The sequence below is a fragment of the Lissotriton vulgaris genome, chromosome 4_1 (genome assembly GCF_964263255.1).
Source record: "Lissotriton vulgaris chromosome 4_1, aLisVul1.2, whole genome shotgun sequence".
NCBI lineage: Eukaryota > Metazoa > Chordata > Amphibia > Caudata > Salamandridae > Lissotriton > Lissotriton vulgaris.
Genome location: NC_141691.1, coordinates 871,534,425 through 871,606,513, shown reverse-complemented (window position 1 = coordinate 871,606,513; position 72,089 = coordinate 871,534,425).

Sequence of the window (72,089 nt, the reverse complement as noted above, 5' to 3'; positions counted from 1 at the left end):
TATATAGGCAAACTGATTTTACATGTTAATAAGTCACTTCTAAAGCATGCCTGGTATGCCTGTACAACGGGTTCCTAATATATTAAAAACAACAAACTACATATTAGAAAAAAGTACCCTCACAGAGACCTTGGGTCACAAAACTGTATTTGCTTTAGATGTTTTTGCTATTTCTCCATAATTAGGCTGAGGGATCATTTAAATGCTTAAGCTGTATTTGTAAAGTGGCCAGAAGGAACTTCCTGAGCAGTTGAAGAAAAGTGGGTGTTGGACCTCACCCTTTCTGCAGGCTTTTTGGGTTACTCCTAGTTTTGCTGAATTCATTTTTATTGGCCTTAGGACTCTGTACTTTACCACTGTAAACCATTAGCAAAGTGCTTGTGTGCTCTCCTTGAAATATGGTAGAATTGGCTTATACCAAATTGACGTATTTAATTTACTTATAAGTCCTTAGTAAAGTGGCACTACATGTGCCCAGGTCCTGTAAATTAAATGCTACCAGTGTGCCTGCAGCACTGATTGTGCCACTACTTAAGTAGCCTGAAAAACAAGTTTCAGGCCTGCCAGTGCATAGTTTATGTGCAGTTTTAACCTGGCATGTCATCCTGTCAAAATAAACCCTTTTGAGGCCCAACCCTATCTTTTTAATAGGTATGTCACCCCTAGGGTAGGCTCTGGACAGTCCAGAGGTAAGGGTGCAATGTATTAAGGCAACATTTTTTAAGTTTTACATATGCTGGTAGTAAAATATACATCGTTTTTTTACCAAGACCTAACTCTCCCATAGGATAAGAATGGAGTGCCTTATTACATTTTATAAGTGTAATTTCCGATTGGGAAGGGATAACCAGTTCATGGTTGGTGTCTCTGGAATTGTAATTTAAAATCGTAACATAAGGATTTTAAATTACAATTCCGAAAATGCCACTTTTACAAAGTTGACCTTTTCTTGCCTTAGCTATTTGGTGCCTGCATCCTTTCTCTGGTCACATGACTGGGTGTAGTTGGCAGCTGGGCTTTGTGTATCCCTTCTAGACAGCCACACACAATGGGAGCTTAGGGATAACTGTAAATTAGACGGCCACACAAAATTGGGAGCTAAGACACCAACTCTTCAGTACACTTCTAGACCTGTGAATAGTCTGCCAGGAAGAAGTAGTGCTGTGCAGCAGACAAATGACTCCCTGCTGAACTACACTCTGCTAGACTCCTGCTTTGTTGTTGCTGACCTGCCTCCTCCCACCCTATTGCCTGGTGGAAAAGAACTAGACCTCCATCTTGTGAACCCAGAACCCAAAGGTGACTTCAAGGGCTAGTTGGCTGACCTCCTAATTTGAAGCTTCATGTCATAATAGGCTTCCAACAAACGTGCATCTGCAGATGGACTCTGCAATCAGCTCGCATATTTCCCCTGACTTAAAATCCCTGAACTGGCTGCCTTTTGAAGCCAGAATCCATCTGATAATCGCCTGCATGACACACATGGCTGTGCACCACAACTCGCCCAGCTCCCTCACTCAGAAGCTGACAATCTCAGGTGGCTCAAGAGCCACTAAAAGCACAAAAAATCTTCTTCTGAAACCTCGAAGATTCCGGAAGGAACAAACTTATAAACGCTCCTTTTCAGGAATGGCACCCAGGATCTGGAATGCACTCCCTCCAGAAACCAGACTTATCTCCTCCACTGCATTTTTCAAGAAGGAAGTAAAAGCTATCCTCATGGCTAAATTTACCTGAACATTTACTTTAGATTTATCTGAGACTCTGCACCTACTTGTACTATTTGTTTGTTTAATCGACTATGCTCCTTGATGTACCTACCCTATTTTGCTACCCATTTCTTACCTACAGCTATTCTGTGCACAAAAAGTCTGTTTTTGTAAAGCGCTCTGATATCTGCAAAGATCTTTTTCGCGCTATATAAAACTTTCAAAATAAAGAATAAAAATGCCACTTCAGTCCTAGACACTTGGAAGTGGGCTTAAGGTGCTTTCACAGCCTCTGTGGACTCAGCATAACCAATGCATCTTATCTGCTGCGTGGTGTAACCCCCAACAGAACCACCATATTTCTGCTGCTGTGTAGTTTGGACCCATTGCAAGGAATCATATCACATCTACAACCTGCATTCACTTCGAAACCACAGTTTCCTGACCCATCTTCTGCACAAGCCCTTGCATCGCTCACAATCAATCAATCACAGCATTTATATAGCGCACTACTCACCCGGAGGGTCTCAAGGCGCTAGGGGGGGGGTCCGCTACTGCTCGAACAGCCAGGTCTTGAGCTGCTTCCTGAAGACGAGGTGGTCCTGGGTCAGGCGGAGGTGGGTCGGGAGGGAGTTCCAGGTCTTGGCGGACAGGTAGGAGAAGGATCTTCCTCCTGTGGTGGCTCTTCGGATGCGGGGGACAGCGGCGAGGGCATGGCCGGTCGATCGAAGTTGGCGTGTGGGAGCGTAGAAGTTGAGGCGGCTGTTGAGGTATCCTGAGCCTTGGTTGTGTAGGGCCTTGTGTGCGTGGGTGAGGAGATGGAAGGTTATTCTCTTGTTGACCGGGAGCCAGTGCAGATCTCTCAGGTGTCCGGAGATGTGGCTGCGACGAGGGATGTCCAGGATGAGACTTGCTGAGGCGTTCTGAATCCGCTGGAGTCTCTTCTGGAGTTTGGCGTTGGGTCCGGCGTAGAGGGAGTTGCCGTAGTCCAGACCGCTGGTGACGAGGGCCTGGGTGACCATCTTCCTGGTCTCGGTGGGGATCCACCGGAAGATCTTACATAGCATGCGCAGGATGGTGAAGCATGACGAGGAGACGGCGTTGACTTTTCTGGTCATGGAGAGGGAGGAGTCCAGGATGAAGCCCAGGTTGCGTGCGTGGTCTGTTGGTTTGGGTGCTCTGCCCTGGGCGGGGGGCCACCAGGAGTCGTCCCAGGCGGAGGGTGAAGATCCCAGGATGAGGACTTCCGTCTTGTCCGAGTTCAGTTTCAGGCGGCTGCTCATCATCCACTTGGCTACGTCTGTCATCCCTTTGTGTAGGTTGGCTCAGGCGGTGGTGGGGTCGTTGGTGAGGGAGTGGATCAGCTGGGTGTCTTCGGCGTAGGAGATGATGTTGAGGTTGTGTTGGCGTGCGATGGCTGCGAGGTGGCTCATGTAGACGTTGAAGAGGGTTGGGCTGAGCGAGGAGCCTTGAGGAACGCCGCAGATGACTTCGGTGGCTTCTGATCTGAATGGGGGGAGGCGGACTCTCTGTGTCCTTCCGGTGAGGAACGAGGTGATCCATTCCAATGCCTTCTCCTGGATTCCAACGTTGCTGAGGCGCTGCACTAGGGTGCAGTGGCAGACAGTGTCGAAGGCCGCGGAGAGGCCTAGGAGGATGAGGGCCGCTGTTTCTCCGTTGTCGAGCAGGGCTCGGATGTCATCGGTAGCTGCGATCAGGGCGTCTCGGTGCTGTGGTTGGCCCGGAAGCCAGACTGCGAGGGGTCGAGGGATCCGTTCGTCTCGAGGAAGGCGGCCAGCTGCTTGTTGACGGTCTTCTCGATGACTTTTGCAGGGAACGGGAGCAGCGAAATGGGGCGGTAGTTCTTGAGGTCGGTGGGGTCGGCTGATGGCTTCTTTAGTAGAGCTGTGGTATTGGGTTCCCCAGGCCTACATACTCCGCAGAATACCCATTACACCGAAAGAACTGTTGGCACGGAAACTGAAAAATGCAAAAGACAAGTTTATTAAGACCCCATGGGGTGGTGGTACATTCCTACAGCACCCTTCGGCAATGCAAGAAGTATCACACCGAACTTAGGTGCGAGTCCTTCTTTTATACAGTTTTCAACGTAAGAAAGGTAGGCGGTACATGGTTACAGAGTTTTCGGTACATATATGGCCATTTTTGGAACACAGCCAACTCATGGGAGGAGTTACACCACCTCTGGTCAGTTTGGCGGAACATTCCTAAGGGGTGACTGGTCAGTCGGATCTGCGCATGTACAGGCTTGACCGTTACTAAAAATAGCCTGTTGCTGGGCAAACTCGAGTGGTCAGTGGCACGGACAAAGGACTAAAGGGCATGCTGACCACGAGGCCGCTCATTCCCTAAAATGGCTGCCGTAACATACAAAATGGCGTTTTCAAATAAGGCCAAGATAAGGAGAATAACGTGTAGCAAAGCTAAGCGCTAACCCAGCCATCGTCAAATTACGACAGACGACCCTTTTAGCGTTTAGCTGAAGCTACCTCATAGTGAACATAGTCTGGATACTCATCTTCTATATCAATCGACATAATTTGGGCCACTTCTTTATGAAGCATCAATTCATTTTGGGCAAGAGCTCGTCTAGATGGAATACAAGCTGATAAACACATAGAACATAATGCAGGGCCACATTGTATACATAGACACAAGAAGAATAATATCCCAACTATGATACATAAGATTGTCAGTAGCTTCCAGCCCCATGTACTAAGCATTGACCAGAACCACCCCGAAAAGGTCCATGTACCATTGTCCGGATGTATCTCAGCAGCAATTTGATGTAATTTAGATATGGCATCATATACAGATGGTGAATTGTCTGGAACGTAAACACAGCAGCTACTTCCGATAATTCTACATGCCCCCCCCCGATCGGCTAGAACTACATCTAGAACCATCCGGTTCTGAAGCGTGACAATTCTAGATATTTGAAGCTCTTCAGTTATATTCCCCAATGCAAAAGCAGTATCATTAGCTACAGCCTCAACAACACGGGTCAGTAGTCGTATCTTTCGACTGTTTAGAGCAGCTCCCACAAAAGAAAACAAACCCAAATTGAAATCCACATATTGTTGCAGAGCAGTAACGGTCTGATCGATATCTTCAAGGACTACAGCACGTTTGACTCTATTTAGCACAAAATCGTGATACAAGATATAGTCATTATGGTACATTGGTGGAGCAATGAATACAGGGGGCAATACAAAAGAGATATAAGATGTACCTAACCATCCTAACGGGAGTCGATGATAACCTTTATTGCCACAGATAAAATATGTATTTCGAGATGCCACAAATGATATGCCATTCGGACTGTCAAATGTAAGTGTGGTGTTACATTCACTTTTTCCAACCGGGATTGTACCTTTATTACGTATACAGAGATCAGCCTTAGTATCTATGACATTAATAACATGAGAGCTGGACATGTTAATGTTCCGTTGATTGCTGTAAATTCGGGGTGCAGACACGTTGTCGGGGCGGTACTCTTCCCATTCGAATCGAGTACCCTCAGCTTGTGGATAGCCGTCCCGATCATGATAACATATCTTGTTTAAACGGAAAAGCACCCCCCCTTTTGTTGGCCATCGCAGAGTGAACAGAAGAGTATACCAGGCATTGCAGGAACCATTGTGGGAAAACGGGATAAGCGGTGTGCCTCCTTTTTTCTGATGCCCAGGCAACACCCCACATACCCAACAGTTAGAAGTGTTTGTCATATTGTGAGTATGATGCAAAATTTGAATGAAGCTATTGTTCAAATAAGTCTGTCGGTGCCGTTCTTCGTGATAGGGTAAGGTAAAATGAAAATGTTCAGATGGCGCCGGGGTAGTCGGCAGCAAATGTTCTCGTACAGGCACCACAAGTTCTACTACCCAGGCTATCACTGCTATCACCACAATTGTCAATAAAAACAATATAGCACCAAGAATCCTTTTATCTCGTGATGCAGAAGACGCCATAGTGCTAAAAGAGTTCACAAAGTCTCAAATATACAACTAAAAAAAATAAAAATGTGAGTGCTGAGCTCCGAGGTAGCCGTTGTTTTCTTCTCCGGGGTCAAGACGGATGTCGCTACTCTTGGCAGAACTGATCCCCCTCCCTTGAGATTCCCGGCTTCCGTTTCACAAACCCCAGAGCGGTAACTCAACCAGTCTCGCACCAAGGAAAAAAATCTTCTTCCTATCGTGGTCGCAGATTGTAACGCTGTTGTCCAGGAACAGTGTGGCCGGGAAGGCTCCCTCAGATTCGGCCAACGTCACAGCTGGGCTTTTCTCCTCGTCCAAGATGTCTCTGTAGTCAGACAGCATGGTGGGATTCACCAGGTCCGGAGAGACACGACGGCAGTGAGTTGAATGCACCCACCTCTTCCTGTTGGTCACTCGCACAGCCGTTTGAGTTGCAAGCAGGACTTGCTCAGGGCCACGCCACCTCGGTTCCAAGCTGTTCGCTCTCTCAAAGGATTTTACCATTACAAAATCACCAGGACGAAGATTGTGAGCCTCTCCAATAGAATTGTCAGGGAGCGCTTCTTGAACCTGTTGGTGAATAGAAAGTAAATCATTTGTTAATCGTGCCAAATAATCGTTCATCATTATACAAGGCACATCATGTAACAATCGCGGCTTAGGAATTCCCCATATATTCATTGGCCTTCCAAACACCACTTCATAAGGTGTGAGGCCAGTTCGAGAGTGAGGTACTGATCTAATAGAGAGTAATGCTAACGGCAAGGCATCCGGCCATTTCAAAGACGTGGATGCCATAATCTTAGCCAACTTTAGTTTCAAAGTGGCATTGTACCGTTCGACAAGACCTGCTGATTGAGGATGGAACACAGCGTGAAACTTTTGCTGAATCCCCAATCCCTTCAGCACATATTCCACAATTTTCCCAACAAAATGGGGACCTTTATCGCTCCACAAAAATTTGCAAACTCCATATCGAGGGAAGTACTCTTTGAGCAAAACCTTAGCCGTTGTCAAAGCCGTATTATCTTTCGTGGGGAAGGCCTCAACCCATTTGCTAAAAGCACATACCACCACTAAGACATACTTAAGGTTATTGCAACGCTCAAGCTGGATGTAATCCATTTGAAGTACCTCGAATGGTGCAGAAGGTGGAACAAACCCTCCTTTTGGAGTATGCGTCCCTTTTGCAGGATTGTGCTGCAAACATATCAAACAAGACTGCACTACTCTCTTGGCAGTGTTGGCAATCTCAGGATGCTCCCAAACTCGTGTTAACAATCGAGTGATCGCAAGAGCTCCAACATGTGCCAACCCATGTGTCATCTGGACCATCGCTTGCAAGTAAGCTGCAGGCAATTTCCATCGTTCCATATCCTTGCTCCTCCAACAACCCTCATCATCCTACACCCCCTCTGCTGCCCATGTTACAAGTTCCGCTTCAGTCGCTGATTTCTGGATGTCTAATATCTCTGCTCTAGCATCTTGCCATCGCTCAGCCTGCGACTTCATTACATACATGGGGGAGTCGTTTCGTGACATAGCCGTTTGTCTTGCTATGCTGTCTGCAAAAGCATTACCTTGTCCCACTTTGTCAGTGACCTTTTTGTGTGCACTGCATTTGATTATCGCCACTTTCTTTGGACAAAGTAACGCGTTTAGGAGATCACGCACTAGCTCTCCGTGCATAATGTGTACTCCATGCGAAGTCAAAAACCCACGCTCTCTCCAGAGTAGGCCGAAGTCATGCGTTTCTCCGAAGGCGTACCGGCTATCTGTGTAGATGTTCACACATAAGCCAGCACTCAGTTCGCAGGCTCTTGTCAAAGCTATCAGCTCCGCTGCTTGGGATGATTTCTGGGGTATTCGTGCTATTTCTACCACCGTCTTAAGTGTTGTGATCGCATATGCTGCAGAAGTTGTGCCATCTGGCAGCCTCAAACACGATCCATCAACCCACAGTTCCCCATCCACATCTGGAAGTGGCATATCCTGTAAGTCGACACAACCCTTTGTTTGTTCCTCGGTCAGGAAAACACAATCATGGTGCTTTTCCTCCTGGCCCTCTTCAACCGGATATGGCACTAAAGTGGCAGGGTTCAGGGTAGCGCATCTTTTCATTGTGATATGTGGCGCCAGAAGTGTGAGCTCATATCCTGTCAAACGTGCGCTCGTAAGATACTGTGTTTTCGTTTGATTTAACAGGGCATCTACTGCATGGGGAACTAGCACCAACAATTTGTGCAACAAAACTTTTCCCTCACTCTGCCGTATAGCTACTGCTGTTGCTGCAACTGCTCGAAAACACCCAGGTAACCCTCGCACTACAGGATCAAGAATGGCTGAGAAATACGCACATGGCTTCTGCTTATCCCGTGTGTCTGCACTAACACTGATAACGCGCACCCATCTTTCTCGTGCACGTACAACGTGAAAATCTTTGTGTAATCTGGTGTACCTAACACGGGTGCAGAACAAAGAGCTTGTCTCAATTGGTCAAAAGCATTCTGACATTCATCTGTCCATTCAAGGGGCTTTGGTGTAGTTTTGGATAATAACGCTAACAAAGGTTTGATAATGTGCGAAAACCCCATAATCCATTGTCTACAAAAGGACGTTAATCCTATGAAGGCGCGTACATCTCTCTGAGTGCGGGGGACTGGCGTATCTAAAATCGCTTGAATTCGATCTGATGTTAATGCACGCCCCTCCTTAGACAAAAGATGACCGAGGTAGGTCACCTTGGGTCTACAGTATTGTGGCTTTTTCTTAGAGACTTTATGATTATTCTGAGCCAAAAAGGAAAGCAAAGCAAGTGTACTCTCCTCACATTGTGCATAGGTGTCTGCAGCCAACAGGAGATTATCAACATACTGTATAAGGGCTACTCCGGATTGCAGTTCAAAAGAGTCAAGCTGTCTTTTCAAAGCCTGACTATAGATGCTAGGACTCTCCGTGTAACCTTGGGGAACTCGACAAAATCTATACAATTTATTATTTAACGTGAAGCCAAATAGGTATCTGCTGTCAGGATGAATGGGAATGGAAAAGAACGCGTTCTTAAGGTCAATAACAGAAAAGGTCGTTGCAGTTGGGGGGACCAATGTAAGCAATGTCGTGATATCAGACACCACCGGATATTGGGGAATGACAATTTTGTTAATTTCTCTCAAATCAATAATAAATCGATAGACTTTGTCATCAGTGTCTTTCTTAAGGATCAGAAGAATAGGGCTGTTACAGACATTGTAAGGAACTTCCTCCACTACTCCTGCAATGATTAAATCCTGAACGATGTGCGTCAGGGCAATTTCACCTTCCCTAGAGATCTTGTACTGTGGTACTCGTGGCAAAAGTACTCCCTCCTTGACAGTAATTCGAATAGGCGGAATGAGCATCTGTCCCACATCCGTATCTGAGGTCGCCCATAACGTGTGTGGGAGAGAGGCTAATGCTTCAATTTCCTTCATTGTACAAAATCTGTCTGAATCTGGGTATTTGTCATTCAAAATAACCCGCAGTCCTTCAGGAGCGCAGCGTATCGTTGCTCGAAAATATTTGAGCAAATCAATGCCCATAATGTTATCTGAAGTGTGGGGCGACAACAAAAATGGGCAAAAGCTAAAAAATTTGGCAATACAAAGTGCAAGAGGTTGTGATAATGGGCTAGGAGAGGGTGTGCCATCAAACCCTATACATGTTATCGTTTCGCCAGACAGGGGAGCCCTTGGAACCAAGTTTTTAGACAAAGCACTACGAGTAGCTCCTGTGTCAACTAAAAACTGATCAGTAGAACCCAAAATGTCCGCTGATACATATGGACCTCTTTGATCTACTGGCACTGCAACCGATTCCACCCCCCATCCTACGCAATCCTATGCATGCACATAATCCTGATGCTCCACATTCTCACCCTCCGATATCTGATACTGGTTCCGTCTATCAAAGGTGTTTCGTTCATCCTGACCACGACCCCTCGCTTCAAACCTACCACGATCACTTCCGCCACCTCTCGCTCCCGAATAACTATTCCTCGACCTTCCACCTCCTCGACCACGCTGGCTACGTTGCTCACGAAGCACCGGACAATCTTCAGCCCAGTGCCCAAACTCTTTACAATATGCGCATTGGTCCTCAGCAATATCAGTACGACCGTACGACGCATTGCCCCCTCCTCGCCTGCCTCTATCATTCCCTCTAGATTGCGCACCACGAACCTGTGCCAACATCACCTTCGCTTTCAATTCCTTCGCATTCTTATCAACACTTTCTTTAGCCTCTACTTCCTGCCGCTCATAATACTGAGCCATAGTTAACAAAGACGCAGGGGTCGCTGTGGTCCAGGAACTTTCACTTGCTTTCAATCTTTTTGCAATCTCCGGTAGGAGATTAGCCACATACTTATCTACAAACAAATGCCTTCCCGTATCATCTGTTAATGATTGCCCACTGTTATCATGAAACGCTTCTTCAAAACGTGTGAAAAAGTCAGATACCGATTCGTCTTGCTTCTGTTTGCACGAAGCTAGCATAGTCCAATCGATCTTTTTAGGGGGAACAAGCGTTTTCAATTTGTTCAAAATAGCCGTTGGAAGTTCTAAAATTAGGTCACATGGTTTGCATGCAGGTTCCCTGTCTAAGTCAGCCTGGCCTATCTCCTTCCAAGTTGCCCCAAACATCGCAGGGGGAAGATTTAATCCAAAGAAAAGATCTATATCAACAAGAGTCATAACACAAGAGGAAATGGCCCCCTCCACCCCTTCATAGAAAGCTGCCGGATTCTTACGGGGATCAGGTAAAGCGTTTTTCAATGCCATAACATCTGCTCTGTTCCAAGGCGTATACACCCAATTATATATAAAATATCCCTTTGCATCTGCTGACATTTTATCGTTGTCTGTACCTTTCCCTTTAGGGGGAACATACAAAGGTGCAGCTTCATGCATAGGCATAACATGCACTTTAGAACTCTTATCTGTTCCCAGAATAGAACACTGTTTGGACTGTTCCGTCGACTCCGGCTCAGGCTGCTCTGATGCCTTTCGTGCTTCCCGCAATTTGGACGCCTCATCCCGTAGCTGGAGCAATCGTAAGAAAAACCCATCTGCATCTGCAAGAACAAATAAACCTTTACGCATATTCTCATGATGACTGACACATCCTTGGGTTCTAAGTCCACTCAATGTTTACGGTATCGAGTAATAACTTCATCTGCAAAAGTATTTAAAAAACACGTCAATTCTCGTTCCGACCACTTATCCTTTTCAGCTACAACCTCTGACATAGTTATTCCATTCATATTCAATTTCCTGGCTAAGCCACGCAAGTCTGCGGCTCTCTCAGCTGTTAACCTCGTACTCGTCTTATCCCGCCCTTCATCACCGGAATCCTCAGACGGGGCCGTAGGCTGAACATACGGAGGCGGAGATCGATCTAATAACGAAAAATCATCAATTTCATTATTAAGGACAGGATAAAGCGGACGTCGAATAGGAAATTGACCGGTCGTTTGCAAATTACGTTCCCGTGCCTCCCTCTCTTTCTTCTCCTGCGCCTCCTTTTCCTCAAGCTGTAAAGCTTTATCTCGAACAGCCTTGCGCTGTTCTTTGTCCGCCAAGGCAATCTCACGCTTCATACGCTCACGCACTGCTTTCTCCCACATTCGCACACAATCGAACATATCCTGTCTAGACCTGCGCTGAAACAAACATTGCTCCACAAACTGAACCTTTCGTAAATCAAACGACCCATGTAGTGGCTATTGCAACTCGGGATCGGTTCTAGTATATTTATGCCATAATTTACTGTACAATATAGGGGGGAGGCCAAATTTGACATACATCTCACGATTAGGTGTTCCCTCTGGGGGAGCCGGCTGAGATTCGTTTAACCTATATGTGGTACCATTTCCAAGACAGCACATCCCTCGGAGTGTGCTTAAAACAGGCATGTTCAAAAAGTACCACAAAAAGCGTGATACCATAAAAAATGGCACTTACAATACTTCACACAAATGTGCCGCTCAAAGTACGAACAAAGTCAGAGAAACATCTCTACATGCCTGCCTATGTGAAGTGCACTACACATATGTATTCAAATTCACAAAGTCAAAATGTTAGCTAACTCACATCATAGTCACATTCATAGAACTTCAGTGAGCGTCCGCAGATTACCTTACCGATCACAAATCTTACCCAAATTCAAATATCCAGATTCCAGCTGCCAAGGTCTTTGATCGAATCAGCCAAACGGGAACTGTACAGCAACACAGACGAGCAGGATCTCAGTCGGAGACCGGCGCCACCTGGAAGGTCAGATCAGAAGGAAGGGAAGAAAACACCGTGGGTGCCAAGACTCGGGTCACTCAGTGGCAGCGTACGCGTCCATGGCGAGTTTCCAATCCTTCGTCACGACCTCTCCTTCGGGCATCCGAGTCGCCACCGAGTCCCTTCGTGGTCGCCAATTTGTGGTATTGGGTTCCCCAGGTCTACATACTCCGCAGAATACCCATTACACCGAAAGAACTGTTGGCACGGAAACTGAAAAATGCAAAAGACAAGTTTATTAAGACCCCATGGGGTGGTGGTACATTCCTACAGCACCCTTCGGCAATGCAAGAAGTATCACACCGAACTTTGGTGCGAGTCCTTCTTTTATACAGTTTTCAAACATAAGAAAGGTAGGCGGTACATGGTTACAGAGTTTTCGGTACATATATGGCCATTTTTGGAACACAGCCAACTCATGGGAGGAGTTACAACACCACTGGTCAGTTTGGCGGAACATTCCTAAGGGGTGACTGGTGAGTCGGAACTGCGCATGTACAGGCTTGACCGTTACTAAAAATAGCCTGTTGCTGGGCAAACTCGAGTGGTCAGTGGCACGGACAAAGGACTAAAGGGCATGCTGACCACGAGATCGCTCATTCCCTAAAATGGCCGCCGTAACATACAAAATGGCGTTTTCGAATAAGGCCAAGATAAGGAGAATAACGTGTAGCAAAGCTAAGCGCTAACCCAGCCATCGTCAAATTACGACAGAGCGCTGAGTTCGGCGTGCTTCCAGCTCTCCGGGAAGGAAGCGGTGTCGAAGGAGGTGTTGATGATGTCCCGCAGGTGGGGTGCGATGACAGCGTCGGCCTTGTTGAAGACGTGGTGAGGGCAGGGGTCGGTCGGAGATCGGAGTGGATGGAGTTCATCGTGCGGATGGTGTCTTCGGTGCTGATCGGGGTCCAGGCGCGGAGGGTGGTGGTGGGGGGTGGTGGTTCAGTCGTGGCGTGCGTCGGTTGAGAGCTGAAGCTGTTGTGTATGTCCGCGATCTTGTTGTGGAAGTAGGAGGCGAGGGAGTTGCAGAGGTCTTGCGAAGGGGTGATGTCGTTGGCAGCCTCACTGCCAATGCAAGACTCCGCATTGAAGCTTCACAGATCCAGGGAATCGATGCATTACCCTGACTGCATGACTCATCCAGACTCTGGACTTCACATCGTGAGCCCTTGTTGAATGTTGATGGGAACCTCGACATCTATGCAAATGGACCTCTTACTGCAGCCTCGCTGCATCTAGGAACCGACGTATGACTTTGGTTGCACGATTTATCTTCGATGCAGATTCAAGCAATGCTACACAAACCAGGTATTAAGGAACTCTGGTCAGCAAGCCTAACTGGGTCCCTGTAGCCAGCCATGCTCCCTCGTGTTCAGCCTGAAGTCATGAGTTTGTCCTTGTCTGGTACGACCAGCTCTCTACAGTTGGTGCTTTCACGCCTTTAGGTGCTATTTTCTCTAAAAGCTTTAAAATTAAATATCTCTTGTTGTACGAATTGGAATTTTGTTGATTTGGTTTTGATATATTTATTAAAAGACACTCTTTTTTCCAGTTATAATGTGGACACCTTTTGTTTTATGTTACCACTGTGTTACTGTTTGAAGTGTTGCACAAATACTTTACACATCACCTCTAAGTTAAGCCTGACTCTTCTGTGCCAAGCTAACCAAAATTTGATCACAGATTAATTTTAGGCTGCTTGTGACTTCACCCTGAGAAGAATTGTGGTTGCTGCTTGACCAGGGCTCACACCCTCCTGCCAGGTTGAAAAGGACTGGACCTACATCACTTGATTGCAGAGTGACTCCAAGGGCTACCTGGCTGGCCTCCTTACGTGAAGCCTCAGGGACATAACGGGCATCCAACAACCTTACATCTGCACCTGAACTCTGCCATCTCTGAGTCTATCCTGCCAAGTGGTGCCATCTAAGTCCTGGACTCTTGGAAGTGGACTGAAGGTACTCTGGCAGCCCCTGTGTACCCAGCTGAACTGATGCATCTCCTCTGCTGTACGATGCAACTCCTAGCAGAATCACCACATCTCTTCTGCTGTGTGCATTGGAACTGATGCAAGGACTTGCATTACTACCACAACCCGGATCACCTTCGGACCTGCAGCTGAATGATGCATCCTCGGCGTAGGCCTTCGCATCTCCCATCAATGGCATCATATACCCCAATATTTGATATTTAACAATCTAGGCTTCTGGAGCAGCCACAAAAAAAAAAAATATGTTGTGGCTGCTCCAGAAGAAGGCGCTGGTCGCTGAAACGCTCGTAGAGTACCAATCTGCCACTCCTTGTTTTTTTAACTTTGTCTGTATATGTAATATGATGTATATAATGTGATTTATGCAATTCTGTGTGTACCTAGATTGTTTAAACTATACTTTTTAATATATATATGAAATTTGTAATGTGATATTGCTTCTTTTAATTTACAATAAAATGTTGAATTTAATAATTAATTTTGTAGCTTACTTCCCTTCCACTTATTAAAACCTTTTTTGATTGTCTTCCCACTGGTTGCCTAGATTGTTAAATATCAAATGCTTACTTCTTCCCTGGTCTAGGAATCCTATTTCTATGAACACAGGGGGTCCTTGCAAGACTTCTCATTATAGCTCTCAGCTCCTCGGAACCATCACCCTAACAGCATGATGCATCCCCAAGTCCGGACATCAACACAACATGACCTCACACTGAAGCCTCACCGTATCTCAGATCTGCCCATTGCTTTGACTGCGCAACACATCTTTGGAGCACACAAACGTGAAGCTCCGCAAACCAGGATGGTACTCTGTTCAGCCAACCTAACTGGGTCCCTGTAGCAGGCCCATCCTCCTTTGCAGTTGGCCTTAACTCGGAGATTCTGGTGGGTGTTGTGGTGGTCTTGAGGCCGCAATATGCTTGACAGAGCCGATGAGGCATCACCAAGCATATTACAAGTTTCCTCTCCACCATGGTTTTCATGGTGATGAGCCCGCCATGAAAAGTGTCACAGAGAGGAGACAAAGGGGGCAGTACAGGGCCCCCTGTTGCCTCAGGGCCATAGGGTGCATGCAGAGGGGCACCTGTTATGCTCCCCTGTGTGAATACACACCAGTTCCTGCACAGCATGGAGTGCAGGGTCCATGCTGTGCAGGAACTGCCTTTGACACTCCCATTGTGGGGTCCTTTTTCAGAAGCACCTCCAGTGAAACGCCTGCCAGACATGAGAAAACTCGTCATCTGGCGGGCATCGCTTACATGGCTTTGGTGGTGTGAGAGGGGGGTGGCAGTGTGGTGGCCCTGCCCCCACACTGCCAAAGTTATAATCAGGCCCTAAGTCCAAAAGTAAAACATTGAAGCAGCACAAGGCAGGAAATCCATTCAAGTGATGAAACAATCTCAGCAGCTAAGAAATCCCTTTCATCCCAATCAATCAGGGGAATTGTAAGAGAGCTACTCACCCGTGAGGGTCTCAAGGCGCTGGTGGGGGGGTAAGTAGGTCAGTTCAATCAAAGAGGCAGGTCTTGAGCTTCTTCCTGAAGATGTTAACGGAGGGGGCACGTCTGATGTTGAGCGGTAGCTTGTTCCAGGTCTAGGCTGAGATGTAGGAGAAGGTTCTCCCACCTGTTCTGGCTCTGCGGATGCGCAGGATTTCAGCGAGGGAGAGGTCGGCGGATGGGAGGTTTCTCTTGGGTACGTGGAGGGAGATCCCACCCTTCACTTTTGACACCAAAACCAACGGCTTCATCTTGATGACAAGGTATCTAGCTTCAAGGGACACTCACAGGCTTAAGCCTTGGACCTTTCCTAGGAGAAGGACTTTGACTTCCAGAAAGTGAAAATGTAAATTTCCGTGACCAGCTTTGCATATTCAACCTGCACTCCATTGTAATCGGCCTGACATTGAACTTAAGTGTTGGTCAACTGTTAACTGTTCCTTCGGGTTGGAGCTTTATATTTTCTTCTCACTTTTTGCCTTTAAAATTGCATTCATAACCCAGATTCCTTTTGTGCAAATGCCACTCTTTGCTTGGTCATCAGGATTCTTTGCTGAATTTTATTGCTGTTTTTAGACTCTGCATACTTCAGTTTAGTTACCAGTGTATCTACTCTGAGTTTAAAAAATTGCAGAAAATGTCTAATCCCTGATTGACATACTTAACTCTCCTGTAAGGGCATTGTACATAGTATAGAAACTACACCCATGGAATGAAAGGTGATGTCTACTGTAGATTGCTGTACTTATTTTGCAAATCACTAATGTGTCAAGGAAAACATGCTTCAGGCCTGCCAAAGCAATGTGACTGCTGCAATTTAAGCCTGCAGTCCAACCTACCAAATAAACCTCATGGCAAGGGAATTTCCTTCGCTTTACACATTAAAACGTCACTCCTAAAGGAGGCCTGGTACCCTACATGGTAGAGTCCCTAGTATTTAAACATGAAACATCTAGATATTCAATGTTGGCTTTTCCCTCAAGTGACCAGCCCCCGAATGTTACAGACCAATGAGAAATTCACTTTTCCCCTGCCCAAGCTCCTGGAGGCTTTTCTATATTAGCCTGCCTGCAGCTGTTCCTGACAGTACTTGACCTTATTGATTCTGAAAACTACCATGTAAACAGAGCAGTGGCTTAGGCCAGTTGGGCAAGGTAGGTTGGGTGTATAGTATGTAACAGCAGTAAGCTCAAGAAGGGCAGCTGGAAGAGTTAAGGACTTTAATTTACCTCAAAGGAGCAAGGGTGAGGCCTGCCCATTCACAGTTCAGTGTAAGAGAATTCCTAAGAAAGGGAAGGCCCTTATTTTCTAGGCCGTCTGAAGCTCATTGGGCATCAGTCCATTTGGGAGGAAAGCTGGTCCCAGAAATAGTGTGTGGTAGCTGAAGAAGTGTAAACTGTTCATTTCCCTAAACACAAACCTGGCTGTCCTAGAACTTCCCTCCAGGGGCAAAACACTTGTGCCTTCTTGTATTTCACTTAGAATGGTAAAATCTATGATAGTTTGCAGTAAGGCAAACAGAATATGCCAAAAAACGTGGGTAAGAGTGTCCCAGGAACCTTTTCCCTACTGGTTAGCGAATGTTCCGGAGTGACCCCCAAAATTCTGAACTGTACGAACATGGACCTCACCATCTGCTCCTTAGAACACTTTCTGGAACTGCTGAAGAAAATAAGAGGAGGGAACCTCTTGCCTAAAATCTTTGAGGAGACCTGAAGAGCAAAGAAGTAGACTTCAAGTATCAGTTGGCTGATATTCTGTGTTGCTACATGGACACAACAAGATGCAAGAGACCTTTTCCCTGGAGTGACCAGTTGCAACTAGAAACAGACTAGAGCCTGTTGGTGGCCTCAGTTCGATTCAGTTTTGTCATCTAAGTACTGTCTTAGAGGTCCTGGGAACCTTAGCAGTGTCCAAAAGGGTTTATTCTGAACTCTCAGAAAAATGTGGAATTAAGAAGTTGTTGAACTTAGAGACTCCAAGAGGATGGGGACCAACCACCTAAGTCAATCCACCGAAAAAGCAACCTCGCTGGTGAAGAAAATTAGGTTGTCCCAGCTCAGAGCTTTTTGACAATAAAAACTCCAGATCAGCAGACTCTCACAGTTAGCTTATCTAACGTCAGTGCAACCTTCATGAATAGAGCAAGCTACCTTGCAATACTAGAAAATTCAGAGTTTCCAAACAGAGACTAAATCCGAAGGTTGAAATCTTGACTGTTTGAACGTGCCAAAAGTATCCAGCTGATAAAAAAGACTTCCTCAGTCATATGACTTTCCTTGCTTGGTGCTTTTAACAAAAAACTCAGTTGCAACTAGAAGCAGACTAGAGCCTGTTGGTGGCCTCAGTTGGATTCAGTTTTGTCATCTAAGTACTGTCTTAGAGGTCCTGGGAACCTTAGCAGTGTCCAAAAGGGTTTATTCTGAACTCTCAGAAAAATGTGGAATTAAGAAATTGTTGAACTTAGAGACTCCAATAGGATGGGGACCAACCACCTAAGTCAATCCACCGAAAAAGCAACCTCACTAGTGAAGAAAATTAGGTTGTCCCAGCTCATAGCTTTTTGACAATAAAAACTCCAGATCAGCAGACTCTCACAGTTAGCTCATCTAACGTCAGTGCAACCTTCATGTATAGAGCAAGCTACCTTGCAATACTAGAAAATTCAGAGTTTCCAAACAGAGACTAAATCCGAAGGTTGAAATCTTGACTGTTTGAACGTGCCAAAAGTATCCAGCTGATAAAAAAGACTTCCTCAGTCATATGACTTTCCTTGCTTGGTGTTTTTAACAAAAAAACGAACGTTTTAAGTGGGCCTTTGCTTAATGTCTATCTGTCTTCAAAGGGATGAAGCCATCATTTCAGAGTCTAAGTAAGAAAGTGGTAACTTTGACAATAACTTGGCATGGTGTATCCAATTCTCACTCGATTTTTCCTAGGGGCTTTTTCTCTTAAATATTCAGAAATTCATATCTACAGGAATCCTTGTTGGATATTTGTTGTTTTGGTGTCATTTGGTTTACTAAACTGTACTCTATGTCCATGAATTGGAGTGGAATTTTTGTTTTGCTGAGTTTTTTACTTTTTACCTTTTTTAGTGGCATATTAACAAGAACCTCGTTAAAATTATTGCCGTTTTAGCGGCAGGAAACTGCTGCTAAAATGGCGATAATGGGCTTGCTAATATGCATTATAGAGTTTCAATAGAAGCCCAGGTTAGATGTGCAGGACATCTAACCTGGGCTTCTCTTGGAATTCTATAGCGCATATTAGCAAGCCCATTATCGCCGTTTTAGCAGCAGTTTCCTGCCGCTAAAACAGCGATAATTTTAACGAGGTTCTAGCTAATGTGCCCCTTAGTACTTTCAAATACTTAGCCATTTACTCTAAGTTATGCCTTTTGTGATCTGGTGCTGTAACTACCAGGGCTTGAGCTGTGGTTTAACAACTGAAACCTTGTGTTTGACCTAATAGGCGTGCAACTTTATTATTAGTAGTAGACTAAATTCCAACCCAATAATAAATAATTCATTATCTTACATTGCCTATATCCAATTTTAATAATTTTGCTGTATTTTTGCTTATTATTATTTCTCTTTTTTCCTAGATTGGTTTCTGAATTTTGTTTAGTTATTTTTTTCCCTCTACAATTGATGCTAATGCTTGAACTTATCACAAATTTCTCTGGGGTATGTTCCTGCTTGAGCCAAAGCTATCAGTGGTTGAGCAGAGATTTACTCATAAGTGTGTTTTGACCTAAACAGAGAGGATTTATTAAATGTATATGGATGCCCACCTTCCAAATGAATAACGTCTTTGCTGACAATGAACATTTAGGATAACTTGGCATCTTTTTGGCTGACACTACGGCATTTAGTGATACCTTGCTGACACAGCTGCATTTAGTGGTACGTTTCCTTTAGTTTCTAAATAATTTCCTCTTCCTATTACAGCGTAGGCTAACAAAATCTCTTTATGTCTATTTATTAAATTTTTGTAGCGTTCTATGACAATACGTCAATCTACGGGTAACACTTCCAGGTGCTTTCACTTAATTTAAGAGGACATATTAGATATTAGAACACCCAGAACATTTTAGCGCACCCACTGAAAATGTAAGGGGCTCATTTGAGGTTTAGCAGAGTTTTACCACTACCATATATGAGTGAGACACTTGCCCCACCAAACTTGTGTTTTCCTAATGCCATTTAGATGTGTTATATTTTAATTGCTGTTTCCTGCTGTGAGATTGGTTATAGGGATGTTGACAGTGTTAAGTATAGCAAGAATCCATGAAAGAAGGAGCCACAGTAATCCTCTTTCGAGGCATTAAAAAGTAAATTCTCATAATTACACTGACAATTCTCCTATAGATTTTGACATGTCAGTTATGGAAAGCAGAACATATACACACTTATCACTCCACAAGGAATACCTCACTGCTTACCGGGCTTCTGGATGATGAGAGAAAGCTGTGGTAGGTGCTAAATAACAAGTCAGTACACTGGTATAAGCGATGGGCCCTCATCACGGATGTACCATGTGACATCAACTCATCATGCATGCCTTAGAGATGGGATCAAAGGGGATGTGTGAAGATGCCACATGCCCTTATAGTAGCAAGAGCAAAACATTCAGTGAACATTTTGGTAGATGCAATAGATTATACTGTAATTCTGCAAACATAAGGTAAATTCGAGTTATTACACAGCCATACACATGAGTAGTGTCACCCACCCCTGCAATATATCTACTTCTACAGGTATAGTAGGAGAAGAAAATATATATCGTACTTAAAAATGAGATGTATTTTACAATTCCGTTGAATTTATTTTATATCTAGGCAGGTAAATATTAAAGTATGGTAAATTTGTCCTCAAAAAGTAATTTACAATTTTTGAGGGACAAAAGCAACCTAACAGGTAAAAAGGTTCAGAAGGGTATGGGGAAGTCAACAGAATATCCCAAAAACAATTGAGGAAGGGTAGAGGCAGTGGTGATAGAATCACCCTCCTGTACGTTATAGATAACCAAAGAGATTCTATCAATATGAAAAAGTGATTTGTTTATTTTAGTTTTAGGTGGAAACTCTGTGTCTAATGAAAGTGTGCTCTCTTCGTGGGTTGACGAAGGAGAGCACTATGTGCTTTTGAAATGAAATTTGATTTGTAGAGCGCATGGCTGCCCGAAAGCGTCCCAGCACTTGCTTAGGGAACCCGTCCTGGTATTCCCCTGCGAGATAACCCATTACTGGGCATCCCCAAGGTGAAAGCCAGGCATCCCGCTGCGAGGGGCAGTTGTGGAGATTAAGCAAGCTATTGCCCAGAGTTACAGAGTGGGACTCCATGATTGGAATAGGCACCGAGGTGAGAATTGTCAGGTCCTGGGAAATTTGAGCCCAAGACCCGCTGAGGCGGGAAATTGAACCCTGGTCCGGGCCAGACCTCTGCATCAGGTCTGCCGCTCCAACCACTTGAGCCACACTTCTCCACATACCATAGTGCTCTCCTTCGACAACCCACGAAGAGAGCACACTTTCATTAGACACAGAGTTTCCACCAGAAGTCAACAGAATAGTCAGATACGTACAGATGAATTTTTCCAGAAACCTATCAATGCTATTTCTACCAACAGGCCCTAGGTAGTTCACATCCTAGTGTTCCAGTTGAAACCAAGGGATATCATCATTCATGCCTGTGTTGTGCCTCCTCGGTTTGTACACCCAACTCTGTTCCCTTATCAGCAGTTCTTTACTGATGGGCCTCTAGCCCATCTGGTATATCAACATCGACTGCGCTATTAACTTGATATAATTTCCAGCATGTCGCTTTTTAAGAAAGTGGTGTACATTTGGATGGAATTACACTGACAATGGATATAACTCTTGTGTTGTCTAATGTAAATTGCCATCTTTCTGGTTGCCATACCCATTTACTCTATACCACTGGAGCACACATTCATATAGGTACCATTTCCCGCATTACAGTTCATGCGTTTATGGATTTGCCATGGATTCATCAAAGTTAATCGCTTTAATCTTTAGGAATATGGAGAATTTTCTGCGTACAGCGAATGTTCTGTTAATTTCCAGCCATTTTTCATCAGATAAATAGCAGCAGATGTGACCTGCCAATATTTTACATAAATTACGAATTTCAATATTTTCGGTAATAGGATGGATCATGCTTATTGGTATTGATAGACCCACTCATAATGAGGATCATAATGTGGGCAGAAATCTCTATCTACAGCAGTTGTACTGTTTATGAATCTATGATTCTATGTAGTTAAAATTGTTGCTGTTCTACCTGAGAGCTCCATGCACAGAGTGGCCAAACAGAACTTTAAAGGGGCAAAATCCCACTTCCTTCAGTGACACCTACCTGTTAGTAAAATGAAGGCATGACAGGAAGACGTCCCACTTATCCCTCATGTGTTCTAGTGGGCCCATAATAATGCCCATCAGGACCTTGATAAATCTTTGTTCAAGCCAATTTGTCTGGGAGTGGTATGGTTTGGAGAACCTGTAGGCTAACCCAACACTCATCCCACATAGACTTCACGTAGGAAGACATGAGGTTGGTGCCAGAGTTAGACATAAGTGCCCAGGCCACTGCAAGCACAGTCATTGTCCTGAAAGGAATGGCTATTGGGTACCCTGTGGCAAGGTCCACTAACACCAGGATTAATCTATTTCCTAGGGTAGTCTTGTGGTACAAGGGCCCAATGCCTTTACTCACCCTCTCAAAGAGTGTTCCCGTCTATGAGAAGTGGAAGCAGGAGGGGTTTTGCTCCTCTCCGGACTTCCCACTGACTTGACAGGTGGTACAGAACCTGCATAATGCATCAGAGGTCGTTCTCATCTGGGGCCAATAAAAGTGGATAACCAACCTTGCAACGGTTTTGACCTGGTCCACATGACCTGCCAGGCAAAGACCATGAGTCAACCACAGTAAATAGGCCCTGTAGTACTGATGGACCACCAAGACAATGGCTGTTCTAGGCTGAGGAATCTTAGTCCCACTATACAGGAGCCCATTCTACCAATACATCAGGTGATCAACAGAGGTGTGATTAACTGTCTGGTTCTCAGCCTGCTGCCCTAGGTCCTCAAGAGTAAGACACTCGCTTTGTGATTTGCAGAACTCTTCCCAGGATAGGCATACCCACTCAGGCAACCCTTAAATCTTCAGGTGAGACCGGAGTACCAGGCAGAGTAATCTACATTTCAGACAGTCAACAGACAAGGCCAGACTCCCAGCTACTCTGATGAACACTAAGACACCCTGAATTAAAGTGAGCTATATCCACTGGATAGTGAGTCTCCTGGTTGTTTGTTGTTGCAAGCTGGTGGACAATATCATAGACTACCTGCTCTGAGGTCACCAGGTGACACCTAACAGTAGTCATGCTGGCTCCTGTGTCTGTCAGAGGCTTCATCTTCTGCTAATTGATGGCAACCCACTGCCTGTAATACTTAGTATTGTCAGGCACATGGGCCTTTGACACCATTTCTTTGTAATCCGGGGCACTAGGGTAACTTCTGCACATCGACCACCTCTAACTGGTGTAACCTCCTCCCACATGGAGCATCATTCTCGCCGTTCCCTGGGTAGGATCACCAGTGAGGGTTTACTTCCTTTTCTTGCAAATGGGACCCCCCCTCTAATGCGCCCATAATAGAAGTACTTATAATATGTGGGTGTAAAGTAGCCTGAGGACTTCCTCCGAAAAAAACCTTCTTCTGTTCAGAATGGAGCTGGGAATCCTTTGTGAGAAATCTTTTGGGGGCCTTCAAAGAACTCCTTGTCTCCCCCTCTTTTGTCTTATGGGGACCCTGTCCACCCTTTTGATGATCCCCCACAGTAGCTTCTCGTTGGCCTTAGTGCGGTGTTAGCATTCCACCACCCTTAGTAGCTCTTTATGTACAGTGAACTGGGAGTCTATTAGGTATTTGCACAGCTCTGGAAAACAATTACTGAACATATGCTCTCTTGCAACAAAATTGTATAGCTCATTGTAGTTACTCACCTTACTAACCACCACTAAATCAATGAGTGCCTTATAGAAGTAATTCACGAAATCCTCTTAAGAATGGTGAAACAGTTACTGATTGTCCCTAAACATTAGGCTGTACTTTTCTTTGGTAAGACCATATTTCAGAACGAGGACCTCATTCATCAGAGAATACTTCAACCTTTCCCCTTTCTCATGGTCAGTAAGGTATTTCTCCCTGAATCAGACATATGTTTCCACAGACTAACACTTCAACCATTCTAAGGGACCCTGTGACTCTCCAAGGCTGCCATTTGTTGATATCATCCCCACTGAATAGCTAGGCACCAGGTATTTGGGAATGAGGACTCTTCTGTCTCCATTAGCCACTGAGTTATCACTTCCACCATTGCTGCTGGACTCAGAGAGTTGTTTAGCATTCAGGTTCACCTTCTTCTGACTCCTCTCATGAGCCATCAACATTTGTTCTCCTCCTAGGCCCAGTCAGCTGCTACCTTTTTAGCTTCTAATGCGAGCTTCTCCTTCCATAGGGCTAACTATGCCCAAGCCTTTTTCTCCTCTGCAATCAATTTCTATTTGGCCAGTTGCAGTCAGAATTGCTGTTCAGCTTTCCTGTCCTCCAACTCCTCAGGAGACAGGTTGTGGGTGGACACACTGCTTCATGCTCTGGCACGGACCTCACTTTTGTGGGCAAGTTGTCCTCATCTTCCACATTCACCTCCTCATCTTCAGGGTCATTACCCTCCTACTACCATGGTGCAGTTTACATCCTGCAGACCTTCTCATAGGCTATAACGTCTATTTGAAAGCCCACTTTTGTGACTGCCTGTTCTAAGGTCAACTCCAACTCCTTGTAGATCTTACTCAACTCTGTCACCTTGAGATAATCAATGCTATTGAACTCCAACTCCATCTTTGCAAGTTGGTATTTCATGTGCACAAATGTAAGACAGGAATTGAATTTGGAAAATGGAAAACATTGGTGATTAATCAGAGAGAATTAAAAAGAAGTTGCTTCAGTATCACTACTAGGAATTTTTGATTTTGCACAAATCATTGATTATCACTGCATAAACAAAATAATTGGATCACACCACTGAACAACAATGTAGGGATTTAGGTTATTAGTTGAGAGGGGTGGAAGTCCCACTCAAATAATAAACATAATCCTGGTCAGGGTGAACCGCAATAGTCAATAAATAAACCTGTGCTTAACCCTCTGGTAACTTGCCACAAAACTGTCAAGCTTAACGTAAAAGCAATGCTTAAATTATTTATGCAGCCCTCAACCAGTAATAAAGGGAAAGAAAACAACACAAGAAAAATGCAATAAGTTAGAAAACATAGAGTACATTTCAATTAACAAAACTAAAAAGACACAAATCCAATTCGTAGAACTGGAGATATGAGTTCATAACGTTTTGGATTAAAATAGCACCTACAGACTCAAAGCGACACTCTTGGTTATCTGGTCACTCTGGACTGGGTTAATGACACAACTGCAGGCAGACGATGATGAAGCAAGAGTCGGAAACAGGGAGCAGGTTTGCGGCGCTGAAGACTTACCTTCTTTACTATGCGTGAGGAGCTGCTGTTCTTATTGTTTGGGGCCACAAGGAGGTTGTTGTTGGTGAGAGGGGCAGGTTGGGCATTGTAGAGGGTAAAGCTGTATTGCAAAGACCCAGTTAGTCCTGGAGCTTCACGTTGGTGGTTGACGCACACTGACGGCCCGAGGTGCACTAAGGGTCGGTATAGACTGTTGCTGTTGGCATGAAAAGCAGGTCCCACTGGAGTGTCACATTGGCAGTCATCCTACCAGGTCGATTCTCAACTCTAAGATTTCACTTCACAGTTGCAAGGAGCCCAAACATCTGTATATTCACCTTTTATTCAGGAGTGGACTCTGATGCTATCCAAGGGTGCAGGACCTGGTAGGGATTGCACATCCTGGAGCTCAGGACTCACACCCGCTAAGGCCAGCAGCAGGGTTAAGGCAAGTCCAGGCAGGCCAAGTTGATGCTAAGCAGCTAGGCAGGGCAAGGCCAGGCTTCTGGAAGATAGTTGTGGTCTTGTTGCTCAAACAGGAGGTCAGCCAACAGACCCATGGATCCACTTAAGGGGAGCCTGGGCTCATAAAAAGCAGGTTCAACTCTGCCTTCTTTAGACAACAGAGCAGTCCTTCCTTTCAATCTTCCACAGGTCTAGGAGCAGAGGTTCTAAAGGAGTCACTTCTACACCTGGTGGCAGCCTTTTTGTGAGTGATTCCCTGGCCTACTTCCTAAATTGGTTCTGGTCAATTCTTTCCCTTCCCGTGGTTCTGGTTCCAAACTGTCTAGGGTGAAAAAATCAAGGGCAGGTGTGGCATCAGTTTCTTTTGTGTGTACTGCCGGCAGGGTCCTTTGAAGTGCAATCAGGGTAAAGCACACATCCTTTCCAGCCATCCTGTCGAGAAGGCCCTCTATCCTCACACTTTAGCCTATTTTGTCTCAATGTCTGCAACCCATGCAACACCTACAACAGGAAAGCCATTCACAGTCATGTGACCCAGGACACTAGCAAAAAGGCACATTTGGTTTTGGACAGAAAAATGGCAAATTTCTAAAAGTGGCATTTTGAGTATAGTAACTTAAAAACCAACTTTATCATTAAAGAAAATTTTAAATTACAAATTATTTGAGTGTAAACTGCATTCTCTATATAGTCCCTAACTAAAGTTTTACATTTAATAAGATTGCCTTTTTCCAGACTATCACAGAGCTAGCCTTTCAGCAATGAAAAAGGAGTTTGGGAGCTTTTCTCTTAAAGGGCTTTCAAATATCAAACCCTAATTTCCTTCTTTTAAATACCATGCACCCTGACGCATGAGCTTTTAGGGCCTACCTTAGAGGCGACTTATAATTATTAAAAAGGGAGATTTCAGTCTTGTGAAATGTTTATTTTTACCAGCTCCAAATGGTAGTTTACTGCACTAAGGCTGAAGTGGAAAGCCAGAGAAATAATATAAAAGGTTACTGTATTGGATGGCACAGCCTGCTTGTAGCACTTAAGTTGCAGGCCCTTGGTACATGTAGGTCAATTACTAGGGACTTATACGTAAATTTAATGTACCAACCATGTGTAGGCCATTTTACTATATTTAAGCACTTTGTCGCAGTTCAAGAGGGGAGAACATGCACTGTGTCCTAATGCCAACAAAAACAAGGTAATAAAAAATCAGGCAGTGAAGGCAAAAAGATTGTGTAAATACCATGACAAGGATATCATGTCATGAACACTCAAAGCAACTTAAAGGGTAACATTTTCAACTCTCTACAGATGACATATGTGTTCCACCAACCCCTTTCCTCCATTGATATATAGATACACAATCACAAATACTCACTCAATCATTAGAAGTGCAGCACTATCACTTTTTTAAGTGGTCTCTCTTTTTCGCTGAATATGTTTTGCATTTACATTGCAGCTCTCTCAGATTTTAACAACAGCCATATCACATTCTTCTTTTAGTTCACATTGACATTTCTACTTCATAATCTAAGGATATCCTTCTCTCGCATTATCACAGCATCTGTAGTCAGCATTTTAATTGCAGCGTTCAGTCACATTTTGACATGGACTCGACTTTAATCTTAAATTCTTATTCTAGCTTATTCACATTCTAAGCAAACACTGTTTCATTCTAGGACACATTATAATTTTGACTCGAAATCTGTAAACTGGAGCTGCCTCTGTTATTCTGCAAATATGGCGGTGAGAAAGAAATGCTAAATAAGAAAGTGGGTCTATTTTTACAACCATTATCAACGCAATAAATCCTGTTTCACTCAGTCAGTTTCTTTATTGTGAAAAACATATGACATTACCAAATACAGGTATGGGGCCATTTTATACTTACGGCGCATTTTCCTTTTAAAACCACGTCTGGCTCAATCAAGAAAAATGCACCGTATTAGGCTGAATGTCCTCCCCCCTGGGTAGCCACTAAATTGCGCTGCCCCCACGGCACCGCATTCTTGTGAAAAATGCAGTAGCTGCTTTGAATCTGCTCCTTGTTTTTACAGTGCAGGCAGCAACCCCCCTGTACTTTGAAAGGGGAATAGATATCCTCTTGCAGGTGGGTGCAATGAATGACTTCACCAACCTCCAAGGGAATGTCCTGGGATCCAAGGGAACCCGTATCACAACTTCAGGGAGCTGCAATCCGGGGGCGCACTGACTATGTGCCACCTCTTATGTGAGGCTCTCTCAGTCCGCCACCAGAGAGCTTCTTTGCCTCTGAGCCCGTGTGTGTAATATGGCGCGAGCACAGAGGCAAAGGGACGTCCTCATTCGCATAGGGCCATGACCCCATGCAAATGAGGGAATGCCCTCTTGAGGAAGCGCTTGGGCTGTATGTGCACCAGTGCTTTCAGTATTACAGAACAAAACGCACAAGCATTTGTGGCCCATTCTGTAATATCAAAGTGCCACGGGGGCACACAAAGCAGGCCGAAACGTCCGTTGTGGCCGCTGCGCCCCTTGGGCACTTTTGTAATATGGCCCCTAGTGTTCCCTCATTTAGCACTGTGCACACTGGCATTTAAAATATTTAGTCAAATGATGCTTTGTTTTGCTTGGCATTGCTTAGCACTCGGGCACGTGCAACACCTTCGTAAATAAGGGCCATTGACCTATTATTTTTCCATATGCTTTTTCGTCACTAAGTCATTGCCTAACGAGAGCCTGAAGTAATCTAGAGTTTTCTTTATGGTGATAAAATAATGGTAATATGCACTCCCTTCAAGCCATCACTCACTCCCAACGCAATGCCTTCCTTCTTTAATACATTTTCATTTTCTGTGCCCCTTCTCAGGTCTCATTCTGTTTTACATTTTGTTTTTTGTCACATTACCATGCTTCGTCTTCTTTCTTTGTGCCTGTTTCTGTTTGTTGTCAGCCCCTCCAGTGTGCTCAGTTGTAATTGTATTTTCTCAGTTTGGATTGTTGTAACTTCAGGTTGACAATTATGTTCTATGGTTTTAACTCCTTTTTTCTGCTGTCTGAACTAAAAACATAATGGTTATTCCTAAGAATGCAGTACATTTCCACCATAAGATACTCCAAAAATTGGGGCAGATGTACTACATTTTGGGGGAAATCATAATCCTTCCTAGTAGTGGATAGACATGGAAAGCTGCACAAGGTGCAAAGTTCCAGGAATACTGCTGGGAACACACACAAAACAAAGCTATGTTACTATAAATGCGAAACGCAAAAATGAGTACAAAAAGATGCTAGACACAAGATATATATAATTTTGTTCTCAAACATGCATCAGACTAAAGTATTGGCTTAAGATAAATGCAAACAAATGTATATAAAGAATACATACGAAAATTAGCATGTACATATGAATAGAGAGAATTCTTATTTAAAAATATATTTTTTATTTTTTATTATGTTTGCTTATTTTTTCATCATATTTTTCTATTATTCCTCTTGTTCTTTTTATACTTTGATATTTTTGTTAAGTGTTATTTCATAGGTTATAGTGTAATTCAAATAAAAATTATACTTACAAAATACATATATTAACATAAATACGAACAGATATGTACAAAAACACAACTATTGTATCAAAGACAATAATTTACAATACTAAACATGTAATTAAAAGGAGTGAGAGGGACTAGATATATTAGCAGTTAGTTCAAAGACTGGCGTTCGATCCAAACAAGACACGCGTTTCGGCACAAAAGCATTCGTCACGGAGTACCATCTCAACTTTGTCTATAACAAAGTGTAAAATACATATATTCCAAAGACATGAAAAGTTACTTTAAGCCTGAGGCAATATTTTTTATATAAATGTGAGCATGTATGATTCATAATCTTGATATCAGTGCAATGCTAAAAGAAGAACACATAGTTATTTAAACAGATGCACAGTCGGGTGAGATCTCACAGTATATACTTTTACCATCCACCAAAGGGTGTGAATGGGGGTGTAAACCATATCTCCTCATACAGGTTGAAAAAATTTCCCACGTGAAAGGAAGGATACTTAAAAAAACAAGAATACACACAAGTGTTTAAAAGTACTTTTATCGGTTAGTGGATAGAAAAAGGTTTAAACAGGAGTGGTGAAGAGATTTATTTTACGTACATTGACTATCTTACATCTAGAATTATCTATTTATATTTAGTTTCCTGCCAAAGTTAGTAAATGAGGGATCACATAATGAGTATACCATTTCTACCTAGGTTTCACAACTGGAACACTGGTCTCCAGATTAGATCAACCCAATTGTTCATAGTTCAATTTCATGTGCACACACAAAACAAAGCTATGGTACTATACGTGAGAAACCCCAAACAAATCTTCCATTTCTGAATGGCAAAGTCTATATTTTTTTACGTGGTTTGTATAAAGGCAAATTTGCATCTGCAAGTATACTCAAATGCCACTCGCAGTTTATGATTTGACAAATGTTTCATTGTCATCCATCCAGTGACCATCACCAAAGAATTGTGAAAGGTACTTCATGAGCTAGCCCTTGGTGTGTCAAATTGTAGCCCGTATTACTGCATCAGACATACCCCAGTGTCATCATTGTTACATTTATTTCCACTGTGGTGCACAGCTGTAGTAATATGGGTTTCACCTATTTAATTCCATCCCACCTGATTGTTTACTTTTTGATCACCCAGGTTTTTACTGTGGGTGAGTATCACTACTCGAGTCTCACCCATGATAATCACATGGTCATTGGACTTTTCCTCCAGCATCCACCTTTTAAGTGCATACACGTGCACACGTGTATGAACTGCCCATGTGAGACTACAGTCATGAGCAGCCTGGTAAATGTGCACATGTAGCCTGGCACAGATAGGACTCTGCAGGAATAGATGTTAACCTTGGGTAGGCCTTATATTATCAGTGGGCACTCATAGGTGAGATCAGTAGGTTTTAGTGGATTATTTGCAGTATCGTTTCATTGTACGTATAGGGGGAAATCTGCCTTAATTTTCAGTTCCACTTCCCTTTGCCCTACACAATCCAGTGAGGTTTCAAGCTGGGGGTAAAACATGTACAACAAGCTTGCAAATGCTGGTCCTAAGAACCTACATGTACACCTTCATGGTCATCCAGAATTGTCATATTTCTCTGACTCAGGCCAGGATCAGAATACAGGCCTTTTGTCACACTACTGGACAAAGTTAATTACTCTTCTCCCCAACAGAGGAAACAAAGTCCTCCCACAAAATATATTAATTATCAGTGCTTCACTCAGCTCCTTAGGAGGAAGGAGTTAGGAGGAAAATCTGCATCTAGTAATTAGCTGTCACAAAGCCCTAGGATTGGGACAGCCCAGGCCGGCTGAACAAAGAAAAAAGCCCTGATATCTGGACCCAACAACTGAAGGGCTCTCCTGGTGGGAAAGTCCCTATCAATGATGTCAGCTAGTGGTGGAGGGGAGGCCTCCAGAGGAGATATGCACATAGACCAGTTGATGGCACCAAATGGATTGTGACATGGTAGAAGTGTCATGTGGCATCCTTAGATTGGTCAAGGGTGTTTGGCATTTAGACCTTTCCATCCCCACTTAAAAACTCTTGTATAAAGGAAAGAAAGTAAGATGGATCCCGAAATTGTACAATGGCAACACCATGGACAGTTGGAAGGACACACCCACTGATGGACTAAGGAGACAGTCTGCGGCTGACCCCAGGACCAGAGTGTCTCTCCAGTGTCAGGGAGACTGGCTTCCTTATGTCCCCTGATCACTAAATGGGGATGACCTGAACTTCGGTGCCCCAGCAGGATGAGAGGAGCATCAAAGCCCGGGCAAGGGGGAAAATCTACCACAGGTAGCCAATTAAACCAGATCCCTGAAAGGTGTGGCACTTTAGAGGCAATGAGGCCTTTTGAAAAGGCTCAAGGTTTTTAGAGCTTGTCACCTGGAGCAAAATAAGCCAAGGATCAAGGAAATTGGCTGAGTTATTCAAGGGGAAAGGGTTTGACGATGGGTCCCAGCTTGCACAGCAGAGAGTGTGGGGCTGTGGCACAAGTTTTGAAAATGCCCCCGGGTTGGGCCAGCGCCCAAACATTGGCCCAAGCTTTACAAAGATTTAATGTCAAGTGAAGGGTTGTGGCTAGGCACCCTCCCCAGAGCTCTGCAAGGCCAAGTGACCCCATCTATCAGACTTCAGCATTACAAAATGGAGCCAGGCACCCCATTCCCAGGCCTCAAAAGTGAAGGCCCCGGAGACAAGCCTACTCAAGGGTGGGCCCTCATCCCCTGGCCTCGATGGAAGGTGAGGTGCAGATAGTGCTGTGGAACCCCTCATCCCACACGGGTGATGGTGGCTTATCCCCACTCCCCTGCCCATGTCTGGGGGGGGCAGGTGGCCACCACAGAACAAAAACTCTACCTACATGGAATGGGCAGGGAGAATGCAGTACTGGCTCCCACACTGTGAAGCAGCTTTGCCGACTGGGAAGGGAGTAGGCTGGGACAGCTGAGAGTGGAATCGCTGGACTGCCCCCATCTTGAAAAGCACCTTGGTATCCAGTGATCACGGACACCGAAATTAAAACAAAAGAAGAAGCAGGAAAATAAACGAACAGCGCAAGGCTGCACATAAAAAAGAAAACAGTAGAAACCGCTCATTAAAAAAAAATCACACTAAAAAATCATGCTCCTGCGAGGTAACGCCACATAATGCCTCTGGGACTTGGAAACTCTGGTGATTTCATCTTTATGTTGCCTCCTGAGGAGTAGGTACACCACCAACTGATGTTGTGGGGGCTGCAGGATGCACAGCAGCCCTTCCTTTCTGAACTAACTCAGAAAGTAATCATATGTTTCCCAGGTCTGAGGAGACATGACCTGGGAGGACTTTATAATGGCTTTTGAGCACCTTGGGATTGAGCTTTTGGTCTACAACCTGAGAGTACAGGGAGGTCTAGTGGCTAGTCCTATGACTGCATGTAATGTGGCCTAAAGTGGTTCAAGAAAGACACTGCAAATGCTATATTGATTTAAACCTGCTTTATTGAAGCATGCTTAGCTAACAGTGATGTTTGATGAACATTGGAATGCTTTATTGACAATAAGGATTGCATGTACATTATTGCTACCTACTTCAGTGAAAGAATGTGAAAGAATGGTGATTTACAACATATGGAGATTAGATAAAGACATTTCTCCTTGTTACGTCTCACTTAAAGAGGCATAGCATTTTGATGCATTGCCAGGTCTACTACTAATGGTACATCTGGGAATGCTCAGAAATCCATGGGAAGATGCATGGGAACACCCACGCTTCACCCATGGAATGACTACCTGCCGCAGAGTAACCCAGGGTGCAAAGGTGTCTGCAAGCAGGGAGGTTTGTTTATGTACAGAAAGGTGTACCTTCCTGTACATAAACAAACCTAAATGTAACTGTGTGCTGCTTAATGCAGCACACATGTATATTACAAAATGGCATTTTAAAAAAAGGGTTGTTTATGCACACCTACGTGAACTTAAATAAACCTTGGCATTTTGCTTTTTCCATGTGTGCTGCACAAAGCAGCACATATGGAAAAAGCAAAAACAAAGAGAACTGAAGCATTTCTCCTCGTTTCTCCACCTTGAGACCAGGATTTTCCTGGTCTTAAGTTCGGTGCTGCCACCTATTATAGCCTCCCGTGATAATAGGTGGCAGTGTCGAAGTGAATGGGTTTTGTGGTGGAACACCCACCACAACACCCACTGCACGCCCCTTTCAGGCTAATTTTACCATGAAAGGGGCCCTATTACCAAGGCATCATTAAGCCACTTAAGCTGATCCTATCCCACCACAACGTCACAAAAAGTGACGTTGTAGTGGCGTTAGGGGCTTGGGAATATGCCCCAAACAGTCTTATTTAAAGTTTGACGATGAGCGGGATGCGTCTAAAATTAGGACTGTTCCATTCTCCACCGTAAATTACCGCCCACTGTATCAAGAGTCTTGTTCTGTTGATGCCCCAGCCACATCATTACTTCCTTATTGACCTTTTTGGTTGAAAAGTAGGCGGTGAACCAAGAAAAACCGAAACCACTATTCTGTCTGCCGCTTCAGAGTTCATCGTCCTCTGGTGGATCCATGTTCGACAATACTTTACCCTGCAATGGAGAAAACCAACTAATAATTGCCAAATCCATCCGACGCTCACAACACAACCAAAACAAGGAAGCCTTGGAAATACATCTTCAGCTATCTGTGATCCCACATGGCAGCTGCTGTGAAAATTCAAATGTAAGAGCACACAAAACATGACATGATTTTTTAAGAGCCAAACATGTTCCAGAAAGTTTAATGCATGCCTCCAAAGAGCATACAATGAAGAGTCACAATTTCATGTCAGTTTGTGACATGTACACGTACACGGCTCCTGTAAGGTGCTAACCCCACAATCACTCATTAATAATAAATAATGGTATACAAATAAATGTATATAATGTATATAGAAGGTAATGTTAAAATGTGCACAATGTGCCCCACAATAAATATTTCTCACATGTAAATACACCCAAATACACCCAAATTTCCCCCATGACACGTTCATCACATCCAAAATAAAGAAGTGGTGCACCTCAGCATTCTATGTCACATAAACTCCTGATGACAAAATTTACCGTCAAGCAATCATTATTTGATGGTGTGTCAGACTTAGTGAAACAGTTGTAATACTCTAACTTCTAGTACCACAATGCAGTACAGGGGTATATAGGAATGGATTCTTTTTCCTTTTTTTTGTTTCTGTATATATCAGAAATGAATGAATCTACGAATGATAACCATTCCCATGCCACATGCCCACATGCACAATGTGGCTCATTGGCATTAATGTTTCAATGTGCATAGCACTATACAAAAATGACATATAAGAAATCTATTATTAATAAAAGTCTCAGGAACATATTTAGAATGCCCCAGAGGCACCTTTACACCACTGGAATGTCACTTTAGTGACGCTAGGTGCAGTGTGCCGGCCCACATTTACAAGGCCACGCGAAGCGACCTTTTGTGGCTTTTCATGGCTTTGTAAATACGAGGCAGGGCAACACCTTACTCTTCCATGGGTGTTGCTGTGGGTGTTTCCCTGCAACACCCATCGTTTTTACTGGAAAATGAACGGGGCACCTGGAAATAGCCTACAACCCTACCAAGGAAAATACTGGTTTGGAAAAGAAAAACACCAGACACAGTACTGTTTACTGTGGAAGGGCATATGAACTCTAGATATGTATATATTTTAAGTGATTATAAATATCATCAAAAAAGTAAGTTGTAATCATTTATTTTATCTTTATTCTTTTTTTAAATATTATTCATATTGGGTAAAAAATACTTCACATATAAAAGTCACATGTACAAAAATAATAAATACACATTCCCAATGAAATATTTAGGACCATGTATACATATACATATTTATCTAATCATGTAATGTAACGTTAGACAATCATTACAGTGGACATCCTAGTTCACTTTTTCAACTGACACAAATGATAATTCAATATTTTTGATAAGTCAGTTACCAATATTACAGTGATTTGCTTGCATAGTCCTATTACCTAAATACATTATGCAGAGACTGGTGACATATATTGAAAACCAACGCGTTTCGGCTATATCTTCATCAGGTCACAGTGGTTACTCAGCTTGCTTCTTGTGTGTCAAAAGTGGAGCTTGTATACAGTCATTAGATTAGTTAAGATACATTCTTTTTCCATTGTGAATAACTTGATTTAAGGAGATATATTCTAAGGCCTTTGTATGCTTCTTAGTAAGTCAGAATAGTTAAAAGATTCTTGGCCTCTCCTTTTGTATATGTGCTTTTAACTATAAGATGCCTCAATATCCAGATGCCTCAATGTCCAAACCCATAGTTTTTGACATTGCCACTGATTTACAACAGAGCGTGAATCTGGGTTAGCGCAAAACTAACGCCTTCCCAAAGCAGGTGTCACCAGGGGAAATGTAAACATTTCTCCTAGCTTTTTCCTCTTTCCACATTTGCTGCCTTCGGCAGCACACATACAATAAGGAAAATGTCCCCTTTTATTTATTTGTGATGTAGGGCAGCACAGCTAGAAAGTTTGTGGAGCTGCCCTACACCAAAATATTGTCAATAGGTCCCTCAGAGTCTACATTTGAACATTTGCATTCCTTTTTTTAAAGACATTTTTATTTGAGTGAGACAAAGAAATCAGTTTTCTCATCCCCCCTCTTTTTATCCTCTGCTCCTCACACCCCCTTTCCGGCCCACATTCATCAATATCTATTCCAATGCCCTGATGGCGCATTAATCTCCAACAATCTTCAGTGATAAAGTTAATAAGTTTAAAGTGCTAGGTGCTAAAGTGCACTGAACGGTACATGAATGCTTCGCATTTTCAAGCTTTGTTACACAGCAGAATAGATATTTAAAGTGACAGCTCAGATGAATCCTCATGAGTGGTTATTGCAAAGTGTAAGGTACTTTGTAAACAATTATGAAGCCTAAAGTTGTAGGTGCGTAACAACAATCTTCAAATTGCAGTCCTATGTTAGAATACATAGTCACTTAATATTTTCTTAATTCAGCAGATTCAATAATATATAAAATGCTTAATTCAAAGTGCTTAGTGCAATGGAAGGGAGCAGATCAGTTATTCCACCCAGTCTGATACAGGTTTCCATATTTCTATTCCCTGCTATTTTGCCGTACGGCCCCAGCGCCTATAAATAGCCTTTTCTAAATTAAATACAGCCAATAGCTGAGCCGCCCATTGCTGCAGTGAAGGGGGAGTTGGGTCTGGCCAGCCTGATGCAATGCACAACCAGTACAATGCCATTGCTATGATTAATAAAGCACCTCCTTCTTTTTCCGATAAACTGGATATTCCCAGCAGGATTGCTGGAGCATCTAACTAGACTTATAGCTGTAATTTCTTCTTTAAAAACCCCTTTCTCTCCCTGATCAGGGGTTCAAGCTTGCTGCAGGTCGCAAACATATGAATTATGTCTGCCTTATAGAGAGAACATCACGAGCAATAATTTCCCTTTTCCGTCACTTCATTTTGCTATTCTGTTTGGAGTATAGTAAAGCCCAAAACGTCTTATAAAATTGGACTTGAAGATTGGATGATATTAAAATAGTCTGGGGACTTGAACATTTTTAGGGAAAGGTGGCCCCCCAGATCTCTAGTCTTTCCTGCCATGTCGTCTTTGGAGTGCTCATTCAGCAAATTATAGATAGTCCCCATCGTACGGGGGATGGGCAGGGTTACTTCGTCCACCAGTTTGATTCTCCGAAGCTGGTCCACTCCACCCTCATTTATTTGTAAAAAGTCCCTAATCTGTAGATATTTGAAAATATCCCTATGTGTAAGGCCGAATTTAAAGGTCAATTCCATGTATGATATCATCCCCTCATGGGAATGAAAATAACCAAGTTTTTTAATGCAAGCTTTACACCAGGTCTTAAAAGGTAAAGCGTTAAAAATACCTGGTAACTTTTTGTTCTGCCTTAGTGGTGTGTAATAATTAGGCCTTCCTAGTGCGTTTAAGCGCGGCATTGCCCCCCAGATTTTGAATGCCATAAGTAATGTCTTGAACCGGACTCTTTTGTAATACCCATAGCTTAGCTGATGCCAAAGGCATCCCCAAGCATTGCGGACAATCACAAGTTCCCACAAAAATTGGAGATTTCATTTGCATTGTACTATTGTCGATACTCAGGAGTGTAGTGAAGTGTGTGAGAGAAGTTGCCCATCAATAAAGCTTCAGGTTAGGGAAGACCAAGCCTCCTCGCTCCCTGGGCAGCGATAACAATTCAAAATTTGGTGAGACCAAATGAATTGTGCAAAAATAATTTACAAACTTTTTAAACCAAAAATTTGTGAAGGCAAGTGGTATTACTCTAAACAAATACAGGAATTTAGGGAAATAAAGAAATCTTTTTAATCATGTTGGTTCTGCCAATGATTGTTAGGTGTAGGTGAACCTATTCTTTTAGCGCTTTCCTGGTCTCCTCCGAACAAATCCCCAAATTTTCCTTAACCACCTGATCCAAGTCTAAGTTTATCTTAACCCCTAGGTAATTTGCTTTTTTAACAACCCGATTGTCATTAAAGTAGTGAATCCATTGGCTACTATTTGGGTTTTTTCCCTGTTCAAGGCGTAATAAAAAACTAAGCCGTATTTTTGTGCCTCCTCTTCTATTGCCCCATAGCCTGTTCTGGTTGTGGAGTCACAATGGCTATGTCTTCCGTGTAGGCCAGAACTTTGCTCTCATGATTGTATCTCACAATTGGGGGAATGTTGTGGGCGGCTGCAAGTTGCTTTAGGAATGGATCCATATACAGGGCAAATAAGAGTTGAACGGGGCACCCCTGTCGAGTCCCCCTTGTACTTTTCAATGGTTTGGTAATTTCACTGTTTGTTAGTACACAAGCTTCTGGATCTTTATATAGGGCTTGTACTGCTCTTATAAACCTATTCCCTATCTCTTTATTTTGCATTGCTGCCCTTACAAAAGGCCAGGACACCCTATTAAAAGCCTTTACGGCACCTACAAAAATCGCCCCTTAGGGTATCCGGCACTTGATTTACATCAAATAAGGTGATGACTCTTTGAATGTGTTCTATTTTTCCCTTACCAGGTATAAAGTCATGCTGCCCCTCATACACCATTTTACCAATAACCTGCGAAAGCTGTGTGGTCAATAACTTAGAGTATTTTTTAACTCTCTGTTAATTAAGGATATAGGGCGGTAAGAGCCTAGCTCCTGAACAGGTTTGTCTTTCTTGTGGAAGACTGCGATTTTTGCCAGCGCTCAGGTTCTTGGTGGTGCCACCTCCTCTGCTGCCTGCAGAAACACAGATGTCATGATTTCTTTGAGTTCCTCTTTGAAATTAATATCGAATTCTGTGGGGATTATGTTGGGCCCTATTGCTTTCCCTCTGGGAAGATTTGACATTGCCTCTTCAATTTCTTCCCACACTATAGGGGACTCTTGCACCTCCCTCTCTTCCTGCGTCAATACCTCCATTTCGCAGCAGGCATCTATATATAGGTATATGTTGTCTACCATATCCCCTCCCCATCTCCCCCCACCTTCCATATAAAGTGCTTGATCGAGTCTAAAAAAAGGCTGCCTGTATATATATTTTGACTCCCCACATTCATACAATTCCCTCGGTGAGCTAGTGCCTAATCTGCAGCTGTTCTTGATAACTCCCCTTGAATTTCTGCTCTTACTAGGGCCACCTCCTCTTGTGCTTCATTCACCCCCAGATTTTGCCTTAGAGCCTCAACTAATTTTTCCTCTGTCTGGGCTAGCTTTTGCAGGTTATTACTCCTTAGATTGTTATCTTTTTTTCTTTTCCTTCTTGAGTACTGTAATGTCTCACCCCTCACTCCTGCTTTTAAGGTATCCCATACCACTCCCAGTGGTGCCGAACCCATATTTATCTGTAGAAAGTCTGGTATCCACTCCTGCAGGTGACCTATATAATCTTTGTCTAGTAGCAGGGCTCTCTCAAAGGTCCATGCTGGAACCTTCTCGGTGGATCCTCCCTGCTCTAGCTGCAAAACCATTGTGCGGAGGTCTGATAGCACTGTGGGGATCATCCACATTGCTACAATATACTGAGCATAGAGTGACATTGGGAAGCTCTGGGGCCCTCTCGTTTGCAATTACCCTTCGACCTAACCCATCTGAGCGTACTTTTAAAAATTAAGTTGATTTCATCATAGATAGTATTGTGACCCCCCCTTGTATGGGTTCCCTGTGTTGTTGCCTCTACCACTGTGTAGCCTAGGTATTTCTATAAATCTTTCAATGACCCATGAAGGTGGGTCTCCTGCAAACAGTCTTTGTCAGCTTGCAACAGTTATAGTCCTTGCGCCACTACCATTCTCTTTTTTGTGTCATTTAGCCAACAGATGTTCAGTGTAGCTATACCTAGTCTCCCCATTCTCTTGGTTTCATTTGTTTACCTCGTTTTTCGTGTTCGTTATACGAAACAATAAAAATCAAGGCTGCCACCCACTTCAGTTCCTTCCTCCACCCCACTGCCTCCTTTTGTCCACCCGCACCATCCTTTGTGTGGCCTTTTCCAGGGCGACCCCAGCCATTGCCAAATTAGCAAATATTGAATGACCGTTGATTGAGCAGGCCCCCCTCTACCTGTACTCCAGCTCTGGCTGCAGTTTGTTTCTTTGCACTGGCATCGTGCTTCACTTTGCCGGTTCCGCCACATTGCTTAGACTGCAGAAAAGCTCCATTGGTGTCCTGCATTTGGGCACCACCTGTGTTTGTCAGGGCTGCCGAGACTCGCCCTCGCATAGTTCTCCCGCCTCTTGAAGTCATCCAGTGGGTCGGAGTCTTCCTGGCCTGCTGCCAGGTAATCTTCTTGTGCAGGGACATGTACCTCCAAAACGTGGTCTCTGTGAGCCACAGCACAATCTCCAGTGCCTCCTGCCACCAACTGCACGCTGTGCTGTCTATCGGCTTGCCCAGGCTGTGCAGTCGCTCACAGAAATGTCGATCCATCGGTGGAGATGGGAATGGCAGAAGTTAACCCCCCGTCATCTTTCCACCATCTTCTGAACTTTTGCTTTCCACCACCATTGTTGTTTGTTACATATCATCAAAATGTGGCATGCATCCTGTGCTGGGGTGTCCTAATCAATAACATACATCCCATCCACTCTGTATTGTTCCAAAATGCATAAACTGTACTCCATTGCTTGTGTAGCATGTCTCTCATTGAAAATCAAATTCTGTTGCAGCACAATGGTTAATTTCCATTGGCGAAAATGTAATGGACATATTAACACCAATTTTGGATGAAAAAAAATCCAAACTACCATTGGCAATATGTGAAGAGCGATGGATACAGGAAGCAGACGGTGAAAGTATTGAGGAATACTTTATTTAAGTGAAATACAGCAGATCACAGGAGCGCAGCCTGTTCAAGTTAAGTCCAGGAAACAACTGACATAAACCACTCAAGATAAACTGTGCACATGAATGACTCGAGGGACGCACTTTTGAAGAGAAACATTCTCTTCAAAAGTGCGTGCACAATGATGGAACACTGAGCGGGTGCTGTCAACATGAGCGCGCCGTAGCGTGCTATGTTGACAATCAAATAAAGAACTTACATGTACTTTACATCTTCTCCCTATTTACATAAACAAAAGAAAACAAAATGACAATAAAAAGTCAATATTTAAGAAAGAAAATAATCTTTAAAACGAGTTGGGAGAGAACAATTCCTGTGAGACCTGTCAGAGGAAACAAGAGAAGAAGAAGTTGGAACAACATGAGGGTCATCAGCAGCATCACATGTTGTTTCTTCAATCTGAGAATCTGAAACAAAGTTTGAATTAGGGAGTGAAATTCGAGAAGAAGAAGAACAATTATTAGCAAGTGTGTCTTCATCAGAGGTGGTACCTAAAGGGAAAAAAGAACAAGAGGACGGTTCATTTACATATTTGGTAGTGGAAATTTTCCTTGCTTGTTCAGGAGTGAGTCTGACAATGACACGCTTACTCCACCATCCTCTTCCATCAAGAAAGAGAGATCCCTTAGATACTTTAAGGACTTGTGTGGGTAAGGAGAAGGTCGAAAGACCTTTTTTAACCTTGTTATTAAACTTAATCATGACCCAGTCTCCAACATGGAAGGGCTGAACAGAAGAAAGAAACTTTGAATTAAAATTTCTTTCTTGGGATAATTGCTTAGAAGCAACATTTACTTTGACAATTTCTTTGTCAAGACAAGCTAAACAAGAGTTATCCTTAGTTTTCAAATCTTTTAACCAAGAAGGGCAAATGTTCCCATTAGGATTTCTCTTCCTCAGGAGTCTGAAAGGGGAAACACCCGTTGTACTATGAGGGGTAACCAAATAAGACCATAATTTGCCCCTAAGGAATTTTTCTACATCTAGACTAGAAGACACAGCGGTCTGTATTCCCTCCTTGAAAAACCTATTCATTCTCTCGACTAGTCCATTGGAAGAAGGAGAGTATAATGCCACTTTAAGATGTTTGATGTCATAAGACTTGAGAAATGACTCAAACGAGGATGAACAAAAATGAGAACCATTGTCACTGACCAGCTCTCTAGGGGGACCCTCAGAGAGAAAAACTTTACTGAGAAAATCAATGGCAGCAACAGAAGTGGGAGAGTCTAAGAAATCAAAAACACACCATTTAGAATGATAGTCAACCAGTGACACAATAAAACGTTTATTACTAGGTAAAATCTCCCAAGGACCAGAGAAATCAATAGCTAGCTTTTGCCAAGCTTCAGCAGGAAAAGGAACTGTATGCAACGGTAAAAGGGGTGTCTTCCAGTGCTTGTCCGAAACCAGACAAGTAGAACAAGACCCAATCCAGTTAGCAACATCACCATCTAGACCAGGCCACCAAAAGTGTTCCTTTAATTTCCTTGAGGTGCTGCCAACGCCAAGGTGTCCCTGATGAGCAAAGTCAAAGAGTTTTTTTCTAATACCCAAAGGAGGAACACATAAATCACCCCTAAAAACGACATCACTAGCAATGGAAAGTTCACCAGACACTTGAGCAAAGACTTTCAAGGACGCAGGGAGAGAGCGAATTTTTGGCCACCCAGAAACAATTAGGTTTTTAACATTGAGAAGAACTGAATCCTCAGAGCAACTATGCTTCCATTCAGTCTCTGATATACAAAAAGGTGAAAGGACCAACTCTTCTATGGATGCTACAACACACTCAACGTCATCAAAGGAGTCATCATCAACATCATTTTCAAGTAAAGTAAGTCTTGAAAGGGCATCAGCACGCAAATTATTGCCACCTGAAATGTGTCTAATGGTGAAATTGTACTCATGTAGTCTAGACAAAATACGAACTAATCTAGAAGAAGCCTTGCCTGTACCATTACCATTGAGAAGATGAAGTAAGGGCTTGTGATCACTGAGGAGAATAAAGTGAGAGCCCCATATAAATGTTTTGAATTTCTCAATTGCCCAAGAACAGGCAAGGGCTTCTCTTTCAATAGTGCTATAGTGAGACTCAGCTACATTTAAGGCTCTTGACGCAAAACCTATAGTATTCTCCCTACAAGAGTCTCTTTGAGTTAACACTGCACCTAAACCCTTTTGACTTGCGTCAACAGCAATGGTACATTCTAAACTAGGATTGAATGATGATAGTGCAGGTGCTTCAACAATAACCTTTTTAACAGTGTCAAAAGCCTTGTTAGCTTCTTCAGACCAAATGAATTTGATATCTTTCTTGAGTAAGGTGCGGAGAGGTTGGACAAACTGAGAATAATTTTGGATGAATCGTGAATAGTACTCAGCAAGTCCAAGAAATGACCTTAGGGCATCCTTATCTTTAGGGACAGCAACATTGGAAATAGCTTTGGTTAAACAAATCTTTGGTTTAATACCATATGCAGAAATACTATGGCCCAAGTAGTCAAGTTCTTTTACCATGAATATGCATTTCTTAACACCCAGAGTTATGCCAACTTCCTGAAAGCGAGACAAAACTTTCCTTAACACTTTAAGATGCTCTGATCTATTTTTTGAATGGATCAGGACATCATCCTGATAGGCTTGTACATTAGGGATGTCATGCAAAATTGTGTCCATGAATTTTTGGAAGACACTGGCGGCAGAAGCCAAACCAAAAGGGAGTCTGAGATATTTGAATGCCCCGAAAGGGGTTATGAAGGTTGTTAACTCAGAGGAGGACCTCGAGAGGGGAATCTGATGGTAAGCACTCTTGAGGTCTAAAAGTGAGAAAATTTTTGATTCTGAAATACCTGTCAACAATTCTTGAATTTTAGGTAAGGGATGGCAATCCACAATGATGTTTTGATTAAGGGAGCGCAAATCCGCACATAAACGAATAGAGGAATCCTTTTTCTTAACGACAACAATGGGACTAACCCATAAAGAAGAATTGGTAGGGACAATAATGCCTTCTGAAACTAAATTGTCTAGAACTTTTTTAAGGTCATCTCTTACATTCAAAGGAACATTCCTCAGTTTATGACAGACAGGAATGGCATTGGGTTTCAATCTGATCAGATGCTCAAAATCTTTGATGTAGCCCACGGAATCTTTGAAAACCTCTGGAAATTCAGATATTAAATTCTGAATCTCTAAGTTTTCTTCATGAACTACATTAAAAATTGAGGTTTCATTGATTTGGACTGGTGTGTCAGAACCAGGAACCAATTTCAAACCCATTCTAGCTAAATCTTGCCATCCAACAATAAGTTTTCCATCAATGGCAATGTATACTTTAGTATTAGTAAACCTACCTAAACATTCAATTCTTGAAATAAAATATCCTAACATGTCAATACGTTTCTTATTATAGGCTTTGGGAATGATGTCAAGAGGAGATAAAGTTACATTCTTGCTCCAGATTTCATCAAATAAGGTATTAGAGATGATGGTAACAGGTGCCCCTGAATCTGCCATCATGTCTAATTCTACACCATCAACAATTACACAGCAAGTGGGGTCTTTGACAAGTGTAGTGTCTAGATCAAGCTCAACTAAATCAATGGAGAGAATTTTCCTTTCAGGAATAGACAGGTTAGAATCAACATTTTGAATAGAGTTAATGTGAAGATCATCAAATGGAGATTGCAAGAAAGACATTTCAATGTTGGAAACATTTACATTAGGGTCTTCAACAGAAGAAAGGTTATTGATTCTAACACCTTTCCTGTTTCTGCAAACAATATTAAAGTGGCCAATTTTGCTACAAAAAGTACATTTTTTACCCAACGCAGGACATGTGGGGCTGTTACTAAGGTGGCTTTTTGATCCACATCTAAAGCAATAAGAATTAAATTTCTTTTGAAAAGGTCTAAATGATGAGTTTTTTTGAAGAACAGCATTAATTTGTACATCCTTTTCATGTTGAAGAGGATTTCCATCGGTGATGCATCTGGAAGAAACAATCGACCTTTCTACACTTTTGGCCATATCCAACACTTCATTTAACGTGGGATCACGACAACTTAAAATCCTTTCCTGAATTTTTTTGTGATAGCAGTTGTAGACAAATTGGTCTCTTAAAACAGTATCTAGATATGCTCCAAAATTGCATTCCGCAGCCAAATTTCTTAAAACAGAGATGAAGTCTTCCACAGACTCATCTTGATGTTGTTTCCTTTTCATAAAGTTGAAACGTTCCATCATAACGCTTGGCTGATCAATAAATTTTTTATTCAATCTTGAAATTGCATCTGTGAAAACATTCCATCCTTCTCCATCTCCTGATGGAGGTACAGACAATGGAAGATTGTTGAAAATTTCTTTTCCTGCAGTACCCAAATGGCTATATAAAATGGCCAGCTTCCTTTTTGCAGAGTATTCATCTGCTCCAATGGCCACTAAGTAATTTTCAAAACTTATGAACCATAACTTCCATGACTCTTTAGGTTTACCAGGATTGGGTAAAAAATGGTTCAAATAAACAATTTGTTGACTAGTAGCCATGATAAAGTAGTTAAAACAGGAAGCTTTTTAAATTTCTTGTGAAATAGTAATAACAGTATATAACATGTAGTTAAAACGAAATGCAGGAAGTCTTTAAACTTGTAAATATAAAGTAAATACTTTTTTTTAAAAATGCAGAAAGTCTTTTCTTTTGTAAATATGAAACAAATACCTTTTGGATTAGGTGTGCGCGCTGTTTAAAAGCAACTTGAGGGTCACTGGTTGAAGAAAATCAACTTTAAAATCACTCGTTACAGCGTTGTCATAGAGACGAGTGAATAAACCTGGTTGTGTGGGCGTGAGCGTAATGACGTTGAAGACGATGTCATACGCGTAGTTGGCCGCTAGGCAAATCAAACGCTGGTATCCCAAAACTGTGAAAATAGAAGAAATGTCTTACGGCTCAGCGCAGTGCCACAGGATGACGAGGTTTCCAGGAATGTAGTCGAAGATCAAAATCGAGCTTAGCGCGGTGCACACGAAAAATGAAGGTATTTGGGAAGAATGCGCAAAAATGGTGAAATGCTGATAAAATCGCCGAAGTTGCCGAGATGCTTGTCGCCAAAATGTGAAGAGCGATGGATACAGGAAGCAGACGGTGAAAGTATTGAGGAATACTTTATTTAAGTGAAATACAGCAGATCACAGGAGCGCAGCCTGTTCAAGTTAAGTCCAGGAAACAACTGACATAAACCACTCAAGATAAACTGTGCACATGAATGACTCGAGGGACGCACTTTTGAAGAGAAACATTCTCTTCAAAAGTGCGTGCACAATGATGGAACACTGAGCGGGTGCTGTCAACATGAGCGCGCCGTAGCGTGCTATGTTGACAATCAAATAAAGAACTTACATGTACTTTACACAATGGCATGCAACAACACATCATACACAATGAACACCAAACCCCACCTTTTTAGGTGGAATAAGAAATGGATATTTAAAGCGTTAAAGCAAAAAATCTAATCAAATAATGTACTACTAGACAAATAATGCACAATAACTTAATAATACATTTTTATAGTGAACAATGAATTGGAAAAAAAAAAAATGTACCAAAATTAATGTATTGCATATAGATGCATAAAACATAAGTAAAACCCAGAATTTTGGTGGGGGTAGTGGTAAGATGAAACCTGTTTAAAGCTATACATAATACAGACTAGTACTGTTTTTCCAACTAATAAGTAAATACTGAAGACTAGAACAGCAGATCCCAATCAATGTCTATACAGCTCTTCATGGGAAATGGACACCTATCCTAAACTATCATGGCACGCTGCTTTTGGACATCTGTGTTTTACAGAATGCGCAGAACAAATCACATTTCACGTCACCCCCAAAACAATATCCTTGTACCACTTACAGGGCTATATGTAGAGTGGCAGATGTGGAACATGAGCCAAAAAATTACTGATATCCAGACTTTTGTATATATTATTGTTAGAATTTGAGCCATATGTTGTGTGGCCTTCAAAAATAATGGGTCTAAATTTGTCGTTCACTGGGAACCAAACTCCCCATTTTGCACACCCTTCCCTCAGAGAGATGCGCTCCACTCTTGGAGTTCCTCGAGAAAGCATGTGAGCCCTGGGTCAACTTAACCAGGCTCACTTCTTTGGGCCCTCCTTGGTCTCCCAGCAGCATCTCAGGAGACTGTCCAGGGACCATATAGATGCCTGGGTGGCCTGCACTATGCCAGTCTGAAGCATAGGGTCCTTTCACCAAAGGTAGGCCCCACCTGGCGTCCTGGTGGTACTACCTTCAGACGGCTGATGTGCACAGTCCTCTCCAGCCTGCTTCATGGCAGCTCTAAATGACATGCTTGGTACAGAAGCGGATTCACCAATTCAGCTTGATGCACAGGGTCACTTCACTTAAGATAGGCCCTACCTGGTTCAGGAGGACATCTAGCTGGACCACTGCAGGCAGGCCTGCCTTCTACACCACCCTCCTGGGGGGACTTACCCACCCCTCAACTGCCACCCTAAGGAGCCCCAGGGTTGCACCCCAGGTCTGGTACACCTACAGTGCATCAGACAAGGGTCCCCTGAGACATAGCTTCTGGAGCCTGTCCCTCATCGACAGCTCAGAGCTCAATCCCTCACAAATGTGGCTCCCTGCCCACTTCCTTGTCCTGGGGTATGACCCTACAGGACCAACCTGATAGGACGCTCAGCACTCAGCCCCAGCCACCACCTCAGGTTCAAAATGACACCTCTCTAGGGTGACATACATTTGCTTCTTTGGGTGACCACCTACCCTACCCTGGCCCATCAGGGAACACAACTAAACCCCATTCTGGAATGCATGGGTTCCACCACCCCCACACAGATCTCCTCATGGTCAGTTACTTAGCCTTCCTATGGAACTTTTGGGATACCACTACACCGCCTACCTCATAAACCACCCTCCTTTGAGGCCACCCACACCCATGGGCAACCCTTGGGCTGCTCACTGTCACAACCAGATAACATATGGGGACCCTGGAAACCACAACCTTCTCGCACGCGCCTCCCACCATGGGAAAATTCTCTGGGGTCTCCCACCGCAAGAACCCCTAGGAGTGTCACTACCTCTCGAAAATAAAAACCCTCCTTCTTCCAGTGGGTTTGGCCTGCGCAAATGGGGGGGGAATCTCTTTGGAAAGTATGACTAGCTGGGGCCCCCTCTCTGGAAATGTGTTCTGTCTTTGACAAGTTCTGGAATTTCTCAGGCCCCCTAATCACCTCCAACACCCAATGAAGTAACGTCTACCGCTACACCCCAGTCTGTGGTGTGGGTATCAATTGCTGTCAGGGCCGGACTGGCTACCAGACAGTTTGGAATGCTGCTGAGCTGGGGGCTGATTTGGTTGATGGGGACCTGCGTGTACTAAACAAAATTTGTTTTGCTTTCATTATTTCGAAGCACACACAGGTCTCCATGAACAAAATCAGACCCCACTGCAATTAAATCAGCCCCCAGCTCAGCAGCATTCCAAACTGCCCAGTAGCCAATCCGGCCCTGGTTGCTGTCCCTAAACCGTAGAGAATAGATCTCTCCTCATGCAGGCCTAGTGTGTGCAGTGTTTGAGTTCAAAGGGTACACTGGTCGGGAAAAACTCATATAAACTTTGTTTGAAAACCCCACCAAGCATCACATACTTTGTAAATGCAAACCAGACATAACAACACAGTTTAAACATTGATCTTCTCAATACCTTGCGCTATAATATTTACTCATTAATGCATAGGTAATGTGTGGCAAAACTGGACTTACCAAATGCTATCAGTGTGTACCTGAATAGAATGCTATGCTTCCTGTCCCTGAACACCAATGTTAGAAAATTAGTCATTAGATGGTGGTCTGCACAAGTAATGGGTCTACATTTGTCCTCCAGTGGGAACCAAACACCCCACCGTATAACTTAGCTCTCATAGTGTAGCAGAGCAGTAGAAGGCCTACTCAAGGGAGGTGGTGTGGGCTAGTAATCACAATCTACAGATGCACAATGATAACACTCATTAAGTGATTTTCAAGACTGTGCTTTTTTTTAAAAGGTGAAAAGTAAATGTATTACACACCCACTGCTCAATACTATGCAGCAATCTACAGATATTCACAAGCTGATGGAAATAGTTATTGATAACATTGTACAAACATTCTCGCCCCCCCCCCCCCACCAAGGGGGGCTACTTCAACAAACCACTTGTCTACGCATGAACTTGACATGAAATGCAATGCAAGGATTGAGCATAATTTAGGATGAGAGTACTTAATACAGGCAACAAAGCAAGTGGTTATCATCATCATAATCCCAATGAAGCTTCATAGGATCAAAATTGGAAAAGCATATATACTTTGGTCAGGAGTGGCTGTCAATCTCATTAATAATATAAAGCATTTGCAATAATAATGCATATGCATGTTAAGTCGTTTGAGTATTCTTAATAAACTTAAAACCTGAAAAACATATTTTTACAATTAGTCGCTAGAGGGCATCATTTTTGTAACTATAATAAGTGTAATTACCACCTTTCACCCCTAGTGCATATCTGTTAACGTGGTAACTATCGTTGACTACCTTCTGAACACAGCAACTGTAACTGTAGTCTTTGCCCCTAGCAGGAGCATCAATCAAAAGTTCCACCCTGAGGAATGCTGAGAAAATCCTTGAGGGCTTATCCTTTCAAAGTCCCACCCCCACACACTTGTGGGTATTTTTAGTGGTAACCCTATTCTCCTGGGTTCACCACCACATGCCAAAAATGAGTAGTTTTTAGGAAAACAATGTGGCCAGGCCCTGCAGGGCATTAAGGGGCACTCCTTGTAAGCTGTATGAATTAATAGCAGCAGCTCTCCTGCTGTTGCACTGGGGAGAGCCACACCTTTATTTTTCTTAGTTTCTTCTTTTTTTGTTCCTTTCATTTGTGGTTTTGCATCACATTTATCTTCTCGGATGCCCGGTCCCACCCAAACACCCTGCATGGATCCTTTCCATGGGGCCCGCACAGCATCCTGCCACTGAACCTTTTCTTTGGGTCAGGGTGCCCAGTCCCACCCGAGCACCTCTGCATGACTAAACATTGTGAGACAGGCTTAGGGGCGCTCCAGTACTCTGGATGCTGCCTCGGGAGTTGGCAGCATCATGCATGTCTGCCTGATCCTGTAGAAAGATGCACACTTGGTGTTCAGCCTTTCCTTCTCCAAGTCACAGGTGTGAGGAGTGGGGAATGCTGGCCATGTGTGTGGGGAATGTGGTGGCACTCCCACCCTCCCTTTTACTGCTACTGGGGCACAGGGATGGGGTCCCTGGGCCCTTCCTCACATTGTGTGAGGGTGCAACAGAACTCCCTCATTCTTCCCCTCTCAATGAAGTGCAACAGTCCTTCCCCACTTTCATCTGCAGTCAGGGGCCCAAGGATGGGTTCCAGGGCCCGCAGATGAATAAAAACAGCCTGGGCATTGGGCTGTCCAGTCCCCTTGGATGCTGATTAAGAGGCCCCATGCACAAACCCTCTAAGGGTGCCAAAGTCCTCTCCGGCAGTAGTCTCCGGCAGTGGAGTTACTCATGCATCACTCTCAGGCTGGGGGGGTCAAAGGTCATCAACCTTCACCAGGGGATATCTCAGGGTCGTTGGGCCAACTTGGATGGTCTGTGACTTGTTCTGCTCCTGGTGTCATGTCCTAGTCACCTGGAGTACTTTCTACTGGCCTCCAAGTGGCAAACTTTGAAGGAGGCTGGTTTCACTGGCTCACCTCATCAGCCTTTCACTTTACTTTTCCTCTGGACTTGTCTCCTTCATTGCTCAGATGCCCAGTCTTTCGGCCAAAGGTCCTCCGGGAGGGTAAGGAGACTAGCTTCCCTGTCCCTGGGGAGTACCCCACTGGTTGCATAGTCAATAGAAATCACAGTCTTTAGGCCAGATGGCTGTCAAGAGGCTCCCCCTTCCAATTCTCCATGGTGCCAACCTCCATTCCCAGTGAACAGCAGGAAAGCACAACCAATTGAGCTTCCCCACTGTGTGAATACTTTTTAAGTGGTGGTGGTAGGGATAAACCTTTGACCTATCCAGATGTGCCACATCACCTCTCTGCCTCTGCCCTAACCCCCCCACACAGCCTGCTCGGATAATTCAAGATGGTGTCATACAGTCATCACTTACTACATGTGCTGTGGGGGTCTCAGATCCACCTCTCGCTGTCTGGGCTCCCTTCATTGTTTTTTAGACTTGGGCAGGCTCTCTTCCTAGCTCATGACAGCTGGCTGATTTATGGAGAGGAGCCGCCCCACCCTTATACTCTTCAGGAGCTGACTTATGCACTCATTGCTCTCTTTGAGGCGAAGGCCTTTATTCCTGCAGCTCGAGAGAAACGTAATTGACCCAGCCGAGCAGGCTCACAAAAGGTCTTGGTCCTGTGCAGTGGCAGCTGGTGACATTTGAAAGTGGTGAGGCGAAAAAAACTCTGTATGAGTACCTGGTGGCAAGTGAGCCCAACCAACAAAAGTGTTTTTTTTGAAAGAGTAGGTAAATGGTACATTTTCAAGTACATTTGAGAAAACAAGAAAGTTGATAAAGCAATTGTGAAAGAGAAGTTATGACATCAATAAAGAGATTTCATATGATAATGACACAGGTAGCTGCTTACAAAATAAGCAGGGATTACGGTAATTTTTAAAGTGCAATTCTTTGTTAACCCATTGGACGCTCATGACGAGCTCAGCTCGTCATGAGCCACGGTGCTTGTGTGCTCATGACGAGCAGAGCTTGTCATAACGGTCCGAACACTCGCACGGGGGGCTAATTCCCCAACTTTGTTGAACGTTCTTAAGAAACGAGTGTGGCCGTGACGAGCTCAGCTCATCATGAGCACACGGCCACTGTGGCTCATGACGAGCTGAGCTCGTCACGAGCACTGGGGCGCTGTGCACTTCCTCCTCCCCCAGCACAGCTGGGGAATTACCACTGCAGCCTACGTGTTGAAAAAGTGTGCACCTTTAATTTCAGCCTCATATTCATCATGTTATTCCACTTAAACAACCATGTTTTGCTTTCAGACACATACAAGCATTTGAATACGAAAACTAAAAACACTTTGTCAAAATAAATATAATACCAAAATAAACCTAAATGCAGAGGAATAAACAACAGCTATCAAATGAAAAAAATAACACATGAGCCAACCCTCAGGCTCTAAGGAATGATGGGCAGGTGCAGAAACAATCTAACACATGTGCATCTGTTTGGACAGCTTTGAGAGTGTCTATACAGGAGTTATGTCCCATTTTACATTATCAGTGTATAGAACTGTGTGTATCTTTGGCCAGATGCCTTTATTTGGTACTCACCGTAATCGTTTGCCCCCCGCCACCTGGCCAGCACTAGCACCCACTAACCTGAAAATACCAGGAGTATGCAGAAGCCAAGGAAAGGCTGCTGATCTTGCCGAAGTCTGAGCTCAACACACTGGTTCATGGTGAAAATCTCGCTACAACTGCAAGTGGAGCATCTATGAAGAATGGACCCACATACAGAAATGCCTCTAGCACCAAGTTTCCAGCACCATTTTCAAGAGACCATTCAGTTAGGTTACCGTGAAGCGTGGCAACTCTGTCCCTTCTGCACCAGGCTACCTTTGCACAGTTCCTGGGCTGCGCACAACAGGAAGCTCCCATGTGCAACCCTCACACATGTGAACACCCATTCATGTGTAACGAGCCTCGTGCCTCTTAACAAGGGCCGCACTGGCCATAGCGGGCACCGGGCAAACCCCCAGTGCGCCGCATGGGTGGGGCTGGTTTTGGGCTCCTGGGAACCGTTTTTGTTATAGGGCCGTTTTTAGCTGCAAAAGCGGCCCTGTACCGAAATCGTCCGAAAACCGGCCCCGGCAAGAAGCTCGGCGGCACCCCTAACCCCTGAGTGGTGAGGGGGGCCGGCCGAGCACTTTGCCAGGGACGGTTGTGGTTCTCAGTCCGGCCCTGCTCTCAACCTTTCTGCATCGCATCGCCTTATCTTAAATGATGGACACTGGTGGTAGACATGTGCAGTATATTTATCATGAGCTTACCATGGGTGAGTCCAGGTTATGAGGCTCCCCCACAGTAAAAGGTCAAAAAGCAGGTGATCGTGATCAAAAAATGAAAAATCTGGGCGGATTAGATAGTCAGACCCACTTTCTCACAATTATTTTGATGTCGATGGCATTCTAAATATCTGAAGGGGCATCTGCAAACTCTTAGCAGATGTACTCCATTAACCATCAAAATAAGGGTTGAATAACATGACTATTAGGATGGTATAGCAGACATGGACACTTAAGGATGCACATTAGATCAATTGTGCGCAAGTAGAAGGATAATTCATGGCACCTGTACTTGTTCCGTAAATAATTTCATCATCTTAACACTTTTCTACACTGGCCCCCCTGCAGCTGCCATTCAGTCAACATCAGAGAGGCCAATGCCTAGGTCTGCTATAGTAAGGAAATCCATGGAGCACCCACCGTATTGTTTTGCGGACAGGCATTCCAGCAGATATAAAGAGCTGGTGAGGTCCCCCCAGTATTTTCTGTAGCTAATGCTGCAATGCTCGCAGGCATGGCCACTGGAGGTATGCAGCAGGGGAGCACTAAATAATGCAGAAGGCTTGGCTAACTCATGCAGCAAGAAAAGGCAAATTATGCGCCATAATGTGGCACAGTTTTTGATAGCATTACAAGGTAATACTGTATCTGCAAAGCTGATCAAATATGTGCTGTTACACGAAAAAGCAGTACATTTTAAATCGGAATGAACCCTAGTACTATCTGGTGAAAAAAGCACTGAAATGTGCTGCTAGTCAATAGTCTAACAGCGTTACTCTTGACTACCCAGAAAACCGCTGGAGTAAATCTTAGTTGGAACACCCTGATAAACACTTGCACTAATCAGATGGTGGTATGGCGTTAGAGCTATTGTACTTTATCATTAGACTTTAGTCTCTATGAACAAAGTTACATTCTTGCTAATTGTATTGTCTATCAATGAATCATAATTGTTGCATTTTATAAAGCTTTGCTCACTATTTTATGCCTTTTATTTAATATAGCAATAATCTGTTAGTTTTATAAGTAACATTGTCACTGTTTTAATAACCAAAACAATAAAGAATTGTTCACTTGATTGATTGTAAACACTTCATCTCATTTGTACCAGCTTAACTACCAAATACAGAAAAGAGCAACTGAAAGATGACTAGTTGACCTCGAGAATGGCCTTCCATTCCGGGTGAACGCAACGTTTTAGTAACTTTAGATGTGTTTGACCTAGACACATTATGCAGCAGATGATGGATTCTGTTGCAAATATGTAAAATCCATACTTATATGAAAAAGATGCAGAATCACATAATTCAATTTGCCCTACTTATATAAAGGTTGCCTTGCTGCTTGCTTACCGAGCTCTGACTTACACATCTGGCAACAAAAGTAACAAAAAAATCAATTAGCTACATGTTTAGTGTGAAATATGAGCAGTCATAACTTTAATGCCACATGAAGAAAAAATGGCCAACAATATTAAATCTGACAAAAAGTCACTATCGCCCTTGCATTTGCAATCTACATGGCTATATAGACAACGGTCTAAAGAATTATTGGGTCAAAATTTTCATAACATTAGTACTTAAACATCTCGTTGCTGGATAAGTCTGTGAAGTGAAGTGAAGAGTGCTGTTGTGGTGAAAACTCACACCACAGAAGGTTTCACTTGAGTGTGATTTTGGATATTTGTACTCAGCAACCTAGTACATTTTCATTGAACTTAGGTGTAATTTAATGATTAATTTTAAAGTTTTGGTGATGGTTACAACCGTCAGTGAGTGGTGGGTGGCTTGTATGCTGTATGCAGATTGGATTTGCATAGCACTGCTTATCACACGTAAGGGTATCCAAGTGATGGGGGAGAGGCTGCTGCTGAGGTGTTAGTCAAAGAGCCAGATTTGCAGGCCTTTCCTGAACTTTTGAAAGGCAGAGGCTGTTCAGAGGTGGATGGGGATGATTTGCCGGCTAGGTGAGAGAAAGAGCGGCCACTGCACCTTTTCCTGTGGATGTGAGGCATGTGGCCCATGGATAGTCCTGGGGGTCTGTAGGCAAGGGTGCCTCTGACCATAGTCTTGCTGTCGGTGTTGATTTGAAATTTGAGGTGTTCCATTATGGGGGTGGTGCAATCTGTGGTAGCTGTGCAGTTGTGGGGTTCCTTGTGGATGATGGCTAATCTAGCTCCTTGTTTGCTAATGCGATTCCAGTGGATTATCTTGTAGCCATTAGGTGTAGAGGTGGCGATGACGGGTTCTAATGATAGGTTGAGTCATGTTTCTGTGAGGAAGACGTTATCTGGAGTGAGAGTTGTGATGGTGTCTCAGATTTTCGTGGCGTGCTTGTGGAGTGTTCTGGTTTGGATTTTCAGGCAGCAGAGTTGTTCTGTGGTGAAGGAGGTGAAGGAGGTGGGCAGAGGCTCCAGAGCTATGAGTTCTGCTTGCATTGAAAGAGGCAATGGCGGTGAAATGACGTCCAAGACTCTGGAAAGGTAAGTCCATGGTAGACGCTTTATTAATCAACCCCATCCATGCCAGAGTCCGGCCAACTGTCGAGACCAGAACCCTGCAACCACCACAAGGCTCCACGCTAGAACATGGAACCAATCCACCTCACACTTCTTCCCCTTTCCATTTGAAATACATTTCAGTAAGAACCACATCACACTTCTTACCCATTACATTTGAGATACATTTCAGTAACAAACCCTAAACACTTTCCCCATTAAACATTAGAGGAAACTAGAAGAACCTTATAAAAGTGAACTGCTTAGATAAACAACTAACTTCTCACAAAATATTTATGAAAAATAGGTTTTCTGCAAGCTCTTACACTTTTACGAGAAGGTTGAAAACACTCCAACTGAGAAGAAACCCCAGCAGAAGATTCAGACTCACATACACTGTCATTTCTTTGCCTTACATGAACCACAAGGCTGTGATTCCAGATACGACCATCATTGGTTTTGACTGCATTCTTAAACAATGTGACCACACTCTTTTCGCAAGTAAACTTAGACCAATTTTGATTGCCCAGTGGAGCCTTTATCTTGACTATGTCACCAACTTTGAATTTGGTTATCTTAGCCAACCTATGAAAGTCAAAATAAGTAATTCCTTTGCCCTCCACTGACTAATACCATTGTCTTTAATTCATGTATCCAGAATCATCCACCCTGGACACATGGTGGTATTGGGTGATCTTCCATTGAATAACCCTCAACATCAAACTCATCCACCAGTTAGTCATCACCCTTCAAATCCCGAGTCCACACTGTCAAACAGATGCGAGACAGTCACCCGAAACATTAGTAGCCCCAGGGATGTACTCCATGACAATTCAAACTCCTGCAGGGAGATAACCCATCTCCTAATCCTAGAAGAGATTGAGTCCAAACCATTTCTTTCAAAAATTTCTTTCAAGGGCTTGTGATCGGACCTGACAATGAAGGGAGTACCCCAGACAAAATTCTTAAATGTGTTCAATGCCCAGAAGATGGCAATGACTGAGAAGTTTACCTCAGCACCCCTAAGACATCTTGAGGTGCAAGCGACCAACTGCGCGTGACCATCCCTCTGTTGGACCAGCAAAGCACCCAGTCCCTTCTTCCTCGCATCAGTTATGATGTATGTCAAATCGCCTGGTTTGTAAGCCTGTAAATCAGGGGCACCCTTGAGATCCATCTTAACTCTTGTAAATTTCTCCTTGCACACCTCATCCCACACAAACTCAGCCTTCTTGTACAACAAACTTCTGAGATGGCAAGTTTTATCTGCAAAATTTTGTATAAACTTGCTGTAAAACTCGGCCATGCCCAAGAATGAGGCGAGCTCTTCCTTCGAACACGGATCCTTCAAATTAGCTATAGTGTCTACAAACTCTTTTTTGGGCTTGACGCCACTGCCAGATATGTGGTGATCAAGATAATCAAACTCAGTCACCCTAAATCTACATTTGTCACGACGTAGAGTCAAGCCAGCTTTAAGTAATCTTTCTAACACTTTCACTACTCTGCAATCATGCTCTTCAATGGTTTTACCATAGAGCAATACATCATCCTGGTAATATCTGACACGTGAGATTCCCTTGACCACAACATTCATAATCCTCTGAAACACGGAGGCCGCTGACACTAATCCGAAAGTCATCCTTAAGAACTTAAATGGCCTCATAGGTGTTATGAACACAGTCAGCTCCTTTGAGCTCTTATCCAGAGGCACCTGGTGATATGCTGAAGCTACGTCTAGAGTGCTGAAATAACAAGCACCTTCCAGAGTCAACACAATTTCGTCAATATTAGGAAGCGGAAACTTATCCACCACAACTTCCTTGTTGAGTGTACAAAGATTCACACACAAAAGAATCTCATTGTTGCTCTTTCTCGCTACGACTATGGGAGCCAACCACTCTGTCACTTCCACAGGCTCAATCACACATGAATCTAGCAGCCTGTTAATCTCTGTTTGTACAGCCTCTTGCACACTAAGAGGAATCCTCCTCACCTTGACTGCAATAGGCTTAGCACCCGCTTCAGCTTAATCTGGTGGTTATAGCCTTAAAAACGCCCCAATGTATCCTTGAACAAACTATCAAACTTCTTTACAAACTTGTTGTCAACATTCTCTATTGTCTGTACCTACACAGGAGGATTACCATTTGGATTGAGGATGATGCCCAGGCGTGCCTGGTGCGTCCAACTCAGTAAGTTATCCCCCTTCTGTGCCACGTAAACCTTCACATCTGTAAATTGCACATCACACCACTCTGAAAATATCCTAACATTCTTATGGGGGGACAACCATAAGCTGTTGGCTTTACATCAGATTTCAATATTTTGACTTTACTTGAAAAATTTCCCTCAAAGACGTCTTTAGAAATAAATGTGAGGTGAGAGCAAGAATCACATTTCATTTTTACCTTAAGATCTCCCACCCTGACCCACTCTGAAGGATGTTCCACACCACACTCATTTGCCTGAAAAGTGAGTTATTTCACTTAATTCCTACTGTCCCTCTTGTTGCGATTGCGGCAGTTCTTTGTGAAATTACCCTTTTTCCACAACATCTACAAACCACTTTGAGAGCAGGGCAATAACTTGCATTTGCTTTGTGACCAAATTTACGGCAACAATAACATGTTCCTTGAATCCCTATTACATCTTTCATTTCTCCTTCCCCACTCTTATTATTAACAGTGTCAGACTTATGTACAGCATGACACACAACCTCTTCTACTTTCTCAGCAGGAGTAGAAAGTTTTCCCACTTTGCTTAACTCACTTACACATTTCAGCATGTGTTCAACCCATTTGCAATAACCATCACTTCATCCAAAGGTGCAAATCCTTTAGCCAAAGTTCCTCTCTTATCTTGTCACTGCAGCATTTTAACACAAACTGGTCACGTATTCTCTCTTCAACCAGCTCGCCAAATTTGCAACTTGAAGCTAACGTCCTTAGAGCAGTCACAAATTCATCAACTGTTTCCTCTTTCCCTTGCTCTCTTAATCCAAAATAATATCTCTCCAAGATGATACTCACTTTAGGCAAATGATGGACATCTAACTGCTTAATACATATTTCATATTCGTTTAACCCCCTTTGAACTGCAGGGCTTAATTGAGGCAAGTTCTCTAACACCTCCTGCCCCTCGCCACCTAAACAGTAAAGTAAAAGTGCCTGTTTCCTCTCCGCACTCAAATTTGTACCACAAACCCTTGCATAATTTTCAAATATCTTTTTTTATTTTTGCCACTTCACCGGGGGCTCCCCAGGACATGACAGAAAAAAAGGAGGGGCACTTACATTTTGCATATTGTCTTATCTCTTTTTTTAAACGTAAATTTAAAACGTATTAAAATAACAGTTATGCCCGAACAATTTGTGTTTTTAAAATAGAGTCTTACTGTGCCCTTTTTTCCTTTTCAACTTAAAATGGAATAATGTGTGAATAACAGTTATGTCCCAAGAAAATGGATTCCTTTTAAATGAGATCTTACTTTTTCTTCCAATCCTCAACTGTTTGGAAATAACCACAGAACACAGTACCCAAAGGTGTGCTTGTCTCCATGATGACAAGCCCGATATAATGATAAACCATAAATTGCCAAACCTCTGGTGTGCTTGTAATTGATTTCACACGAAGAAACTGGAGCTTCAAAATGCCCTCGACCTAGTCACACAAACATTCGTCCCTGTTTTTGCATGAGATTGGGCTTGTTGTCCTGTGCTTTTGATGAACAGCCCTCAGCTTCTTTTCTATTGGCGATAGGGCTCAGCCAGACATGCGCTTCACCTGACGTGAACCGCAGACGAACTCTGCGTTTCAGGCGACAGCGCTTTGCCTCCACTGAACTCCCCGAGACTTCCCATGGACAGAAGGTGAATCCAACTGCTCCACACAGCGCCTGCTATCCTCCACCTATAAGCAGAGCAGTTTCCTCTTCTCCGCGACGCTCTACTTCGTACTTCGTTTCCGTTCAGTCTCTCCAGTTTGTGCCATACTTCCACTATGCCTCCCAATGTTGGGGTTGCTTCTGACTGCCACCTCACACAAGCGTCGCCAGTGAAATAACATCAAAGACTCTGGAAAGGTAATTCCACTGTAGAGGCTTTATTAATCAACCCTATCCATGCGAGAGTCCGGCCAACTGTCGAGGCCAGAACCCTGCAACCACAAGGCTACACGCTAGAACGTGGAACCAAGCCACATCACAGGTGGCAGGTGAAAGGCTCTGCTGTGGATCGGGGGAGGCAAAGCTTTAACTGTTGCTGTATTGTCCAGCATTGAAGGCTAAAAGTTCAGTGCTGGTGTATCAGTGGATGAGTGGGGGTCAAGGAGTCCTGGCACTGGGCACGGTTTAGGTGCGGATGGGTGCAGGTGGGCTTGCCTTTGGTGCACCCACTGCGTGCCTTCGCTGCGGCCTCTATTAAGTAACCCTGGGCGAAGGACTTCGCTACGCCCACAGAGTGGGCGTAGTGTTGCCTACTTCGCCCTTTGCAAAGTAGGCGAGGCAGGCAACACTGCGCCCACGCCATGGGCGTAGCGAAGTTGCCCGCCACCCACCTCCCTCACGCCCTCCCCTACATACCTAACTTTTGTAAAGGCTGAAATAAAAGGCACTTATCTTGTCAGCTGGGCCCTGGGGCTCCCTCTGCTCGTTCGCACCGCCGTCGCCGCCATCTTGGATACTAATGCGCATGTGCGGCCGCCCGCACATGCGCATTTCTCGCGAGAAATACGCATGCGCGGGCGCGTAGTGGGGCTACGCGAAGTGCGTATGTGGGCGTAGTTTCTCGCCCACTTTGCGTAGCTTCGTGTAGCCCCACTACGCATACTACGCCCAGGGTTACTATGAAGTAGGTCCTGGGTAATGGATGGGGTGCTGGGTGGGGTTAGCAGAAAGTGGGAGCATGAAGCGGTGAGTCCGGTGGGAAAAACTAGCAGGAAAGAGGAAGCAACAGTGGAAAAATTTACAAAATCCAGAAACAGTGGTTATAAGGAGGAATAAGTGGCTGTTGGACATGGCCCTTTCTCCCAAAATGTTTTGCTTTTCACCCCCCTGTTTTAGGATGTCTCCCCCATGGTAGAAAAATGTATAGGCCATGGGTGGTGTGAGATGCCCTCGTAAATGTACTACAATGGTGTGCGCACTTGTTAACCCCCCTTTGTAAGAATGCACCCTGGTGAAATGTTGCTCTTAAAATGGATGCCATGGCTGCGTGTTGTGCCACCTGACTGTGGTGGGTTAGCAGTCTAGTTGTCGGTTCCCAGCCATCCCAGCTTTTGAAGAGAAAGCCTGGCACCCAGGGTGCTCTACTCCTCCCCCTGAGCCAGTCAGAACCAGTTTCCCCAGAGGCTTCTAGAATCTTCTGGCACTGTCTGGGAGGTGGGGTGAGGGGCGCATAAATAAGAGGGATGTGCCACCATGTGCTCAGACAGAGCAGGGACATGAACGTGAGGGGACCTGCTGCCAGGGGGTATCGCTACTTGGGCCTGTGTGCTGGACCCTGCACCCAACTGAAACCCCTCTGCTGTCCACATGGCTAGTGAAAGCCCGACTGCAGGAGTCAAGGCTGCTGTACAGAAGGAGTGCCACACTACAGAGGAGGCGGCCTACCGCCTTTTCCTGATGAGTGCCCACTGACTGCTGACCTGGCCCAGTAGTGCTTGCTGCTCTTCTGCCTAGCGCCCCGTGAGCGCTACCCCTGGCCCCTGACTGCTGAGTAGCGCCTGAGGAAGGAGAGCGCTATATTGAACTGGCCTGTGCTCCCTGCCTGCCCCCTAGCATCTTGTGGGGCCCTGTGCAAGGTGGGCGCTAAGTTTGGAGGCACTGTGTCCTGCCTGCAATCTGGCCCTTGGTGAAGGCGGTGCTGTGTACTGAGTGGCCGGGAGAAGAGGAGCACTGCCTGCTGCCCCTGAAGTTGGTGAGGCTGCTTAGCACTTATTAAGCGATATACAGCAGGATCTAGAAGCGCTGTGTGGTCAGGGGTAACTGTTTAGTTGAAAGCACCGAGGGTGGCCACCCCGAGTAGTGGCGGCGCTTGGCATGCATATCTAAAGAGCGGGCGCCCACCCCGTGTATTGCAGCGCTTTTTGCCTAATTGAAACTAGCGGGAGCCTACCCCGCTTGAGGACGCTCTGCTGCCTGGAAACACGGTGGGCGTCTATCCTGCATTTACCGCCTGTTGTGGGTGCCCACCCCGCACTTGCACAAAGAGGAGAATCGCCGCCGCAGCCCGGGACAGGAGAGAGCTGCGTCTCGCCTTCCTGTGGGGACAGGCAGGCGCTCACCCCGCATGTGCGTCTTGCCTTCGGAGGGAGCCTACCCCTCATTGGGGGAACCAAGCCACTAATGGGGATCACCGCTTCCAGCCCGGGAGAGCCGCGCGGGCTTCCCCGTGATGTCACGGGAGCCGCGCTGGGATGGGGCGAGGCGGGAGCAACCCCAGGAAGTCCCACCCTGTCTGGACGGAAGCAGGAAGAGACCGACTGAAGCCTCGGGTCCCAGGAGAAAACCCGGGTGAAGCTCGGAGGAGTGCTGATGTTGGCGGGGCTCTCGTGAGGAGAGGAGATCCCCGCTGGTGTAGTACCGCTGCGTTTAGCCGGAGGAGGAGAGCTCCGAGTGTAGCCCGAACCCACCAGCCTCCTGATAAAGCCCCGGGCCCTGGGAGCGGGACCCGGGTAAAAGGCAAAGCCGTAGTCGCCAGGAAGGTGGTGACCTTTGCGGGGCTCTCGTAGGGAAAGGGAGAGCCCCCGTGTTCCCTGCGCCTGCTGCCGCCTGGAATTTCTGCTGCACCAGGGAAGGAGTGCTGGGGAGAGTCTGCGGGGCTCCGGTGAGAAGGGGAGAGCCGTGCCGTGCCTGCAGCTGCAGGGAGTGAACGAGAGAGCGGGGGCATCGAGGCACGTTGTCAGTGCCTTCCCCCTCCCCAGCACCGCGTGGAAGTCCCCGAGGACCCGCAGGAGGATCCCAGGAGAGCCCAGGAGAGCCAAGTGAGTGAGGGCTCTGGGGGGCGTATCGCAGGTGTCAGAGTCGGCACCAGAAGGACATATGCATGTAGCGGGCCGTGGCGACGGACTTGAACACTTGGGCTGTTGTCTTTCAAGCCCCAGTGCGGGGGGCTCCGGTGTCCGATCATTCTCGCATTCTTGGGGCATTCTTGAAGTGAGCCCAGAAGGGGGCTCAGTCATCCCGTGGTTGTGGGGGTGGGTCGGGTCACAGGGTCGGTGCCCGCCCCCAGGACCAGTGTTCTGTTGGAGGAGGCCCATTTGGATGCATTGCTGGGGCCCTGACTGACCCTAGCTTTACTCAACTGTTCCACCGGATAGCGGACTGCAATCACCACGTTATAACTTTGGGGCGCTCAGGAGGCACGGGTAGGGCCATGGCAGATTTGATGCCTGGTGTCTCGGTTGTGTTGTCAGGCTCCCTTTGAGTGGTGCAAATGCAATGCCTCCATGCTCATCTGATTTCTGCATAGGATTAAGGCCCTTGCGGATGGTGTTCCATGGAGACCCTAATGACACTGCACTTGGATTACTGAGGCTTATTCCTATTTTTAGACAGGGCGTGATTAAGACCAACAATGGATACGCTCATGTGGCTATTCCTTCATGTCTTGGTGTTTATGCCGATGCTTCCTCTGCTCATGTCATGCCCCATGATCCATGCTTAGTACAGGATATGCTGTTTGCCCCTACTGCTTATGTTGCAGGCGAATGTGATTTATGGAAATGTTGCTATGCAGTGGGCATGTGGTTCATAATGTATTCTTTTCAGGCTTGTGTATATTGTGTTCATGGGCAGGCCTGACATCTTATGCGAGGCTCATGGTTAATGCCTTATACCCCGAGAAGTTATATGCCTAGGTGAGGCTGAATACCATACCAGGATATTTGCCTTGTATGCCTATTGTTCTTTTCGCAGGGGATGCTGATGCAATGCATAAAGTGCTTTTATGCCTAATGTGAATGCTTTACGTTTTTATTGCAGCATTGAAACTGATGGACTTACCCTTTTCATTTATCCTTTATCCCTTAGCGATGGTTCTGGCAACGGCCCGATTGGTCCTGCCATGTAAATAATCCCCTTGAACATATTGCCCTGGCGCCAGTTGGCGCAGTCCAGAGACTACTGTGGTTACATACTTTGTTACTATTGTATGTTGGATGCAATACAAAGGTTATTCTTTTCACCTAATCTGGAGTCGTGTCTCTTTTTGTGGTGTGCCTTTTGTGTCGCCTATGTGTACTGCGTGGATGCTTTGCACATGTCCTCTGGAGTTTGGCCCGCCCGCTCTGCACCATGCTACCCCATTTCTAACAGTGGTTAAGGAAGAAAAGGGTGTTTATAATCAAAATGACTGTTTTAGGAGGAAAACGTGTGATTAGGAGGAAAACTAGTGGTCGAGTGAAGGAAAAACTGAGAGCTTAAGACTGGAGGCAACTATATAAATCTCTGTTGCTAGATATCTGCAAAAACTATCCAATGTTCTATTCACCATATTAGACTTTATGTACATCTATATTGCATAGATAGGATGCAAAGCACATCTGGCTATTTCTCATCATTTTTATCATAAGTTAAAATCAAAAGAGTTCCCTGACAGACAGTTGATAAACTGTAGTTCTGAGGTTTGATTCCATTACATGGTGATTCATGCACTGCTTGGGGTCCACAACCCTTGGTGTGAGAGTAGCATCCAAAATATATTTATAGTACCGTATATAACAACAATGCTCACACCTGGCACAATATTAAGTGCCTAATTTATATATTGGCGGGGAGAGTATTCCATCATTATGGTTATAAAGTTCCCTCGCCGCCAATATAGCAGTTTGCATGCCAAATTGAATTGTGGGTGGACCTTAAGTTTGGCCACAGTAGAAACATCTATGTCCCTGCCGTATTCAAAGTTTACAAGGCAGCCCTGTAGCATAGAGTAAAATGCACTGACAGGATCCACTGTGACGGTGGCTCCTGCCAATGCCTTTATAAATGACCATCGGCTTGGCTGTCATTTATAAATTAGGTGGACAACCTCTGAACCATAGGGACGGAGTAACTTACTCCATCTGCAGAGCGGACCCAATGGCCATCCACCTACATCTAAATCAGGCTGTACGTTGTATAAAATTGACCATAGGAAAAAAAATGCAGATGGGTCCACTGTAAAAACAGAACATTATAACTGCACATTACACTTTTTACACTGGGGTGTGAAGTAGATACTTTCACTCAGTCTTCCAGTACTAAATCCCTGATCTAGTGTTTGGTGGAGAGAGTGTAAACATATACAAATGCATATGCATCTTGTAAATAAAAATTTTATTTCACTTGGGTGTCAATTATCCTTGGCCGGTGAAATGAATAGGATGAAACCGAGGATTATTTTACTGTATCTTTCAGGTGGCAAGTGATGCACTGAACTAGTACACATAAAACATTACTCAATAAATAAGGGGCTGAAAAATGAAGTACATCCTAAAATCATGATTTTAGAGTAATGTCTCTACATTTGGTCCTGATGTAAGCACTTCACTTTGGCATGCATGTTAAAACATGTTAACCCAGTTGGTAAGTGGCACAATCAACATTTACCTCATTATTTTCTTTAATTTGAATAATGACACCTGTATAGGGCAAGACTGCGTTCTTGCACAACTTTTATTCTCTCTTTACATTAATAATGTTGATATATCACTGCAAAGTTTTACGCAGACGTGCCCAGAGTCATTAACAGTGCCACACCAGTCCTTTTGTACGTGGACGATGCAGTCCTATTATCAAAAAAAGCAAATGGGCTCCAATGTTTAATTGACAATTTTGCACAATTTATGGATGAAACCATTTAATGCTTAACCTTAGCAAAACTTTTATTAATGACATCTGGAAAAGGGAAATAAAGAGTAGAAACTATCATGTATAAGGAGTACATATCGAAAAAACATCGTCTTTTTCATACTTAGGAATTATTTTTAACTGGAATGGATGTTGTGGCACATGTATCAACCTATGCAAACTGAATTTTATATGATCAGTCAAGGCCATTTTTAGATTTTCTAATAAAATTGGGAATAAAGCAGTCAGGGAAATTTTGACCCATAAAATGAACATGTTATGATGCAGCACTATGGGGGATGGCAAATTCAATGTTATTCTAAGTACAGGAAAATACATTTTAAGAAGGCTTTTAGCACTTTCTAATACAACCCCTTCATATATAGCCCATAGGTAACTGTCAGTCTCCTACATTAATGATTACATTAATGATTACATTAATTCAGCAGCCCTCATGCTCTGATACGGGATTTTGACCAAGGAAGAGACTAAATTTATCAAGGAAATTATAATGGACTGCCTTGCCCTTGACTGCTGCAAAAAAATCCTTTGGCTGCAGTACGTTCATAAACTTTTAATCGAGTGTAAGGTGGATGTCGATTTTAAAAACCCACGTTTATTCAGAATTATTGGGGCTGGCAAAATCAAGAGAGTCCTCAAGAGAGGCAGCAGGAAAGTCCAAACAGACTATTAGATTATATTGTGAAGGTCCACTTTTACTGGCTATTCAACCATACCTCATGTTGATAAGAAATGTACAACACAGGTTTTACCTAACAAGGGTACGGCTGGGTACCATCCATTACCTGACTGCCTTCCCTATAATGAGCAAGTGGAATCGAAACCCTCCAAACTGCCCTTATAATGGAAAGTCACCTTAGTCAACATTGCACTTTATACTTTTTTGTAATTTTTATGAGGATTTCAGGAAGTACTTTCTGCCATCTTTATTTATTGATAATAAATTGTATTTTTATAAATCTGCATTTAATTATATATGTAGCCTAGAAAATGAAAACGTTTGTAATGCAGTAATTGTTTTTGTGCAAATGGCAATAAAAAGAAGAAAAGAAAATTCCAATTTAGAAGCCCTAACATATGAAAAAATGCAGGCTTTTTAGTACAGCTAAATATATTGTTCATGAAATACTTTAAAACTGACCACTTTTAATATTTGGAAAGCACTTGAATCACTTTAAAGATCTCCCTCAATGCCTATGTGTAATTATATACTGTATTTTACCTTTTGTACTCTATAAATAATTATTATGCTAATCAATAATGATGAACTATAAAAGCTTGAATTGAATTGAATTGAATGGACACCTGTAATTAATAAAGATAAGAGGTGTGTGACTACTTAGTTTAAGAGCTTGAATTATTATAGTATCTCCCTACAGTGACATTTATCATAGGTTGGTATAGCTATAAGATGTTAACACGTGTGATTTGACTTAGATAGTGACTCCCTTGAGATACGGTTATTGGTTACAGAAATGAGTAAAAGTGATATAATCTTTCTTGTTGAGTAAATGGTGTGGCCAGATGATTCGCTGATAGAGGGAAATCTGATTATTAGTTCTGGAGGATGTGAGGCTTGCACAAGTAATAGGTTCTTGAAAAGGAAAATATCCATTCATTACACACATGCACGCTACTCAATACTATGTACCAATTTACAAATGTATACAGTGAGTAGGTGGAGATACTTTTGTTAAAATCCCCTTCGACCCATAATGGGTAACAACCCTCACAGTACCAAGTGCCCTCCTCCCATACCAGTGAGCACATCCCAAAATAGGGGGTATCCGTTTAACTAAAGCAGGACTTATAGATTTGTCAAGTGGGTCACAAACATTTTAAAGACCAATCAAAATATTTTGTAAATCACAATTGTTTCACCTAAGGAAGTAGCCATGATTTACATGCAGTCATTATTGTCAATAAAGCATTCCAATATTCATCAAACACTAGTGTTAGCTAAGCATGTTTCAATAAAGCAGGTTTAAATCAACATAACATGTGTCTGTGTCTTTCTTGAACTAATTTAGGCCACATTTCATGCAGTCATAGGACTAGCCACTAGAGCTCCCTGTACTCTAGAGTGGTATACCAAAAGCTCTATTCCAGAGTGCTCAAAAGCCATTACAAAGTCAGCCCAGGTCATGTCTCCTCAGACCTGGGAAACATAGGGTTACTTTCTGAGTTGCTTCAGAAGGGAGGGGCTGCTGTGCTTTCTGCAGCCCATCACAACATCCATTGGTGGTGCCCCTACTCTCCAAGGGGGAACATAAAGACAAAATCACCTGTGTTTCCAAGCCTCGGAAGGCCTTATGGGGCTTCCCTCCCAGGAGCATGATTATTGGTATGAGCGGCTTCTGGTTTTCTTTATCTATTTGCAGCCTTGCGCTATTCGATTATTTTCCTGCTTCTTCTTTTGTTTTCATTTTTGATAACCTGGGTTTCCATGGTCATTGGATACCCAAGTGCTTCTCAAATTGGGGGCAGCCCAGTTAGCCAACTCTCAGCCGCCGCAGCTGGCTCCCTGCCTAGTCGGCACTGCTGCTTAGTAGTGCGGAAGCCGGCAGTTGCATTCTCCCTGCCCGCTCGATGCAGGCAGAGTGTGTGTTCTGTGGAGGCCACTTGCCCCCCAGAAATGAGAAGGAGTGGGGATGACCCCTTGTGGGGTTCAACAGCACTAAGTCCACTTCACTTTCCTTCGGGGCCCGGGGGATGAGGTCCCACCCTTGAGTACGCTAGTCTTTGGGATATTCACCTTTGAGGCCTGGAATTGGGGTCCCAGGGCCCATTTTTTAAAGCTGCAGTCTGATAAATGGGGTCCCTGGGCCTTGCAGAGCTCTGGAAAGGTGGCCTAACCACGCCCCTTCCTTGGACAGTAAATACTTATAAAGCTTGTTCCAACTTTCTGGCACTGACCCACCCTGGGGGTATTTTCAGAACTTGTGGCACAGCCCCACACTCTCCGCTGTGCAAGCTGGGATCATTATCGACCATTTTGGTATCGGTCGACAGGTCCGGAGTCATCGTTTTTCATCCGAAAATTGATTTTTTGGACTGTACCAAAAATGATTCAAAATGTCAATTGGATCATGCCTCATGTTGAATAACCACTTTTAAACCCTCACAATGACCAAAATTGCCATTTTTACAGAGTTTTGCTTACTCAAAAGCTTCCATTTTGACCCGTTTCAGGCACAGAAATGACTTTAAACACACTTATTCTAGTTGACAAAGTCATAATTCACATCCAACAGTAATTTAGAGTCAAAAGATTAAATGTTGACATTTCATCATTATAGACCATTTTATGATCGTTCGACAGGTCCGGAGTCATCGTTTTTCATCCGAAAATTGATTTTTTGGACCGTACCAAAAATGATTCAAAATGTTAATTGGATCATGCCTCATGTTGAATAACCACTTTTTAAACCCTCACAGTGACCAACATTGCCATTTTTACAGAGTTTTGCTTACTCAAAAGCTTCAATTTTGACCCGTTTCAGGCACAGAAATGACTTTAAACACACTTATTCTAGTTGACAAAGTCATAATTCACACCCAACAGTCATTTAGAGTCAAAAGATTTAATGTTGAAATTTCATCCATATTGACCATTTTGGGATCGTTCGACAGGTCCGGAGTCATCGTTTTTCATCCAAATCGAATCCCCTTGAATATCTAGGGCACTGTCGGGCCGATTTCCTTGATCCTGGGCTCATGTTAGTCCTTGTGGCAAACCCTAAAAACCATGAGCCTTTTTAACAGGCCTCACTGCCCCATAACTGGCACACTTTGCAGGGAACTGGTTTCACTGGCTCCCTTTGACAGCTTTTTTCGCCTTTGCCTGGGCTTTGATGCTCGTCTCGTCCTGCTGGGGCATCGGAGTCCAGGTCTTCCCCCAGTTGGTCATCAGGGGACATAAGGGAGCAAATCTCACTGACATTGGAGAGCCACTCAGGTCCTGGGGTCAGACGCAGACAATCTCCTTAGTCCATTAGTGGGCTTGTCCTTCCAACTGTCCATGGTGTTGCCATTGTACAATTCTACAACACATCTCAGTGTCTTTCCTTTAAAAAAGAGTTTAGAGGTGGGGGTGGAAATTTCTAAATGCCAGACACTCTTGGCCAATCCTAACATGCTACATCACCCCTGTATCATGTCCTAATCCTTCTAAACAGGATGCTGGAATAATCCATATGGCACCTTCAAGTGGTCTATGTACACATCCCCTCTGGGGGCCTCAGCTGCACCACTAGCTGACTTCATTGACAGGGACCAAAAATTTAAAGGAGAGCTCTTCAGCTGTTAGGTCCAGTTGTCAGGGCTTTCTTCTTTGTTCAGCTGGTCTGGACTGTCCGAATCCTGGTGAAGTGTGTCAGCTAATTAATAGATCCAGATTTTCCTCCCCACTCCTTCCTCCTAAGGAGCTGAGTGAAGCACTGATAATTAATCTATTTTGTGGGAGGCCTTTGTTTCGTCTGTTGAGAGACGAGTAATGAACTTGGCCCAGTAGGGTGACAAATGGACTGGAATCTGATCATGGACTTAGTCAGAGAAATATGACTATTCTGAATCACCAATAAATTGTACATGTAGGTTCTTAGGACCTGCATTTTCAAACTTGTCATACATGTTTTACCCAAGCTTGATACCGCACTGGATTCTGCAGGCCTAAGGCAAGTGAAAATGCAAATAAAGGCAGATTTCCCCCTATCTCTACAATGGAGCTACACTGCAAATAATCTACTAAAATGTATCTTACGTATGTGTTACCACTAATAATATAAGGCTTCCAGAGGTTAAAATCTATTCCTGAAGAGTCTTGCCTATCCCAGGCTACTTGTCAGGCTGCTCATGACTGCAGTCTCACACAGGTAGTTCATACATGTGTGAACATTAACCCTGGGCGAAGCACTACGCTACGCTTGCGGAGTTTGCGAAGTTTGCGCAACTTCGCACTACGCGAGCTGCACGTAGCACAGTGCGAACACGCGTAGTGCAGCGTAGCGTAGTGCAGCGCTCATTTTTTGCTTGTTCGCGGTCCTGAACGTCATGTTCGCGACCGCGAGCAAGCAAAATGGCATCCTGGCGAGATTCTCAACGCGGGAAGGTAAGGTTTCTTATTGTGAGTGGTTGCACATGCTCTCAACCGCTCTCAATGTGAAACTACCAGATCGCATTGAGAAAGCAGCAGCTCGAGTAATAATCTACTTGAGCAGTAGAAAACTACAGCTCGCACTGTGCAAGATGCCGTTTTCAATGGTTACACACTGCCGGATGCATGTCCGCACTAAGCAATCATTGAAAACACATCTTGCACAGTGCGAACATGCTACTTGGCCATTCAGAAATGAAAGATTTGTTTAAGGTTTCTCACATATGGTAACAGAGCTTTGTTTTGTGTGTGTGTTCCCAGCAGTATGCCTGGACCTCTGCACCCTGTGCCGCTTTCCATGTTTGTCCACTACTAGGTAGGATCATGATTTCCCCAAAAAGTAGTAAATCTACCGCAATTTATCTTATGGGTGGAGATGTACTACTTTCTTAGGAATAACCATTATGTTTTTAGTGCAAACAGCACCAAAAAAGAAGTTAAAACCATAGAATATCATTTCAGCCTGAAGCTATAACATCCCAAACTGAGATCTGTTTGAAAGTACAATTACAACTGAGCAGATTGGAGGGGCAGAAAACAAACAAAAACAAACACAAAGAAATATAGAGCCTGGACTAGTGACAAAACAAAATGTGCAATGAGACCTGAGACCTGGGAAAAGGCACAGAAAAAGAAAATGTATAAAAGAAGGAAGGAATTCTGCAAGAGTGCCTACATGAGTGCTAAATGAGTGAACACCAGAAGCCGGATAAAAGAAGTGCCCCAGGGGCGCAACAGGTATTTGGGCCGCTTTGCGTGTCCCTGGGGCACATTGGTATTACAGAAGGGGACTTCTGTAATACTGAAAGTGCTGTCACACATACAGCACTGGCACTTCCTCAAGAGGGCCTTTCCTCATTGCATGGGGCCATGAGAGAGTCCCTTTGCCTCTGTGCCATTTTACAGATGCGGTCTCAGAGGCAAAGAAGCTCGCAGGTGGTGCACTGACAGTGCACCACCTTAGACACCCCTGATTGCAGCCCTCTGGAAGAGGGAAAGCGGGTCCCGTTGATCCCCAGACATCCGCTTGCAGGTGGCTGCAGTCACTCACTGCAACCGCCTGCAAGGGGAACTCTTTCTCCCCCTTCAAAGTGCAGACAGGTTGCCTCCTGCACTGTGAAAACAAGGAGCAGCTTCAAAGCAGCTGCTCCGTTTTTCGAGAGAAAGCGCTACCCCCAGGGCAGCGCGATTTCGTGGCTGCCCTGGGGGCAGAACATTCACCCTAATACAGTGCATTTTCCTTGATTGAGCCAGGCGCAAGTTTTAAAAGGAAAAATCTCCAAATGTATAAAATGACACTTGCCCTGTGGTGGAAAATGTCCTATGTTTTAACAGTAATGAAATTGGCTAAGTGAAACAAGGATTTATTGAATTGATACTGGTTGAAAAATGAACCCACTTTTTTATTTAGCATTTCTTTCTCACCGCTATATTTGCTGATTAACAGAGGCAGCTCCAGCTTACAGATTTCGAGTCACAGTGATAATGTGCAGCATGGCTGTCCTAGAATGAAATTGTGTTTGATTAGAATGTGAATAAGCTAGAGTAAGAATTTAAGATTAAGGTTGATTCAAAGTCAGAATGTGACTGAACGCTGCGATTAAAATGCAGACAACAGATAGAGTAATAATGTGAGAGAAGGATATCCTTAGATTGTGAAGTGGAAATTTCAATGAGAGCTAAAAGACACCTGTGATATGGGTGTGTTTAGAATTTGAGAGAGCTGCAAAGTAAATGTGAAACATATTCAGCAAAAAAGAGTGACAACTTTAAAAAACTGTGATAGTGCTGCACTCCTAATGATAGAGTGAATATTTGTGTATTTCTCTATATATCAATAGAGGAAAGAGGTTGGTGGAACACATATTCCATCTGCAGAGAGTTGAAGACACATGGGGCCCGATTCACAGAACTAACGTAAGACAAAATCCTAAACTTAGTACCATTTTGGTGTTCAAA